At 42.9% G+C, this 72089-nt stretch overlaps 1 protein-coding gene across 1 annotated transcript; it reads right to left on the bottom strand.

Annotated features, from left to right (window-relative positions):
• Positions 1-23489: 23489 nt before the first annotated feature.
• LOC133138084 (myosin-binding protein H-like) lies at positions 23490-41747 on the bottom strand. The gene is made up of 6 exons (XM_061256534.1): positions 41621-41747; positions 40653-40789; positions 34807-34993; positions 33853-33910; positions 29160-29254; positions 23490-23926 (listed from the first exon to the last, which is right to left on the bottom strand). The coding sequence occupies exons 1-4, from the start codon at positions 41718-41720 to the stop codon at positions 33873-33875; spliced, it is 462 nt and encodes a 153-aa protein (XP_061112518.1). The 5' UTR covers positions 41721-41747; the 3' UTR covers positions 23490-23926; positions 29160-29254; positions 33853-33872.
• Between the last annotated feature and the right edge of the window lie 30342 nt (positions 41748-72089).

Here is a 72089-nt window from a genome sequence, read left to right as displayed (position 1 = left end):
TGGTCCCCATTTTCAAGAAGGGGGACCGGAGGGTGTGCTCCAATTACCGGGGTATCACACTCCTCAGCCTCCCTGGGAAAGCTTACTCTAGGGTACTGGAAAGGAGGCTCCGACCGACGGTCGAACCTCGGATTCAGGAGGAGCAATGTGGCTTCCGTCCTGGCCGTGGAACAGTGGACCAGCTCTTTACCTTGGCAGGGTTGCTGGCGGGGTCATGGGAGTTTGCCCATCCAGTCCACATGTGCTTTGTGGACTTGGAGAAGGCTTTCGACCGTGTCCCCCGGGGAACCCTGTGGGGTGTACTGCGGGAGTATGGGGTACCGGGGCCGTTGTTACGAGCCATCAGGTCCCTGTATAACCAAAGTGAGAGCTGTGTCCGCATTCTCGGCACAAAGTCAAGCACGTTTCCGGTGGGTGTTGGACTCCGCCAAGGTTGCCCCTTGTCACCGGTCCTGTTTGTGGTATTCATGGACAGGATCTCAAGGCGCAGCCGAGGTGAGGAGAGTGTCCGGTTTGGTGACCTCAGAATCGCATCTCTGCTTTTTGCGGATGATGTGGTTCTGCTGGCTTCATCGGACCGTGACCTTCAGCACGCACTGGAGCGGTTTGCAGCCGAGTGTGAAGCGGCCGGGATGAGAGTCAGCACCTCCAAGTCCGAGGCCATGGTTCTCTGCCGGAAAACGGTGGATTGCTCCCTCCGGGTTGGGAAGTCTTTGCCCCAAGTGAAGGAGTTCAAGTATCTCGGGGTCTTGTTCACGAGTGAGGGTAGAAGGGAGCGTGAGATCGACAGGCGGATCGGTGCAGCGTCAGCAGTAATGCGGGCGTTGCACCGGACCGTTGTGGTGAAGAAGGAGCTGAGCCGGAAGGCGAAGCTCTCGATTTACTGGTCGATCTACGTCCCAACCCTCACCTATGGTCACGAGCTTTGGGTAGTGACCGAAAGAACGAGATCGCGTATACAAGCGGCCGAAATGAGCTTCCTCCGTAGGGTGGCCGGGCTCAGCCTTAGAGATAGGGTGAGGAGCTCGGACATCCGGAGGGAGCTCGGAGTAGAGCCGCTGCTCCTTCGCATCGAAAGGAGCCAATTGAGGTGGTTCGGGCATCTCATCAGGATGCCTCCCGGGCGCCTCCCTTTGGAGGTTTTCCGGGCTCGTCCAACTGGGCGGAGACCCCGAGGGAGACCCAGAGCCCGCTGGAGAGATTATATATCTCTCCTGGCCAGGGAACGCTCGGGATCCCCCAGGAGGAGCTAGAATGCGTTGCTGGGGAGAGGGACGCCTGGAATACCCGGCTTTGCCTACTGCCCCCGCGACCCGACTCCGGATAAGCGGGTGACGATGGATGGATGGATGGATGTTGCACATTTTCAGAAAGTTAATTGTAAACACTGCGTTTTTATTTCACAATATTGTTCAGTGAAATTAAATTCAAATGAAAGCAGTCACAACTATACACCGTATGCCTTATGTCCAAAGCAATATTATGAATGTATTCAGGTTTTCCACAACATAGCCATTTTTGTAATGTCCCACATACTACATATTATGCCTTTTAATCATCATTCTTTCATGTTAACAAATAATTATTCATTGAAATCGCATTATTAAAGTTCTTCTACTTACAGAGCAGAAAGGACACTGTGTGCAGTTCCATCCTGATTACTCTGCCTCAGCAGAAGCCACAAGATCTATTTAGGTCACCTCTGTTTCCACACAGAGGAAATGCAGCAAGCGAGACAGAGACTAAAGATGAGACAAATGAAATGCCTGCATCTAGTTATATTATTCATCCTACCATCCTACAGTTTCCCTTTTAGGGTCATCTTCTCAGATGGTGGTAAACAACCCTGTTCCTGGAGATCCGTCATCCTGTAGGTTTCCGGTAATTAGGCACTTGACTGTATACTAATTTGGAGCTCAACAAGATCTCTAGCTGTAGAATGAAGTGTGCTTTGTCAAGGATTGAGGGAAAATCTCAAATCGATGAATGTGAAGATCAGTTTTGTGGAACACACCCACAAAACTGATCGATTGTACTATTGTAAAATTAACTAGGCTGCTCCTTTTTTTCCAAATTCTGAGCAGTGGGAAAGTGAAATTTTAATTGTCACTTCAGCATTTTATCATCTTTCCTAACACTACAATACATTTTCCATTTCTATTACAGTCTTTATTCTGGGATGAATAATACTGCACACTTGAAACATGAACATTTACATTCTATTACATTTCAGTTATTTAGCTTACAGTTGATTTGCTTAAGCAGGGGCCAATCCCCCCTGGAGCAATGCAGTGTTAAGGACCTGCTTAAGGACGTTTAAAACCATAGTGGATAAATGTTGTAGTTGTTTCGAGCCATAGTGGATCCACTTTGGGTGGAAACGTTGTTTGATACTAATAAAGAATTATATTGAGTTTGGGTGTGCAGGCTCTACTGTAATTATAGACTCAGTTTTGAAACCAACCTCCTGGGTCCCAGTCAAGCAACGTAGCCACTAGGCGACAGGCTGCCCCCATTAGATTCAAATGATTATAGTTGCCTATCAAACTGTTTTGACAGTAATGTGTTTCTCACGGGCAGCTATAATTATACCGTATCTCACACCATCATTTTCTGACCTGCGGCTTGAATTCCTACCAACAGAGAAGTTGTTTCTCTTACAAGCAAAGAAAGCATTGTGTGACACAGGTACGATTTCTTCATCACACCATATAAGGGCATATATTGTACATGTTAAAATACAAATGACTATAACTGAAATATGAAAGTTGCAGACTCCCCTTAGATGGCTGACTGCATAACCAAGGTCAATGGTCAAACTGGCAACTGCGTGTGTGGCGCATGATTTTATCAGCTGAAACAGTCTGTGGCTTTTGATTGATTTGAAGTAAATGCTATTTGCCAAAAAAACATCAATATATGGGAAATATATTAGAATTGTTACATCAGAAAGAGCCCTGTGAAAGCCAGACCACTTCAGTAGTTTCACTTCAGCATCTAACTTCGGCCATCACTGTGGTGAGGTGACATTTCAGCTGAGAAAAGGCATCGGCTGTAAAACCTATGCTGCATGAACAAACAAGTCAAAAGCAATGGCTCCAGTGGTAATGGCTCTGTGTTGGTCCTGGATGCTGTGAAAGAGAGAGAGTGTGGAATGTATCAGTGTGTAGCTGCAAAAGGGAACGACCAAGCTTTCAGTAACTTCCATAACATAAACGCATTTGGTAAGTTGTGTAATTGAAAACTAGTCTCCTCAACTAGTGTTTCATGTTTTTATTTTTGCTTCATAAAACATTATGAAATTAAATTATGAAACAAAATCCATTCTGTATTCCCATGTGCATTTCAGCTACTCGTTCTCAGGCAGTCATAGTCGCAGATCCCCCAGCCTCAGTGATGTTCACAGGAGAAACCGTTACCTTGGCTTGTGACATCAGCAAAGAGTCTGGCTGGAGATATTCATGGATGAGAAAAACCAAGAGAACATTGGAGAGTCTCATTGCCCACAGTACTGAAAGCCAACAAAGGCACATCCTGCACTCTGTGAGAGAGTCAGACAGTGGAGAGTACTTCTGTCAGGGTGAACGAGGACAAAATCCTGTTATACAGTCTGTCTCTGGATCACTTGTGTTAAATGTGTCTGGTGAGTTTTCCTCCTGGATATTTTCTCCTGTCTTTAACCATATGATCTTGTATTGTAAGGTTGAGGAGGTGCGGAGAGCCAGGTGCGACTAAGGGAGTGACCCCTTGTAAGCGGACCCACAAACGAGCCCGCCACTAAGACCCCGGGGGGGTAGAGAAGACAGCACTGTACACGGAGACAACTCCGCACAAATAAAAGAAAGAGCCCCAAATAACGGCTCAGAAAATAAAAACTACCCTCCAAAACCAGGGCGAAAATCACAAACAAAAAATGAGTGCGTAAAGGCTAGCACTACTGCCCCGGACCGGGGAAAACCCAAAATAAAAGTACAACCCAGTATAAAAGACTGGGCAACGAAAATAAAGACTCAGGAGTCGCAGCTCCGAAAAAACACACAAACCAAAATACAAAATACCGGGGACAACGTCCCTCACCCACGGACTCACACGAGCCGAAAACAAAACGAAACAAAGAACCAAAGAACCTACAGGAAGGCGGCTGCAGTGTACACACACTAACGCGCAGACCCCTTCCTTACCTTTTCTGAACACAGAACCAGCACAATACCTGACTCGAATGCTGAGTCTTACCATGTGCTAATACCGGCTAGGTGGCAGAGCGAACAGTGACACCGAAGCGAAGACTGAGGGGAAATGCGGGCTTTAAGTACCTTCAGGAGGTAGACATCACGTAAGCACTAATGACCATCAGGTGAAAGTAATAAGTCCCCTGATGGCCACAACCAGTACTACCTCCAACCCTGACATGTATGTGATGAAGTCTATCTATATTTATAAATGCTAAGAGATTAAGATTAAGCACTCATTCACTTTTTTCAGGCGGAAAGCCAAAGCCTGTTATTACCCAGAATGCCCCCAGCGGAAAGATGTACACAGGAGAGAGTGTCTCCCTGAGCTGTGGGTTTGGGGGAGATCCTGCTGGCTGGGAGTATTTCTGGTACAAAGACCAATGGAGCACAGCTCTGCCCAACAGTGAAAGCAGCAGGTCTGAAGGGTCCAGTTACACCATCAGCCCTGCTGCTCTGGCCCACAGTGGAGAGTACTGGTGTATAGCTGCAAGAGGAAGAAAACCTTTTTACTCAGACTGCAGTGATCCTCTGACTTTACAAATATCTGGTGAGAACCATTACATTATAAGAATGTGGCTTTGATTGATGTGCTTTAATAATGAAAAACATATGAAGCGAGTGTTTATGATGCTTTAATTTCATCATTAGAAACTGTTGTATTGATTTGCAGGTATACCTCAAACACAGCTGACAGTGCAGTCTGGATGGACAGAGGTCTTCTCCAATGAAACTGTGACTCTGAGGTGTGTAATTCAGGCCAGCTCTACAGAGTGGATATATGAATGGTACAGAGATGGACAGGAGCTTCCTGTAGATGAAGCTGACTCCAGCAGTGTAAATGGAGACACATACACAATCCTGATGACTCACAAGGAGCGCAGTTCAGTCCATAACCAGCAGTCCTGTTAACCTGAATGTTTTACGTAAGTGTGAAAAGTTATTAATTTTCAATATTGACAGTAATAACCACAACCCAAATGAAGCCAGAACCCAAAAATTATTTTTGTATTTTTGAAAAAGAAAAGAGATACTGATCTTCAGTCCCCCCCTCTGCCCATCATTAAATTATTTCTAGTTTGTGGATATCTGACCCAGTGTTCTCACTGTGAGCGACTTGGTTGACGGGTTGCTCAAGTGTACTAGGTTGAGGGAGGGGCCAGAGCTTGAATTAATTAATTTAATAGCTAGATCGTTAGCAATAGCCAGCTCTCCGGTGCTGTAAAAAAGCTCAACGTGTTTTTGGTGTTAATGCGACTGATTTTGGTGGCGCAAGCTACATACTTGCCACAGTCTACTGCTTGTCATTAAGTTTTTAGCTGCTTCTCCAGTGCATTGAGTGAAGCCAGGCAGAACAATTATTCACAAAATAGGATCAAATTGGTTCAGAAACTAGAAAGCACACACAGAACTCTGATTGGATGTTGACGGGCAACGCAGCCCAAAAGTTAAGCCACGGGCATTTTTTTTTTTGGGCAACTTTTTTTGGCCAACTTGTGTTGTAGTTGCTCTTGCTGCTGGCCATCGCACAGCTTCATAGAAAATGAATGACTTCTGGAAACTGGTCGACCAAGTCATTCACTGTGACAACACAGGGTGAGAAAAACCCAAAGAAAAAATCTATATAAATTATATTCAATTGCATATAAAGTCATCATTGTTAAACCATTCCAACTTTGTTTTGTTGTATTTTATGTTGCTTCTTCTACATTTCATTTCCACTGCAGTGATAATGTGTTATTTAAAATATCTGGTAAAAATCCTTGAAAGTGTTTTCTTCTGAAGCCTTCTATTTGCAGCAATACACTGTCATATTCATTTTCAGCTCTCCCAAAAGCCCAGCTGACAGTGCAGTCTGGATGGCCAGAGGTCTTCCCCAATGAAACAGTGACTCTGAGGTGTATAATTCAGGGCAGCTCTACAGAGTGGATATATGAATGGTACAGAGATGGACAGGAGCTTCCTGTAGATGAGGCTGACTCCAGCAGTGTAAATGGAGACACATACACAATCCTCTCTGCTGATCAGTCACATACTGGACTCTACACCTGCAGAGGAAAGCTTCAGAGAGCTGCGGTATACTCTCTGATTAGCAGCTCTGCTACATTGAATGTACAAGGTAAATATGATCTATTTTTCCTCAACAGAGATATTTTATTTCAAGTAGTAAGCTGTAAGCCTCTCCAGTCCACACTCCAGATCAGTGGGTTGCGGTAATGCACCTTTAGCCACATATAATGTTACGACCGGCATTCAAGCAGTCACAACAAAACATGATCGATACAATCCTCCATCCTTGGTAAGGGATAGCGATCGGGTTTAGTCACTGAATTTACCTTGCGGTAATCAGTGCAAAAACAAAAAGATCCATCAGGTTTATTGACAAGTAAACATGGACTCGCCCAGGGAGACGAAACATGCTCTGCGATTCCATTTTCCAACATATAAAGTAATTTCATTGGTTAGATCCGTTTTCCGTAAAAAAAGCCGTTTTTTAAATAATATCCCAAAGGTGCACTCTCTAACTCAGCCTCCGGACAGACCATGCTGAACAATGGTTTTAAGGTACCATCACTCTTTTGCTCAGTTATGACCTCCTCTCTGGAAACAGATGTCAGTGGCTCGGAAAACTTAACCTCCTCAGCTTTTAGCGGGGTAGGAGAAGAAACATCTGTGGTATTGAGCCATGAGGGCGAGCAGTGCTTTGCCTGGGCAGTACTGGGCAGTACTAAGCTCCCCTCTTGACTCTAGCTGGGTGCGGTCTCGAGCCATAGCGCGTGTCACTGCACACGCAGGAAACACTGAAGGGTGTTGTTTAGCGAGTTCATCTAACTCCCCAGAAGAAACTGGATCCGGTATAACCACCACAGGTTGAACATTTTTCCAGACCTTACCACCAGCTAGATCATTGCCAAGAATAACTTCCACTCCTTCCACCGGCAAGGAGGGACGGACAGCAACCACCACATCGTCCCGCACCAGATCAGAGTCCAAATGAATCCTGTGCAGAGGTACACTCATGGGAATTAGACCAATACCACGAACCAGGACATTCTCCCCAGTAGCAGAGGACTCAGAAAAGGGCAACACATGACAAAGAATTAAAGTTTGAGTAGCACCAGTGTCTCTTAACACGCGCACAGGTTTTTTACTGAGATCACCTACAAATGAAACAAAACCATCAGAAATAAAAGGGCTATACTCTGCTGCTTTTTTTTTTTTGACAACCCCACATGAGAGACAGCTGTTGTAAGTGAACGTTCAGAGACAGCTAAAGCCATTGGCTTTGTGTGCACAGCGGAAGTAGGCTTCTGACTCATGGAAATAGGACACTCGTTTCGCCAGTGACCCTTATTACCACAAGCATGGCATACACAGGTAGGAACAAATTTACCATCTGTACCAGGAACAGACCTGATTACAGGGGCAGAAGTACTCCCACCAGAGTGAGAACGAGGTGGGGAGAAATCACTCCCCCCAGGGCGAAAAGGGAAAGTTTTTCGCTGCTCAAAACACTGAGATCGGAGAGCAGAGTGATTGTTTTTATGGGTAAGAACATAATCATCAGCCAATACAGCGGCCGAGGCAGCAGTACTCGGGCCACGTTCACTGATGTAAGTAGCCACAGACTCAGAAATGGAATTTTTGAACTGCTCAAGATTGATCAATTCACTGAGTGATTCAAATGTTAAAACATCAGAAGATTTACACCACCGGGTAAAGTGATTTGTTAACTCTCTGACAAAGTCTACATGCGTTTGCTGATCAGCACGTTTCCATTTCCTGAATCTCTGCCTATAACTTTCTGGTACAAGCTCATAGACTTTTAACACCACATCTTTCACCTCTTTATAAGACGAGACATTACTATCCAATGCAGTTAATGCCTCTTGAGCCTTCCCAATGAAAACACACTGCAGCAGCAAGATTTGGTCAGTCTCCTCCCATTTTCTGGATTTAGCCACTCTTTCAAACAACTGAAAAAATGTTTCCGGATCCCTTTCATTGAATTTTAGAACTAATCGCAAATTATGCGTTATGTTGCTCTTCTCTTGACCAGGCGCTCCAGTAAAACTTTCATTGAGCATTGACCGTTCACTAGCAGGTAATGAGAACTGCCACTCATGAAATCTTTCCAAATCTCTTTGTTTCTCTCGTTCAGGGACCAAATTGTCCCCCTCTAACTGCACTCGTAATTTCTCTTTTTCCAATTCAAACTCCAATTGACGTTCTTTCCTTTTTTCTTTTTCCAACTCCAACTCAGCCAATTTTATTTGCAATGCAGCATCCACATCCGCCATCTTTCCCAACAATCGTTTTCCTACCCACGACACACCCCAGAATTCTGCGAGTAACAACAGTTCAATTCTTCCCAATAAATGGAAACTGGTTATAGAAGGACGAAGTAAAAATTCATTTACTTTCGGATCCTAATGCACTATTTTAGGTGGCAACCTCAGCATGAAAGAACAAACTTTACATCCCAGACAACCCTTTTATCTCACAGTACAACCTGCGACACAATCAAGTTGTGACTCCACAATACACACATGTACGGCTTTTGAGTCTCCAAAGACCAAAGCTATTCCCGTTTTCCCACACAATATATCTACAGCCGCCCCCCCGTGGTTTCGGCGGGACTTTTAACCCACAAGCCCGATAGTGACCAGAACAGGCCAGTGGACAGCCTGCCAGGAGCACCACGATTAGGGCACCCAAGCAATGCTTCAACTGACCCCACAAAACAAAACAAACACGCTGTCGCTATCCTAATAGGGAATATTTTAAGCAAAACACACAAAAAGCCAATGTTTGTATATTGCGAGGTACCACTTACCGTGAACAGGCTGGTTGTGCAGGGGTTGATAACAATAGGAAGCCTTCCTATTGAAGATTTTCCTGACGGACTCCCAGCACCTCAACAGGGCATAAAACACGAAGATCCTTTGTGGATATCACCAATAGGAATGATCAAACAAATAGTTGTCTATTAAACCCATCCCTCCGCTGCCACCATTTTGTTACGACCCGCATTCAAGCAGTCACAACAAAACATGGAGACCAGACAAGGAAAATATATTTAAAGAGTTTTATTTTTCAATACTTGTGTTTCTGTCTGAATGCGTGTCAGAGTGAATCAGTTTAGGGGTGTTTGAGTGTGAGTGCAGGTGGAGTGTGGAAATCCAAAATAACAAAGGAAGACCAAGTCAACCAACAGTCAACAGTCAACAGTCAACAGTCAACAGTCAACAGTCAACAGCTCAGCACGGAGTGAGAAATCACCTTCTCCCCAAGCCTCTGGGTGAAGCTATTTATCAAGCTCCTTTCAGGTGCAAACACTCAGGAAAATTGGTAACTCATAAAGCGATTATCCAATCAACGATGAGACCATTCCAAGGGAGGGAAAGCAGGCAGCACTGCCACCTGCTGGATGACAGCAACAACCTCAGCTGGGGAAGACCAGGCATGGTCATCACAATAACCACCGTTAAACAAAACTAAAGAAAAAGAAGATGGGGAGCCTCTCGGGAGCCTTGCTTTTGGCTTTTCCCTTCATACACTCTGCCAGCCATTCTCCTGCCCCAAACCTGGTGGCTGTATTGGAGCTGGTGACAACATCTGTTCCAGCTGCTGCCATGTGCTGTGGTGCAGGTTTCTGTTTGTGTATTCACAGCTGATTTCTGTTGCATTCATCAATATTGTCAGAAATCTGTGTGCAAATTTATGTTTGATCTGAACCGACCAAACAAATTCTGCCAGATTTATCGAACAGGTGTAGACACAGAATTTTTTTGGAAATGTGTCTCATAACTACCAATCAATTGTAAACAAAAAGTACATGTACAGAATGTATGACATCGACATCTGAAATTATTGTTGGGTTCATATTTATATCATACAAAAAACAGTGATATAATAAAACCGCAAGATTGTTGAAAAGACTCTCTGCTAGCGACAATAACAATTCAGATTCTTATCAGCCTCTTATTTGCAAAGCAGGCCAATGAAACTCCACCCTCCCCCAAGTCCTTGATAACCATTGTTCAAAAAATCATGTTCCAATATGAGAACAAAAATACACTCAGTGAGCCCTTTATTCAAACCACCCTGTCTGGCACCAACAATCATTCCACAATGAAAATGACTTAGATTCCATTTCACTTAGATCCAGATTAAATATTTGCATTATCAAGCAATATTTACAGGTCGACCTAATAAAGTGCTCAGTGACTGTACATGACTGTAGCAGGTAATGTGTACAAGTAGTAGATATCAAATATTTATTTGCCGTGGATGTATCCTAAGTTAAGCTCAAGGACTTTCTGCATTTAAAAACTAACATGGGTATCAATGATTCTTGTTCTGCACAAAGTGAACATAAACTACAGGGCTACATCATTTGTCAGAGATCTGTGCTGATACACCTTGATGGAGAACAGGTTGATGTTAGCTTTAGGGCGGATCAATTTAATTTCCTGCCTTTTGAGGCTTTCAGCAAATGCAAATATTTAACTTAAAACATATTATTTTGTGATTAATAATCCTTTAGACTCTTCAAGATTTACACGCAAAACAAAATGTGACCTGCTCTATCAAAATCAGTCACATTGACCCCAAAATGTATTTTCAGTCGTAGAAAAGAGAATGCAAGATTTCTAGCGATACCAAAGTTCTCTCTACTTGGGATATCAAGGGAGTTGTGTCCCGTTGCAATTTGTGTGCCACGAAACCATGTTTTTTGAGAAAAAAAGGCTTCAACGGTGAACAAAACTCCAGGGCTATAACTTGTCATCTTATGTTTCAACACTTTAAAACCATCTTAACTCTGAACATTTATTCTTGACATAAAGACATAAAGATCATGAAAGAATGTATGATAGAATGGGTCACAATTTTGTAGTTTTATAATCTCCCAAAAATGGATTGGAAATAGACTATAGTTTAAGATGGCAAGTCATTTTCTGGACTTAACACAGGTAGGTCTATGGTACATGGTTTTGAAGCATTCAAAACAAAGGTGTAGTTACAAATTACTGTATCTGTCATGAATTAATGACCCTGACTTTGGATGAATCTACATTTCCTTCCTCATTGTAAGTGTATAGACTGACTGTGGCAGAGAAATGGATGGATGGATAGATAGATTGGCTATAAAGCCTGGCATATTTCTCACTTTAATGTCAAACAACAGCAGGGCTCTTTCATATTATGACTAGAGAACAACACACTAATTACACCTGTTAAGAAGGCAATGATTTTCACCAGCTATCCATCAACAAGTCTCACCAATGTGAAGAGGAATTCCATTATTTCAGTATCATGTGGGAGAGAAACCTGTCACTCCAGCTGCAGTAACTTTGTGCTCTTAATGAGTAGTGTAAGGCTTAGTGGATTACAGACTCAACTGATGATATTGTTTTTTACATATAATACATTGAGTTGGATGATAAGCATTATGGGATCTTGCAGCTCAGCCTCAGGCAGTAGTGACCCTTGATAATGGATGGCTGGGGATCTACAAGAGTTAAAGTGCAGCCTTCAATACTCCCAGAAAGAAGTTGATGAGCTCAAGAAGGCCAATACTACTAACAACAGTGCCTCTCAGTCAGTCTCTACTCAACTTTGTTGGTAACACAAAGTTTTACCAAATAATTAAAGTGACCGTTTTCTCAGGAAGCAGCAAATCCGATGTTTGTGTCTTGAGTCAGGAAAGTATTTATTGCAGGAAGCCAGCATGAAGGATTCACACAAAAGTATCCATCGAACCATTGGAGTTCGGGGACTTTATACAAGTACATTTCCATGTATTCAAATTTGGGTGCTAAATACAGTGTGACCTCTGATTGGTCATTTGTTATACAGGGTTGCCCTATAGGCTGCAATTTCTACCGCTGTGTTTTATTGGTTGTCTATAAAACAATGGAAGCTTCCTGCGGACATTAACATGCATATGTGAAGTTTTTGTAATACACAAATCTGTCTGTCTCCCAACAGTCCCTCCTTTTTGACACAACATGAATCTCATGGTTAAGTCAACTTTACAGTTACATTTTATTTTAGTCATTGTTCAGGGTGAGGGCAAAACCTGTCACAACTTGTGTTAAGAATACTTCAGGCGAAATTCCCTCACGTCCCCCTTACGGGTGAACAAGATATACTCCAAGAACATGACTTGGACGAAAGAAAGTCCTTCTGTGGCTAGCTAGATGAATAGTGACATTGGTTTGGTGAGTTTCTTGCAATCACTCCTGGTTTGTAGCAGCTTGGAGAGTGGTGTCCTCGGTGCCGGTATGGTGTCGTAGAGGTGTCCTCTCTGGCATATGAGGAAGAGAACAGAAAACCATGTGAGGGTATTATCAAGTTATTACAACTTGGTTCTATATTATGTATGCTGTTGGAGTCCTCTTATAGTGCACAACTTGTGTGGTTTAAAAAATAGGAATGTTTGCACCTGATTCGTGGAGGCTGCAGCCGTCCGTGGTAGTGAGGTCTTCAGGCTTTTTGATGTCTTCAGGTGATGGGTATGGTTTGGTCCGGGAGTGGTGGATCCAGACCGGGATGCCTGTAACTCGAAGAGCAGTCTCAGAGGTTAGTCAGACCTGATGGGGTCCTTGCGGCTTATTTAAAGCTGCTGCTTTGGCAGCTTCATCCGCCCAGTGATTTCCCAAGCTGATTGCATCTTGTCCTTTGATGTGCGCTTTGACTTTTACAACCGCTAGTTTGTCTGGTAATTTAGAGGCAGTTATGAGGTTCTGAACAACTCCCCCATTTTTTATCGGGGTACCTGATGAGGACAGAAAACCCCGAGATGACCAGTTAACCATGAAATCGTGGACAACAGTAGGTTTGACATCAGCAAGCAGCGTGTTTGGGTCAGAAACAATTGGGGCAAGTTTGTCTGCAGCAGCATTAATTGTTCGGTAATCGATTGTCAGGCGCCATGAGCCATCTGGTTTTTGGACAGGCCAGATAGGAGAATTACAGGATCAGACACATGGTTCAATGACTCCCTGTGAAAGCAAGGACTGAATGATTGAGCTAACTGCTTGAGCAGCTTCTGGCTTAATTGGGTATTGTTTCACAGGTGAGGGCATTGTCCCTGTTACCTCAAGTGGTGGTAATGGAGCAGCTCCACAATCCAGTTTGTGCACAGACCAGCATGCAGGGAACATTGCACATAAAGCTTGGGACTTGTTGGTCAAATCCCAGGAATGGACAATAGGTGTTGCAACAGAGGCTATAGCAGTATGAGAAAGACTATGAGCAGTTAATGGCAATGTCTTGCGTTTATGAGAAGCATCACAAACTGAAAAAGCCATAGGTGAGTATGCAATAATAGCTTTCAATAGTTTCATGCCGTCTGAACCGAGGATAGTACCTTCTGAAGTCTTACAAACAAAAAATGATTGTGTCCAATAAGCATTACTGGATTCGACAAGTACCGGTAAGGATTTATATGCGCGGACGGAATTACCCCCAATGCCGGCAAGATCAATGGAATGCCTTGTACAAGGGAGTGGCAGGTCAGTGATAGAAACAGAAGCGCCAGTATCAATTAGCATATCGCATGGCCGGCCTCCTAACCACGCACTAAGATACGGTCTACAATGAGCCTGAGTTTCTATACTACTGACTGAACAGTTTAACATGACGACAAGTTGTTCTCGGTTCAAATGCGCGTAATCATCATTGGAACCGTGCGCTGTAGGCACAGGTTCTTTGTTTGAGGCTGCGTATTCACCACTGGAGGCGTGTGCCTTAGGTATGGCAGCTAAACATTGTGGTGCTCGATGTCCCAGTTCTCCACATCGAAAGCATTTATCTCCGTCCTTGTTTTGGGGAGTGTAACGCCTATTTTTCCTGTGGTCCCTCCCTCTGCATCGATCCGCGGTATGACCCATTTTCCCACAATTATCGCACTTTGGAAAGTTGTCACGCACAGCAGCAATGGGATGCGAAGTTGACATTCTCTTTCGTATCTGCTCCTCCAAACGTGAGGCCCACGAAACGATGTCTCTAAACGTATTACCCGGGTGTATGCCGATTGTTAGGACCTTCTGAATATGCGGGGCAGCATCTGCCAATAATTGTTGTGTAAAAACAGCCATGTCTTTATTTGGACTAGGGAAGCCACAATGCGTTTCAAATGCTTCATACTTTCGATCAGCGTATTCAGCAAATGGCAAACTACTTTGTACTATTGCCGTGAAACGATGCCAGTTAGGTGCACCTTTACCCAAAGCAGTTTTTACAGCGTCGCAGAAATTGGTAATTGCGTTTTGCAGTTCATTATGATTCGCCCAAGGGCCAGACGCCCATGGTTCCTGCCGGAGGTCAGCTGGTTAAATTTTGTTCCAGCTTGAAATGGGACATTTTGCACGCACGACTGAAAACATGTCTAGCGGGTGTAGGGACATGCTACGTTGTAGCTCATTTAGTTGGCGCCAAAATGGTAAATTGTCGTCTTGCGCATGAAGATTCGGCAAATCCTTTAGTAGCGCCCTCATTTCGATCAGACTTAAAGGAAGGTGATCAACATGCAGTCGCTGTTCAGATCCCCTACCACGAAATTTAGTAACCATTGGTGCCATGGGCACCGCGTTATTCACCTTTTTTTCAAAATGCAATGAGTCAGTTATAGTGTGACAATTTAAATTGGGGTACAAAGACGGAACACATTTTAATTCAGCCGGAATACACGCAAGTGCGGTGGTCTGAACAGAGCTGTTGGCTTTGTTCTCAAGATCTTCTATCTTTTTACGCAGACCAGCCAATTCTGTATCTTGCGTTTGCAGTCGATCGTGCATTTCGTCACACTTCTCTATGAGCCTCATATGCTCCGTGATTAGTACAATGGTACCGTAAGCCGTCCTATTCTTTTTTTGCGTTGCCCACCATTCTAAGGAATCCGGAGTGGATCCTTTGGGATCCCAGCCGTTTTTAGTCATAGCCTTTGCTTGCTTTACATATTTTTTTTGCAGATATGTAGTAATACTCCCGTTGGTATTTTGCTTGTTTGGGACCATTTTTGCTCGCGATTTATACTTTCTGTAGGTACTAGCTACGCTTCTATGTATAAACGTTACTGGCCAATAGGCTGAATACAACCAACACGAAACAAAAACTTTAGGACAATGACAACGTAAAATTCAACAACACACAAGACTGGTCGGAGGTGCGACACACACGCTCTCTCACAACCTGAAACAAAGACAACAGCTACCCACGTAAAAGACACACCTTTGTCTCTCAACCCTGGGCCCGGGGCGTCACACACTGACTCTCCCGTAGACGAACAAACAAAGACACGGTATGCGCTTCTTAGGTATCTTCGACCTAATACCCAGTAGTGATAATAATTAGTCACTTCTGTGCTGTGGGCGACACACTCGCGTACCACGGCCACGCAACCACTTACAGATTTTAGCCTTTTTGGCGTGGATTCACACTGCACAGGCAGGGGTGACTCACAAACACCCAGTCACAATAGGCTTTTAATACACAAGCCTCTCACACTCAGCAGCACTGGTACCACGTCGTCAGCACTGGTGGGTTTATCACAAACAGTAACGTAATGTTACCACAAACGTTACACAAAAAGGACAGTTTTTTCTCAGCACAAACAAATGATCGCTTCTACACCGGTCAATATATAGGTTAACGTACCACTGAGTGGAGCGTTCCAGATTTCCGCAGTTTTGCCGTCCAATCACCAAGCCAATGGCAGTAAACACGTTTACTCACTTGTTGGTCAGGAAAACGACGAAGGTCTGGAAAATGGATCCACCCTGCTCGCAGCGCCAATTTGTTGGTAACACAAAGTTTTACCAAATAATTAAAGTGACCGTTTTCTCAGGAAGCAGCAAATCCGATGTTTGTGTCTTGAGTCAGGAAAGTATTTATTGCAGGAAGCCAGCATGAAGGATTCACACAAAAGTATCCATCGAACCATTGGAGTTCGGGGACTTTATACAAGTACATTTCCATGTATTCAAATTTGGGTGCTAAATACAGTGTGACCTCTGATTGGTCATTTGTTATACAGGGTTGCCCTATAGGCTGCAATTTCTACCGCTGTGTTTTATTGGTTGTCTATAAAACAATGGAAGCTTCCTGCGGACATTAACATGCATATGTGAAGTTTTTGTAATACACAAATCTGTCTGTCTCCCAACAACTTGAAGAATACAAAACAACCCTTGACAACCATTCTTCTAAAGCTGATTATCTGGAGAATCAGTCACGAAGGAATAATATTGTGATTGACGGCATTCCTGATGTCAATACAGAGTCATGGGATGAATCTCAGCTCAAGGCTAAGAAGCTACTTGCAGATCACCTCAAGATGGACCCAAAGCTGGTGGAGATCGAGCGAGCCCACCGAACGGGGAAGTTCACAGCCACTGGGCGTCCGAGACCTGTAGTCGTCAAGCTACTGCGCTACAAGGACAAGGAAGAAATCCTAAAGCAAGCAAAGAAACTGAAGGGGATTGATTTCTTTATCAATGAGGACTTCTCAGAGAGAGTCCGCCAGAAAAGGAAAGACCTGTTGCCACAGCTCAGAGATGCACTTGAGCAAGGGAAGTTTGCTTTTCTCAAGTATGATCAGCTTGTAGTGCTCCCTCCACGTAAACCTCGTAATGAAGTTTCCAATGACGTTTCCAATGGCTGAATGGACACCTCTTCATTTATCCTTTATTCTTCTTTCAATTGATTATTCGATTTTTATTTTTTCTATTTTCCCACTATGTCTTACACTGATGAATTATTGAATGTCTCACATTTACTTGATGAGGAACTTGATTATACTACCTTCTCTAACCAACATCTCTCATCTTTTGTTAATGCTGACCCTGATATCAACCTCAGTTATGGTTCTAGTAAGAGCTCATGTAGTTATTTCACTACAGAATCATTTAATACTCTTGTTAAGGCTACCAGTCCTAATGAATCTTTTTCTTTTTTCATTTAAATATCAGGAGTTTACCAAAACATTTTGATGATCTCACCAATTATCTTTCTTTATTTTCCATACAATTCAAGGCAATTGCCCTAACAGAAACATGGTTAACTAGTGAGAAAGTGTCTCTTTTTAACATTCAAGGCTATAATCATATTCCTTGTTACAGGCAAGACAGGATTGGTGGTGGCGTATCCCTATTTCTGCAGGATCAACTTAAATTCTCTCTTCGCCCTGACCTAGAAATTTCACTAGGCCAGGATGCTGAAGCTATATTAATTGAACTTATTACTGGTATCCAGCAGAACAATGTTATAATTGGTTGCATTTATAGGCCTCCTAACTCCAATCAAAACTCATTTATTAAATTAAATTTCATCAGAGAACAAAAATTGTTATCGCTTGGGTGACTTTAATATAAATCTAATGCACCCCCAATCCTGCGCTTTTGCTGACCATCTGAGTGCCTCTGCCTTCTATCCTCTCATCACCAAACCTACAAGAATCACAGCTACAAACAAAACCTTAATTGATAATATATTTAGTAACTCAACTGATGATCCTGGCATATCAGGTGTTCTATTTGCAGATCTATCTGACCACCTCCCTATGTTCCATCTAGCACAGATTACTCCTCCCAAAAACTGCAAACAAGTGGCAGTATTTAGAAACTTCAGTCAGTCCAATATTAAAAGATTCATTTTGTCATTGAATGAAAGTCCATGGCATTCAGTGGAGATGGAGGGAGATGCCCAGAAAGCATATGATATATTTTTCCAATTATTTTTCAAACTTTTTGATATTGCATTCCCTTACCAGGAAACAAAAAGGTGTCAAAGAAAACCTACATCATGGCTCACAAAAGGGCTACAGAAATCCATAAGAAAAAAACACAACCTTTATAAAGCATACCTTACCATCCCATCTCCTTTGAATCTCAAGTTGTATTCCTCTTATAGGAATAAACTTAATCATCTCCTACGAATTGCCAAGCGACATCATTATGAAACTAAACTTACAGAGTCTAGTAACAATATGAAAACAACATGGTCAATTATTAAAGAGATTATGAATAAGACTCCTTCCAATGCAATATTGTGTCAAGAATTTCAAGATAGACAGGGAAATAAGTCAATAACTGATCCTGTAAAAATTGCTGATGGATTTAATGATTTTTTTGTCAATATTGGACCTCTACTGGCTGATTGTATACCTCATAGATCTATGTCATTCCCTGACATAAAGACACCTAAACAATTCAAGTTCAGTCTGATTGAGATGTCAGAGCTAGAGGACATTGTATCCCAGCTCAAACCTAAGGGAGCTGGTCATGATGGTCTGAAGCCTAGTCTTCTCAAACAATGCTTACCTGTAATAATGAAACCTCTTCTTCACATATTGAATTGTTCTCTTTTCACAGGCCATTGTTCCGATCAACTCAAGTGGGCCAGAGTTATCCCAGTATATAAATCTGATGAGATATCTAAATTCTCAAATTACAGACCAATATCTATTCTGCCTTGTCTGACCAAAGTACTCGAAAGAATTGTGTACAATAGATAAACAGCTTTTCTTAATGAACACAATGTTTTATACACTCATCAATATGGATTTAGGGAAAAACATTCTACAGCGATGGCTCTGGTACAACTAATTGATCGATTCTCAAGGGCCTTGGATAATAATGAATTTACTATTGGCGTTTTTATTGATTTATCTAAAGCGTTTGATACCGTTGATCATGATATTCTGGCAAAGAAGCTGCAACTATATGGTATTGGGGGGACTGAGCTCAAATGGTTCTGTGACTATCTAACAAATCGCAAACAGTTTGTCTCATGGAATGGTACTGAATCTAGCTATAAGAACTTAACATGTGGTGTACCACAAGGTTCAGTACTTGGTCCGCTGCTTTTTATTATTTATGTTAATGATTTATATTTGGTTGCCAAAAATATGTTTTTTATAATTTTTGCTGATGATACTAATATGTTCTTGTCTGATAGAAATTATGAAGACCTGATTAGTAAAACTAACACTGAGCTTAGTAAAGTACATCTCTGGTTCCAAAAAAATAAATTATCACTCAACATCAAAAAAACATCTCATATGCTGGTCATACCAAAGAATAGACAAAAAACAACCCTTAATAAAGAGGTCTACATATCTAATCATTCATTAGACAGAGTGCAGTCCGCCAAGTTTTTAGGAGTCTACATTGACGAAAATCTAAATTGGAAAAAACATATATCATTTTTCTGCAACAAAGTTGCCTTCTGAAGTTTTCAGTGCAAGGTTATAAACCTTCACACTGCTTGCATTATGTTTCTTGGTGAGAATCACGCTCTCGAAGCCTTAACTAAGGTGACCTGGCAGGCATGCATCGCAAACACGCCAGCTCTCAGGAGGACAAACCGGCCCCTCAGAGAGGCAGGGTTTCGTCTGACATGGCCCATCTGGAAGAGGCCCTCCTTACCCTCGCTCATAGCTCTGGGGACGAGGATGAAGACCTCCTACTCCACTATAGCGATCAGGAGATCCTTCCAGAAGGCTACCTCAACAGCGGCAGGTGAGCACCACCCCTCCCTGTTGGAAGGACATTCCAGTCATGATGAAAGTGGTGGCAAGTTAACAATTTAATTTTAATATATATTTTTTGGGTTAGACAAGATGGATATCGGAAAGGGGGCGGGGGGATCAGTGCAGATCCTGTGATACCCATCCCAGTCAGCGATGAGAGCAGAATCTCATGGTTGACTGCATCGAAGGCGGCTGACAGGAAGATGAGGACAGAGGAGAGGGATTTGGCTTTGGCAGAGTGGAGTGCCTCAGTGCAGTGGCCACCCTTGAAGCTGGACTGGTCGGGATCGTGGAGATTGTTCTGGAGAAGATAAGCGGATAGTTGAGAGCAGACCGCCCGTTCCAAGTTTTAACGAGAAAGGAAAGAAGAGAGACAGGCCGGTGGTTGTTGAGGGACTGGTTCATGCTCGTAGATCTCAAAGACGCTTACTTTCATTGTACAGTGCCATCGGCAGTACCTTCTTTTTGCCTTTCTGGGGAAAGTGTACACATTTACCAAACTCCCGCTCCGTTTGTGTCTAGCACACCACACCTTTGAGATGGTGGTGCGTGCCGCTATTGCCCCATTACAACAGCAGGGCAAATTTAAGGACTGGGTTTCATCATCAATTGCGACAAGAGCGTTTTCACCCCGAGCCAGTGTGTTCAATACCTAGGGCTCCGGCTGAACTCATTGTCTGTCTCTCAGGAGAGAATTGCTTCCCTGAGAGACTGTGCTTGCTGATTTCTCGCAGGTTGCCGCATCAGTGGAATCAGGATTATGCACCTATTGGGCCTAATGGCAGCAGCAATTGCTATGGTCCCATTGGGATTGCTACACATGAGACTGGGACAGGCCAGGCGAATGCATTTCGACCCAATGAGAGACCGTACAAAGCTGTTTCGCATTCCGCGGTCAACTTTATGTGCAAATGCTGAGTGTCGGTGTGGGCGCTATCTCCGCTGGGCGCTATCTCCACTCATGTACCTCACCAGACGCCTCCACCAAGGGGTGGCCTACGGTCTGCAATTGAATGAGGGCTGACTATTGAGAGGAGCCCCTCTTGTTTGGCCTGTTGTTCTGCATCGCAGGCTTATGTTGGGTTACAGGGTTCCCATACAAGCTTAAAGTGAAGAAATAGAACTCCAGGGTACTGTTGTACCCATTGTTCTCTGAGTTAATAGCGAGCTTTAAGCTTTCATGTCTTTTTCCTTTGCTGAAAATTTGTCTCAAAGGAAGATTGATGGCCTGCAATGTCACTTCAAGAGCTTGTTAATCTTTGCCCTAATTGGCCATAAAGATAGCGTTGCGTAGATTGTTTTTCAGTCTCAAGATTGGATAAAATCCCCGTATGATCTTAAAGCTTGCTGATAACTCGTAAAACAATGGCTACCACAGTACCCTGGAGTTTCTCAAACTGAAGCTGAATGACTGTATTTTTACAATGAAGAATTTGTAAAATACATTCAGTCCATAAGTGCTTGGACAGTAGAACTATTTCTGTTCATTTGGCTATGTAGTCCAGCACATTATATTCCAAATGAAACAATGAATATGAGGTTCAATTGCAGACAATCACCCTTAATTTGAAGGTATTTACATGCATATTGGGTGATATGTGGAGGAATGACATCTCTTTTCATACATACCGTGTCCTTCATAAGGTTTGGGACAAAGACGCATCATTTGTACTCCACAATTTGAGATAATAATAAAAAAATCACATGTGGTTAAAGTCCCCATTGTCAGATATTCATAAATTTGAATACATTTTGGTTTCACTCTGTAAAAATTACAGCAGTGTTTATTAATAGTCCTTGCTCGGCTTTATAAGGGATGATAACCATTTTAGATTGCATGTATGCAAAGACATGAGGCTGAATTTGCAATTGGAGTATCCATTTGAGATTCATACGTAAAAAAAAAATTTTTGATTATTTTTTTTAAAACCAGTTGTAGGTGGTAGCTGGTTAACCTATAATCATTATGTTAACCCTGATGATATACACACTGACAGAGTCACAAAATAGCAACAATAATTTGCGTATAATAATTAGCAATATTGTACATGAAATGCTTGTCCATGCAGACTCAAATTTGCTGAAAAGTTGTGAAATGCATCCAGTTTGCATTACGGTAGCCCTTGACGTCTTTCAGGCCGTGACTTCTTTGTTTTTTGGTCCCTCAGTTCACCGCGCTGTGGAGAATGTTGTTCGCATCTGTGTGGCTGTGGCGGTCCTCCTCTTTCTGTCAGTCATTGTCAGACTCGCCTTCCGGAGAAGAGTGTCAGGCCAGGACGTGGTGCACAGTGAAGAGGAAATGGCAGAACAAACTGCAGATGCCTGACCACACAGTGTGGTATGAGGTTTTTTTCTAGCTTTGCTAAATATTACAAGACATATGTATCACTTATTAAAAGTAGATCTGCTAGAACGTATGTAATGATGTGCATAATAGGGGCTTGATAGCTAAATGTAATATCTGGCATTGTATTCATTAGATTCTAAAGATTGTAATTTGAAAAACATCGCGCTCAACGAGCTTTTGCATGAATTTCCATGGGGGGGGGGGGGGGGGGGGGCATCACGGGGGGTTTCATGTCCTGGGCAACTTTTGTTACTGGAGGGTAGACAGTGTAGCAATATTAACTACATATTGTTTCATATTTTGCTCCCATACTGTATGTGCTCCCACTTTTTCATTTTCAAAACAAGTTTACGTACCTTGAATTAATGAAAGATGAAAGAAAATACAGATGAGTATTTTAATAGAATGTTGAAATTTAACATACAGTCGCTGTCGTGCAAATACCTTTGATGTCATTTTTTCCAGACTGGATAGACACACACTGGACTTTGAAACTAAGCTCAAATGAGCCCTGTATCTAAACACTGTTGAAAAAAGAGTCAGGTATTTGTGCTTTAAATCAATAAAATACATGTTTCTCCATGTACAGCAAATCCATGTCTCTAGGGGTTGTATGTGTTCATTAATTTTATATGAAGAATAAGTGGGCAATCTAATCATATGCATTAGAGAGTTAATTGTCAATGTTATGAGTTTGCATATTGCTGGAATAAAAACAGCTTGAAGCTTGCTGCAGTTCAATGCATACTGCTTTAAGAATCACCTCAATGTGGTTCTCGGAGTCCTCCCCCCAGGAAGTTTGAACAATGCAATTTCCAACTTAAGAGTTTGACTCAAAGATTTGGGGAGACTTGTTATCTTCAATTCCACTAAATTACTTTTGTTACAAAGTAATTTCCCACCACACAGTAGGGTAAGCAGGCCTACTGTATGTTTAGTTAGATTTTAATGTGTGCTGTTGTAGGCTACCTCTGTAAACATTACCAGCAACAAGATTACTGGACTAGCTGGTGTCACTGCTGATGGCAAAACATACAATTCCCCCCTCCCTTTGTCATTGCTGTATTTATAGACCTCAGGCTGTTTCTTCCAGTTTAAACAAATAAAGAGGAAGAAACTCTAAAAAACTGTCCAGACAGCGGGCAGCTACATTTTGAAGCAACAATGACGTTTTTTTTTTAAAAGATATTTTTTAGGCCTTTTTCAGCTTTATTGGACGGTATATTGTATAGAGAGACAGGAAGAATGGGAGCGAGAGAGAAGGGAAGATATGTGACAAATGCCGGACGGTGGGATTCGAACCGCCGACGTCGCGGCTCGCAATGAGCATGCGGTCAGTGCTCTACAGGCTGTGCCACCGAGACACCCCAGATTGCTTTCTTTTTTATTGGCCAAGTTTGGGCAAACACGTGCCTGCCCTAAATCAATGGGCATGATAACACTGCCCAGAAGAAACATTTAAAGTCCTACATTAAAATAGCTTGTTGAGAAGAAACAGACACCCGTAACGAAGACACAGACACGCTACCTCTAAAATTGGAACAGAATGAAAATGAGTTTTAATAAATATCTATGCATTTTCAAACAATGTCCATTTTGATGCAATGTTAATTTGATTCAGTCATTTTCTTGGCACAACTACTTAACTTATACAGCCACAATAGAGGACACAGCCAGGAATAGCACCCCACCAGATATCTGGTTCCATCTTTACTTAGAGTTTGACCGTATTATTTGTGGATATTCATTTTTCTGACCAGAAAGGACACTGTCACTTGGCTTTGTGAGCTCACAGAGTACAGACCAACTTGAGACGGGTGCGTGGGGGTTGGACCCAAAATGCACGACTCAGAAACAATAGTAAAATAAAGTCCCGTTAGGGCTTTATTCGGGACGAGTCCCAGGAGTGTAGTCAACACAAGCAAAGTCCATACACGAAGATCCAGCCAAACAAATACAAAACAAACAAAAAGCACGGTGCCGAGGGAAGAGGCAATCTCGTAGTCGGTAGGCGTGCAGGGAGGTCCGGTAGCAGGAGAGCTGTCAGCGGGGCAGATGAACAGGCGGACGGCAGGCAGAGGCGTAGTCGTGGGCGAAGCGGGAGTCGAAACCATGAAACAATCAGCGGGGCAAAAGTACAAAAACGGTAGGCGGGGACGTAGTCAAGAAACAAACGAAGGTCACAAAACAGAAATCAATAACAATGGTCGGTAAACAGGCGTGGATCGTAACGTGTAATCAAACAGTAAATAATGCTCAAGAGTTGCGTGGTAAACAGAGGCAGACAATTTCGCAGTGAACAGTTGCGCGACTGGGCTATAAATGCAGGTGTAGACAGGTGGAGACAATTAGTTAGAGCGTAGCAAGGAAATGGAAAACAGGTGCGATGGATGACAAGTTTAACAAGGAGATTAGTAATCGTTAGTAATAAACCTATCCTGCCCTAGCATTAGTAAATTACTAAATGACATGCACGAGAAACGTAAGGTAACATGAACACATGATTAGTTTGTTAGTCTCTACCCAATCCTGATCTAGCGTTAGTAGTTTTAGTAAATAGACAAATAGAAACAATAGGAAGTGAATGACAGAAGGAGAGAGAGAGAAAAGGCGGAACGCAAGGTTTGCGGAAAAACATGTAAAAGTGTATGCATAAACCGTGACCAGTTAGCGTAACAATAAACATGCATCAAAACATAACACAAAGCGAAACTAAGACGATAACCACTAAACATAACCAGGAATCTAATCGTACGAAAACATAACTAGACATGACAAGAAAATAAATCGTAACGAGACATAACTAAACATGACAAGAAAATAAATCCTAACGAAACATAACTAAACAACATGACGAACCTAGACTAACATAATACATGATAAGACAATACAAGACTAAATACAAATGAATAACATAAAACATGGCGAGACAGACCTGAAACGTGACAGGACCCCCCCCTTAACGACCGACTCCTGGCGGTCCTTGGAATTTATCAGGGTGGTCACGATGGAAGTCTCTGATGAGCGATTTGTCCAGAATGAGGCTGGGGGCGACCCAGGAACGCTCCTCAGGGCCATAGCCTTCCCAGTCAACCAAGTATTGCACCCCACGGCCCCTCTTACGAATGTTCAAGAGTTTCTTAACAGTGAATGCAGGGTGGTTGTCAATAATGCGGGGGGGAGGTGGTGGGGGATCCGGGGGACATATGGGGTGAGAGGATACAGGCTTAATACAAGAAACATGGAAAGTGGGGTGAATCCTAAGTGAAGCAGGGAGTGAAAGTTTAACAGAGGAAGGGTTGATGATACTGTGGATCTTAAAGGGACCAATAAAGCGGGGTTGCAGTTTGTGGGAAGTGGCTTGGAGGGGAATGTCCTTAGTGGACAGCCAGACGGAGTCACCTGGTTTGTAGGCTGGAGCTGGAGTGCGGTGGCGATCAGCAAAACGCCGATTGCGGTCTGCCGTGCTTAGCAGCGCGGCCTTGGCATCCCTCCAAACCTTGGCGCACCGTTTCATGTGGATGGCGAGGGAGGGAACAGCGATCTCGGCTTCTTGGTCAGGGAACAGTGGAGGTTGGTAGCCCAGGGAGACCTCAAAAAGTGATCTCCCGGTGGCAGCGCAGGGTAAGGTGTTGTGAGCGTACTCCACCCAGGTAAGCATCTTGCTCCAGCCGGCTGGGTTCTTGGCCGATACGCAGCGTAGAGCGGCCCCCAGGTCCTGATTGGCCCTCTCAGTTTGGCCATTGGATTGAGGGTGGTAGCCCGAAGAGAGGCTAGCTGTGGCCCCGAGGGCCACGCAGAACGCTTTCCAGACTTGGGAAATGAATTGGGGGCCGCGGTCAGATACGATGTCCGATGGAAGTCCGTGGATGCGGAACACCTCTCTCACCAGAACATCCGCGGTCTCTTGGGCGGTGGGCAATCCAGCCAGGGGGATGAAGTGTGCCGCTTTGCTGAATCGGTCCACCACCGTCAGGATGGTGGTGTTACCCTCGGAAAGGGGAAGTCCGGTCACGAAGTCCACTCCGATGTGACTCCAGGGTCGGCTGGGCACCGGCAATGGTTGAAGCAGTCCAGCAGGGGCCTGGTGAGATGCTTTGCTTCTGGCGCATGTGGTGCAAGCCTTGATGAAGCGTCTGGTGTCGGGGATCATGGCACTCCACCAGAATCTCCGCTTCAGCACCGCCAAGGTGCGGGTAAAGCCGGGATGGCAGGAAAGGAGGGATGAATGGGCCCATTGCAGCACCTGTGTCCGAGCGGCTGAGGGGACGTATAGGCGTAATCCGGGGTTGGACCTGGGATCGGGATCCTCCCGTAGAGCCCTCTGGATCACCGCCTCGATCTTCCATGTGACAGATCCGATGGTGCAGGAGGTAGGAAGGATGTTCTCGGGGATCTCACGCTCAGAACAGGTGTTGAATTGACGGGACAGGGCATCGGGCTTAACGTTCTTCGAACCTGGACGGTAGGTCAGAGAGAAGTTGAACCTCCCGAAGAACAGCGCCCATCTCGCCTGTCGAGAATTCAGCCTTTTGGCTGTCTGGAGGTATGCCAGGTTCTTGTGGTCGGTCCAAACGATGAACGGCTTCTCGGCCCCCTCCAGCCAATGTCTCCACTCCTCCAGCGCCAGTTTGACTGCCAGCAGCTCACGGTTTCCAACGTCGTAGTTCCTCTCCGCCGGGGACAGCTTCTTGGAGAAGAAGGCGCAGGGGTGTAGTCGGTTGTCAGCGGCCGCCACCTGAGAGAGCACTGCTCCCACCCCTGTGTCGGAAGCATCCGTCTCGACCACAAACTGGCGGGTGGGGTCGGGGTGTACCAGGATGGGAGCGGAAGCGAACAGTCTCTTGACCTTGGTGAAGGCCGTCTCAGCTTCGGGGCTCCACCGGAATGGCACCGCTGGGGACGTGAGCTTGGTTAGAGGGGAGACCACTTGACTATAGGAACGGATGAACCTTCGGTAGAAATTGGCGAATCCCAAGAAGCGCTGGAGTTGCTTGCGTGAGGTGGGTGTGGGCCAGTCGGTGACCGCCAGAATCTTCTTGGGATCCGCCCTGATCTGTCCCTTCTCAAGGATAAACCCAAGGAACTCAACTGTGTCGGAGTGGAAGACGCACCTCTCTGCCTTGACAAACAATTTGTTCTCTAGAAGCCTTTGTAGAACTTGCCTGACGTGGTTTTCATGATCCTTGGCATTAGTGGAGTAGATCAAGATGTCATCCAGGTAGACGAACACATGGCGACCCAACAAGTCCCGAAGAACGTCATTCACCAGGGCCTGGAACACAGCAGGAGCATTGGTGAGGCCGAATGGCATGACCAGGTATTCAAAGTGTCCGAGAGAGGTATTGAAGGCGGTCTTCCATTCATCGCCCTCACGGATCCGGACCAGGTGGTACGCGTTGCGAAGATCCAGCTTGGTGAAGATGGTGGCCTCGTGAAGTGGGTGGAACGCGGAGTCCATCAGGGGCAGAGGATACTTGTTCCTCACCGTGATGTTGTTCAGCTCCCTGTAGTCGATGCACGGGCGTAGGGAGCCATCCTTCTTCTGGACGAAGAAGAATCCCGCACCGACGGGAGAGGAAGAAGGGCGAATTAGTCCGTTAGCCAGGCAGTCACGGATGCATGTCTCCATAGCCTCCCTTTCAGGTCTGGAGACGTTGTAAAGGCGACTTGAGGGAAGTGACGAACCAGGAAGGAGCTCGATGGCGCAGTCGTAGGGTCGATGAGGCGGCAGAGACTGAGCTTGTATCTTGGAGAACACTGCGCCCAGGTCATGGTAAGGTGTGGGAACCCTTTCCAGGGAGGGCTTGGGAGTCTGTGGGTGGGTTCCTCCGTGGTTGTGGCAGGACCGCAACGGCGAGCCTCCTCATCTCTGCACACAGTTCACGAATCTCTAGGTGAAGCTCGGAGATTCCTTGTGAATGCTGCCGGACGATGGCTCCTTGTTCCTGGAGGGCGTGGAACATGGCAGTTGAGTCAGCAGGGTCCATAGTGGCGAAATTGTTCTGAGACGGGTGCGTGGGGGTTGGACCCAAAATGCACGACTCAGAAACAATAGTAAAATAAAGTCCCGTTAGGGCTTTATTCGGGACGAGTCCCAGGAGTGTAGTCAACACAAGCAAAGTCCATACACGAAGATCCAGCCAAACAAATACAAAACAAACAAAAAGCACGGTGCCGAGGGAAGAGGCAATCTCGTAGTCGGTAGGCGTGCAGGGAGGTCCGGTAGCAGGAGAGCTGTCAGCGGGGCAGATGAACAGGCGGACGGCAGGCAGAGGCGTAGTCGTGGGCGAAGCGGGAGTCGAAACCATGAAACAATCAGCGGGGCAAAAGTACAAAAACGGTAGGCGGGGACGTAGTCAAGAAACAAATGAAGGTCACAAAACAGAAATCAATAACAATGGTCGGTAAACAGGCGTGGATCGTAACGTGTAATCAAACAGTAAATAATGCTCAAGAGTTGCGTGGTAAACAGAGGCAGACAATTTCGCAGTGAACAGTTGCGCGACTGGGCTATAAATGCAGGTGTAGACAGGTGTAGACAATTAGTTAGAGCGTAGCAAGGAAATGGAAAACAGGTGCGACGGATGACAAGTTTAACAAGGAGATTAGTAATCGTTAGTAATAAACCTATCCTGCCCTAGCATTAGTAAATTACTAAATGACATGCACGAGAAACGTAAGGTAACATGAACACATGATTAGTTTGTTAGTCTCTACCCAATCCTGATCTAGCGTTAGTAGTTTTAGTAAATAGACAAATAGAAACAATAGGAAGTGAATGACAGAAGGAGAGAGAGAGAAAAGGCGGAACGCAAGGTTTGCGGAAAAACATGTAAAAGTGTATGCATAAACCGTGACCAGTTAGCGTAACAATAAACATGCATCAAAACATAACACAAAGCGAAACTAAGACGATAACCACTAAACATAACCAGGAATCTAATCGTACGAAAACATAACTAGACATGACAAGAAAATAAATCGTAACGAGGCATAACTAAACATGACAAGAAAATAAATCCTGAAACGTGACACAACTGCTGGAGTCAATAAACATACTTTCTTTTTCTTTATATTCACACATTTTTGTTCTTCTTTCAACCACCTCCATAAATGTCCAGGAAGATCCTTAATCTGAAATGAAGAAAGACAGGAACATTAAGTTAAGCAGGTCAATCAGTATGTTGTACTTCAAAATGCACTTTTAAGATTCTTATTCAGCACATCGGTTTTGATATAGCAACATATGAGCATCCCTGTTCATTCCTTCCTCCACCAGCAGGTGAACAAAAGGTATGTGTGAGCAGTCCAACCCAGTGGTCCCAACCCTGGTCCTGGAGAGCTACTGGTTATGCTGGTTTTTGTTTTCTCTGTTGAGACTCAGGTAACCAGGTGAGGTGAGGTAACCATGTAATTAACTGCTCTAATTGCTTAATTAACAGCCGCTCTTATCCAGAGCGACGTACAGCTGATTAGACTAAGCAGGAGACAGTCCCCCCTGGAGCAATGCAGGGTTAAGGACCTTGCTCAAGGGCCCAACGGCTGTATGGATCTTATTGTAGCTACACAAGGAATCTAACTGCTGACCTTGCGGGTCCCAGTTATGTACCTTAACCATCACGCTACAGGCCGTCTCTGTGCAGAGTAACAACGAAAACCAGCAGATCCCGTAGCTCTCCAGGACCAGGGTTGGAGACCACTGGTCCAACCTGGTCCTCTCATCATTCTTTGTTACGGTTTAGCTCCTCCTGCTCCTGCTCAAATTTGTCTGTCAAATTACACATTGGGACAAGAGACAAGATCAGAGGCAACTGTGAATAGTAAAACAGTGCAATTTTCTGACATTACTTATTTTCTACCAAATTACCATTTATTAATATTATATTTCTGCATCACTTGCTCATTAAAAGCAGCAATCTGGATTGTTTACAGTCCCATACCTTTATATAAGACCCGTTTATAAGTCCAATATTCTTACCATTTTCTTGGGTACAAGAGCTGCATCCTATCTGGGCTTCAAATCTTCAAGCAACAATTGTAGCCAACAGGTTCCTCAAATACAGTACCGGTATTAAACCACTTATTTTTGATTAATTTCAAACATAAAAGATTTGCTTTTGCTGATAACCATTAACAGGTAATGCACAGCGGCCATCACTGCACACAGCTGTTCGTCACTATATGTAAAGTAGGGTTTGGAGCATGGCTTGCAACTTAGGTGTGGTTGCTAGGTAAAGCACAGGAAACACACAGCTGTACAAAGAGAGTGCATGTAAAAATGGAAGCTGCTCCATTTTTGGTAGCTGGTTGACCAGTTCAGACCAGCTCCATACTCAACATGACTGGTTCCTGATGATCCCGCGAAGCAACCTTCCCTGCCATAACATCTGGCACAGGAGCCGTCTGTGTTTGTCTACCGTTTAACAGCCAAACAGGCGGACTCTCAGAAAGACCGGCGGAAAACCTCATTATCATGCCTCTTTTTTGTGCAGCGTTGCGTTGGAGAGGTCAGTGCGTAGCTCCAGGCCACGGCTGTCGACTCATGGAAATGTGAAGATGAGGACCATACAGAGCCGTGACGGGGTCATTTTTAGAACCACTGAGAACATTTACATGGGGGAGGCTGCATTCCCCCTTACTAAAGAGACCAGCCTTGTATGGTCCCACAGCTGCCTCTGTCCCACCGGGACCCAAATAGATCATCAAATATGTGAGCAAAATGTTCAAATGTAGAGGCAGACAATCCCCCCTCCCCTCCCCCTCCTCCCTGGTATCTACATTTCCTCCTCCGAGCCAGGCCCAAGTCAGCTCTCGGTTCCCGAGAGAGTTCAAATGGCTTCTCTCTGCTCCCCGGCCCAAACTTACAGCTATGCAGTCGCCATTTAGGCGTACAGGATCCACCTCCAGTTCCTAATGTTCCCCTGCAGTAAAATCTTCAGCGCTCCTTAAACTCAAAAAAAATGTATGAGTTTGCGCTAGATAGAAGGCATTCAGGCAGAGTAAGAGTAAGTAGCATTTTGCCATGTATGACAAAAAATGAGTAACAGTAGCATTCTCATGATGGGAGGCATATGGAAGCCAACGGAAGCCGCTGAACGGTGCTCTATTACAAATATCCAGTTGTAGGGAGAGTTACATTCTTTCTTTATGTTTCCCGTGAAACAAAAAACCCAGCAGCTCTTTAAAGCTGAAATGAGAACATAAGCCCAGTGCTTGCCTCCACTGTACAAAACGGAAAATGGAACAAGTAAATAATTTTGATGAGCAGTAGCAGTATTTCGATTTGCCTATCATAAGGCAAAACAAGCTTGTGATAATTTGGAATAAAACTAATAATCCCTGGCAAAAAGTATTATGATAAGCAGCTAATTCTGCTGTGTTTGAGAAAGATTATATACTTGAGTAGTCATTGCTGTGGTGCGTTTGATCTCCTACTTCAGGTGCCACCCTCCATGTACCCCTTCAAATGCACCCAATTCAGTGGCTTTCCTACTGTAAAATCCAGCTCTGACCAGCTTGAAATTATCAGCCACCAGCTGTTTCAAAACATAGCTTGAGCTGGTCAAGCCATGTCAAGGTGGGAGCTTGTCTGAAGTGGTCATCCAACTACCAGCTGTTTCATAACCTACAGTGCATCCGGAAAGTATTCACAGCGCTTCACTTTTTCACATTTTGTTATGCTACAGCCTTATTCCAAAATGGAATAAATTCTTTTTTTTCTCCAAATTCTACATACAACACCCCATAATGACAACATGAAAGAAGTTTTTTTTTTATTTTTGCAAATTTATTTAAAATAAAAAACTAAGAAATCACATGTACATAAGTATTAACAGCCTTTGCCATGAAGCTCAAAATTGAGCTCAGGTGCATCCTGTTTCCACTGATCAACCTTGAGATGTTTCTCCAGCTTAATTGGAGTCCACCTGTGGTAAATTCAGTTGATTGGACATGATTTGGAAAGGCACACACCTGTAAGGTGTAAGGTCCCACAGTTGACAGTGCATGTCGGAGCACAAACCAAGCATGAAGTCAAAGGAATTGTCTGTAGACCTCCAAGACAGGATTGTCTCGAGGCACAAATCTGGGGAAGGGTACAGAAGAATTTCTGCTGCTTTGAAGGTCCCAATGAGCACAGTGGCCTCCATCATCCGTAAATGGAAGAAGTTCGGAACCACCAGGACTCTTCCTAGAGCTGGCCGCCCATCTAAACTGAGCAATCGGGGGAGAAGGGCCTTAGTCAGGGAGGTGACCAAGAACCCGATGGTCACTCTGTCAGAGCTCCAGCGTTCCTCTGTGGAGAGAGGAGAACCTTCCAGAAGGACAACCATCTCTGCAGCAATCCACCAATCAGGCCTGTATGGTAGAGTGGCCAGACGGAAGCCACTCCTTAGTAAAAGGCACATGGCAGCCCGCCTGGAGTTTGCCAAAAGGCACCTGAAGGACTCTCAGACCATGAGAAACAAAATTCTCTGGTCTGATGAGACAAAGATTGAACTCTTTGGCATGAATGCCAGGCGTCATGTTTGGAGGAAACCAGGCGCTCATCACCTGGCCAATACCATCCCTACAGTGAAGCATGGTGGTGGCAGCATCATGCTGTGGGGATGTTTTTCAGCGGCAGGAACTGGGAGACTAGTCAGGATTGAGGGAAAGATGAATGCAGCAATGTACAGAGATATCCTGGATGAAAACCTGCTCTTGACCTCAGACTGGGGTGACGGTTCATCTTTCAGCAGGACAACAACCCTAAGCACACAGCGAAGATATCAAAGGAGTGGCTTCAGGACTACTCTGTGAATGTCCTTGAGTGGCCCAGCCAGAGCCCAGACTTGAATCCAATTGAACATCTCTGGAGAGATCTGAAAATGGCTGTGCACCGACGCTCCCCATCCAACCTGATGGAGCTTGAGAGGTGCTGCAAAGAGGAATGGGCGAAACTGCCCAAAGATAGGTGTGCCAAGCTTGTGGCATCATATTCAAAAAGATTTGAGGCTGTAATTGCTGCCAAAGGTGCATCAACAAAGTATTGAGCAAAGGCTGTGAATACTTATGTACATGTGATTTCTTAGTTTTTTTATTTTTAATAAATTTGCAAAAATTTCAAAAAAACTTCTTTCATGTTGTCATTATGGAGTGTTGTGTGTAGAATTTTGAGGAAAAAAATGAATTTATTCCATTTTGGAATAAGGCTGTAACATAACAAAATGTGGGAAAAGTGAAGCGCTGTGAATACTTTCCGGATGCACTGTAGCTTGAGCTGGTCAAGCCACTATTTCAACAACGAGTTGATTGCAGCAATCAGAAAATATATAGTAGCAGTTGAATATAATAACAAATATTTGCCCCAATGTTTCTGTTGAAATATAGAAATATTTTTGGCATACCATGTCAACACTGCACATGTAAGAGACACACAAAAAAGTATACGTTCTCAGCTCAGTTTCTTAAAATGGCCGACACTCAGCCCATATACAAAGCTCTCGTTGGCCATGGCACTTCCTGTACTGCTATCCTGTCTCAATCTGTAATCCTCTCTCTAGAGGACAGTCCACTCTCGTAAAAAACATAAATAAATGAAAAAACTGTAGGTATTCCAGGAAGATTAACCTGAAGTCTGTACAGTGCCCATTGGATGTGACTGTGTTTGAGTGCTGTTTAAATTCGCAGTACGCAGTACAGTTGTGCAGCAATACTCTACTGCACATTACCGTATGTACCTGTCCACTGACCTGTGTGTATGTTTGAGGGTTTACTTTCTTCCCTTGACAGCCTCAGGAAGTATGACCTCTGTTAAGGAAGGAAAGATAACAATTATACATTCGGCACAACACAATTAAATATCATTAAAAACACTGCATCTTCCCAAAACTACCAAAACAATTGTTTTAATGAATGTCTGAGACAAATAAAATGATGCTAATTGAAATGTATACATTTTCATCTTGCTTTGAGTATTCTTTGGAAAAACTAGAAGCAAAGCCTCAACATCACAATAATATAATACTATAATTTATAATATAATATATAAGAATAATATAGGAGAAATATTATGATAATGGAGGGCTCCAACCATCGAGATCTAAATTTGTTTGGTCCTGTAAAATGTAAAGACTGAAGTATACATTGTACTGAAAACTGAAGTTCACAGTTGCTTAATAATTTGCAAAAAGAGTTAAATTGGTTATAACCAATCAACACTTAAAATCTTTAATAACAAGCACCAATTACTTTTTTCCTCTTTTCTTGAATAACCAGTCACCAATGACTTATTTACTCATGTTTGAATAACCAGTCACCAATTACTTTCAGATTTAAATATCTTAGACATATTCACTCATAAATGAAATTTGCAAAACATTAATCTACTATATTATTTTAAATAAGCATTTACTAGATTTAGGAAATTATTCATTCAAACAGAAATCAATTGTTTCACTGTGAACAATATCCATGCCCCTGAATGAACAAGTTCCTGTTTGTAACTCCTTACTAAAAAAATGTTCACAAAACTAAGCCAGATCACGTTCTGCTTCTGTCTGAATGAGTGACACTTCGCAAGCCGGCGTATTATAATTCCCCAATGAAACTCAATCACAGGGCCAGACTCGGCGTTGGTTCAGCAGGTTCAAAGGAGGACGGCTTCCGTCCTGGTCCAATGAGACGGGCCGACTGCGGTGACTCACGTCTGACCTCCAGCTTGCAGGCCACGGCGGCCTCCCCGTGGGGGTTCCGGGCCTGGCAGGTGTAGATCCCGCCATCGAAACTGCACGGCTTGCGGATTTCCAGGGAGCACACACCCTGGTTGCTGATCTGCCGGAACTTGGGATCGTCGCCGATGATCATCTGGTTCTTCAGCCACTCGATCTTGGGCTGGGGACAGGGAGGGAAGGGGGGGTTCAGTCACGTTAGCGTCACCATGAGCAGCATGTTGCGTGGAGCAGAATGAGCCTAGTGGCTAGCGTGCATGACTGGGACCTGGAAGGTTGGTGGTTCACAAGCCCCAATGCAGCCAATGATAAGATCCGTGCAGCTGTTGAGCCCTTGAGCAAGGCCCTTAACCCCACATTGCTCCATAGGGGATTGTCCCCTGTGACAAATCAACTGTAAGTCGCTTTTGATAACATTGTCGGCTAAAGAACTATAATGTAATGTAATATTACTATATACTCGTTTTACACCCACTGAGCACTTTATTTCTTTAGACTTATTATTGGTCTTCTGCTGCTGTGGCCTACCCACAGGGTGGATGTGTTGTGTGTTCACAGATGCTCTTCCGCATACCACTGTTGTAATGCATGGTCATTTGTGTTACTGTCACCTTCCTGTCAGCTTTGAGCACTCTGGCCCTTCTCCTCTGACCTCTCTAATTAACAAAGCATTTTTGCCCGCAGAACTGCTGCTCACTGGATGTTTTTTGTTATTCACACCATTCTCTGAAAACTTTAGTGCCTGTTGTGCATGAACATCCCAGGAGATCAGCAGTTTCTGAGATACTCAAACCACCCTGTCTGGCACCAACAATCATTCCATGGTCAAAGTCACATTTCTTCTCCATTCCGACATTTGGCCTGAACAACATCTGAACCTCTTGACCACGTCTGCATGCTTTTATGCATTTAGTTGCTGCCACATGATTGGGTGATTAAATATTTGCATTAACAAGCTGGTGTACAGGTCTACCGAATAAATTGCTCACTAGGTGTATATCAAGGGCACTTGTGCTCCACAGCTGCAATGCATGTTTACCTGAAAACACTGTGCCACATTGCCTCAATTATTCATTACTCTTTGAAGTGAGGAATTTGAGCTCTAGCTGCATGGGTTACATAGAATCGCTTCCTTTTAGCCCATCATCTAATACTGAAGCCCCCTCGTCAAACAGAGGGAGACTGGGAGTTAATTGCAGGGACTACAGTATATTATAGATGTTATTTACTATACTGTGTTTTGGCATTTGACTTCATGACTGCACTTCATGACGAGTCACTATTTAAATTAATATTGTTCAATATTAGCAAGGTTGTATTATATGTCACAGTCAACGTTATCTCCCCAGGTTAGTTCATAATAAGGCCATTTCCCATAACACACAGGGCCATGGTCTCCTTATTGGGGGGGGGCTCATGTCCCGTCCTGAGTGCCAAGGTTGGTAACATCCGGAAGAAGGACCTTCACACCTCGAATCCATCCCTTTTCAAGTTCCCGACCCACAATGGAAAAAGACCCTTAACCCAGTGGGAGTGCATTTTACCACTCATCCCAAACTTTCACTCTGAAACCCGGCACTGGGTCCCACACAGGCCGTGGGCACTGACAAGCGTATGCTGCAACTCGACTCCACACTGCACATCTCTCTACTCCTGGAGTTGTTGCTAAATGGCGCACTGACAGATTAACTGCCCAACCCCCTGTGCAGAATCAGTGCCGGCTAAGCCTTGCCAAGGCGACCCATGTGGTGCACCTCTTTTCTGTCCTCTGCCCGGAACACTACATCCAAACATACCGCGAGCCACCAGTGGGTCGATGTCTTATCGCGAACCGGCCTTCATTTTAGTCAAGGATTTCACCCTGATGACATTGAAAGCAATGTCCAACTCACTGGGCAGTCTCTCAGTTTTGCGCCATTTTCTTTCTTTCTGGAAAAAATGTGTCAGTATTTCTAAATTACATTTCGGAAAACTTAGCTATTCAGCAAACAAAAACAAATTTTTCTCATAATGCATGGAAACTACGAGCACTCTTTTTCCTTTGCGGAAGGAGCGGCCTTTGGTTTTCCACCAACAGGAGCAATTTAGAGGCCGGGCGGAGGCCTGGTCTTGCCTGGAGGCCAGTGGTGCAAACTTTGTGGATAGGGGAGTGGTTATCCTCGTGTGACACGCTACGAGGAGAACATTCTCAACCGCTTGAATATAGGATGATACATTTTAAACGCTTACTTCTCCAAAACTACAGAACGGACACAAACTAATACTTTCATCATGTTTCTTCAATGCCCTCTTGTGCAAATTGCAGATGAAAAGCGACAAAGCGTGACCAATCACCATGTTACTCCTTTAAAACAGAGGAAAGTGGGGGAGAGAGCTGATAAGCGGGCAGCTGCGGCTCAAAATGGCTGCCAAAGAGACCCAGGTGGAGGCTCTGGAGACGGAGAAGCCACCGGCCGCATTCCTGGTTATCAGCACCCTGTTCCCAGGGATACATTTATCAGCCCTGTCCTTGCCTGGGCTGCACTCTGTCACACAGTGTCACAGGGGAGTCACAAGGCCTGATAGGGTTTCCAAAAGTAGACGGTGTCTGGCAGGGCACTGGGACTTTTCTCTTGGCAAGGGCAAAATATCCTTCAGAGGTCCCCTACTACAGTGTCTCTCAGCCACTTGCCAGAAGGTTTGTGCTCGTAACCAGGAACACACACACCAAGGACTTGTTTGGTGTTTTGTTTGGTTCAGCCATTAAAGGTACAACACAAGATTTTACGTGTGTTTTTTTAGATTTTTTTTGTGTGAAAACATTGTTAGAAGACCATTGTAAATCCCGTCCTATCATTGAAAAGGGCTCACTGACATGCTGACTCACCCTCTGCCTGTGTTTATCGTCCTTAAATTCGGGCTTCAAAATATACAATTGACAGACCGACGCACAGTACCAAAACATTGTATAGCTGTACAATAATTCAGTCATTGGTTGAAACATAAGCGTGTTCACAGAGAAGGGGTGGGATAAACAGTATTGTGGTTTGAGGATGTTTGTTGCTGCAATTCCTCTCTTGACTGTTCAAAGTCCAAAATGACCTATTGTACCTTTAAATTGGGTGTGTGAGTTTCTGTTTACAACAAAATCCTTCTGTCAAGTGGATTTTGAGGACTGAGAAACACCCTGCCCTATCGGACCACTTGGGAAACTAATAGTGGCATAAAAAATTCAGACAGAACCAACACCTCTGCTATACAGTGATTTGACCATCACACAATCCAGAATTATTATAAACAGCAAAAATCTGATGAGCTACAATTGAGAAGTATAGCAATCAAGCATCAAGCATGATTGATTTGTATTGCCCATGACCCTAGGGTGGCATGGTAATGTATGAACCTGTATTTTGAGGGTTCATTTCTATGATGCATTCCCATAAATGTTCACTTTGCTTCTCCTAAGCGCAAGAAAAAGATCCGCCGGTCCACATTGACATTATTGACGTCATACAAATGATATTATTTTAAACCAATATGCCAACCAAGCTCATATCCACAGATATGTCTCGTGGTTAGGAAGTGAAAGCTTTCTCTGAGTACAACTGGTTTCAGAGTATGCTGTATTTTTCCACTGTATTGTCAAAGAGAAGAAATCCCATTTTTATACTCATTGCTGCACTCATGCCCACTCATGCACGCTCATGCACGTTCATTGTTGCACCCATGCACAATCATTGTTGCACTCATGCACAATCATTGCTGCACTCATGCCCACTCATGCACACCCATGCACAATCATTGTTGCACTCATGCACACTCATGCACACCCATGCACAATCATTGTTGCACTCATGCACACTCATGCACACCCATGCACAATCATTGTTGCACTCATGCACACTCATGCACACCCATGCACAATCATTGTTGCACTCCTGCACACTCATGCACACCCATGCACAATCATTGTTGCACTCATGCACACTCATGCACACTCATGCACAATCATTGTTGCACTCATGCACACTCATGCACACCCATGCACAATCATTGTTGCACTCATGCATGCTCATGCCCACTCATGCATGCTCATGCACGCTCATGCACGCTCATTGTTGCACCTATGCATGATCAATGCACAATCATTGCATACAACACTGCATACTACATGCACCAGAAAACTAGTTAATCCAGGGCATCGGTGGTCAGTGGCACTCATTTTTAAAGTGACTACTCAGAATTCTAAATTTATCAATGAGATGGTTTTAAAATGTCATATCCACCCACTGCCTTCCAAATTTGACAAGGTTTGCAAAGACTGATCACGATTCAGAATGTGGAGAGGGGTACATGAAATATCACCAACAACATTATTTAATAGTCTCTGCAAGACTGACATCATCACAAGTCTTTGATTAAGTGGAAGCTACACTGCATATTCAAACCAGTACAGTGGTTTCAAGTGCTTTAACTGAAGACAAAAACAATTATACATTCTTATGAAGATACATTCATTTTATGATATAATCGCGACTGAAACTAGTTAATTGCATTAAACCACCACAGCTAGCAACACTGCTTATGAAGTGCCCACTGATGCTTATGGGAAGGATCCAACATTGTTCGGTGGGACTGTTTGCACGCTCCCCTCGTTTAGCTGTGCCGACTCTATGGCCCATCTCTAGGAGGCTCCTGGCTTGTTTTGCGGGAGTACAGAAAGATTGCACGGGCCTACTGTACTGTAGCAGGGCACGCCGGTAGGCCAGAGGGGTTGGGGAACCACTGACACAGATTCCTGTGCTGATGGCTTAACCTAAGTGGACCCACACATGGGGTGCACAGCAGTCTGCTGGTGCGGCTCATGGTTGTGGCCCCTACACTCAGGGGTGTTTGACCGTATGCAGCCTCTAGGGGGCGCCTGCCTGCTTTCGTGAGAGATGTTAAAAAAGAAAAAAGAAGTCTACAGTAGCAGCTGCATTGTCACACCCACTGGGCAGCTGTGGGCCTCATTTAGAGCTCTAGCTTGGCAGGGCGACTGTACGAGTCCCTGCTTGTTTATTGCCTGTGGCAGCAAGGGCACCTTGGTCAACTAAGAGCTATATTCCCATCGTTACAGTAACTGTGGCCTGCTGACCTGGAATGTGCAGGCTGTGTTTTTTTCAAATTAGTTTCCCACACAACGACTATAATTCATAATTAATTCATGATAAAGCCTATAGCTCAAGCATCACAAGAATTACATTTTCACATTTTTCACCAATGATATCAAACCTGTGAAAAACTACATTCACAGCAACAAATTAAGATTGAATTCTGCTTCCGTAGATTTCTCTCCAAGAAAAATATAATTAAGAAAATAAATAAATAAACACTGTCCCTGGTCTAAAATCCAGCTATGACCTGCTTGAAACTACCAGCTACCAGCTGTTTCATAACATAACTTCAGCTGGTCAAACCATGTTGAGTATGGAGCAGGTCTGAACTGGTCAATCAGCTACCAGCTGTTTCAAAACCTAGCTTGAGCTGGTCAAACAATGTTGAGTATGGAGCTGGTCTGAACTGGTCAACCAGCTACCAGCTGTTTCAAAACCTAGCTTGAGCTGGTCAAACAATGTTGAGTATGGAGCTGGTCTGAACTGGTCAACCAGCTACCAGCTGTTTCAAAACCTAGCTTGAGCTGGTCAAACAATGTTGAGTATGGAGCTGGTCTGAACTGGTCAACCAGCTACCAGCTTTTTTTTTTTTGTCCTTTTGTAATACGCGGTAACTACAGAAAATACGGATTGGATGTGCCATGATGGGAATGTGGGTTGAGGGGAAGTGTGCAGTGAAGGCGTTACCTTGGGGGTCCCGCGCACAGCGCACAGCAGCCTGGTGGTGTAGCCTACTGTCGCCGCGTGATCGTTCAGGGGAGCCGTGAACTTGGGAGCCTCGCTGAAGTCAAAGGCTGGGTACTCCGGGGGTGTGTACTCGATACCTAGGAGAGAGAGACGTTTTCCTGCTCAAACTGCTAAATTCTCTCCATACTGCACAGCACCTAGAGCAGGGATGGGCAACTCCAGTGCTGGAGGGTCGGTGTGTATGCAGAATTGTGCAGCCACTAGTTACCCCGGCTGAATCAGCCATATGCAGCATGACCGATTCACTCATAAACTAGGCCACAATAAAATGCTACAGGACAAGAAAATGTATATATTTCTATTCATCAGCTGCTGTCTATGTCATGGAATGTGGCTATGAATGTCAGATCATGTAAACGATTGGGCTAATTCAACAATTCAGAGCAGAATTTGGTCTGAAATCCAGAAACAGATACGGTCCTCCTTGCCCATCACTGGCCTAGAGAGTAGAACCTTTTGGAAGAGGACAAATCTTAATGCCACCGGATTTGACGCCCAGAGTAATTTTGGGACTTGAAAGTGTGGGCTGCTCGGTCCTCAGTTCTTAGCAAGGGCTCTCCTTTGAGTGCCTCGGGACCTGAGCCCAGCCCTGTGGGCACACAATCATGGCCCCCTAATCACTGCCATAAATTAAGCCTTAAATAACGCATACCATCCTCATCCTAATGCTGTCATAATTCTGAAGCAACATGATAGCTTTGCAACAACGCCAAAAGGGAGGTTGTGGAAACCTTACCCACGGCCTAGTGCATTGTCCCAGGGTTTTGTTTTTGTACAAATCCTATGAAGCCCTCACTGGTACATCCAACCTGCCTGGTCGAACTTTGAATTTGAACTCCTACTTTTAACTGAGCGCCACAGGAAACGTCAGATGTGCCACCGGCTACGGTCAGCGAGGCGACCCTCACCTATCTTGTCGATGGTGACCTGCCCCTTTGCGACGGTCGCCTCCTTGCCCGTGCCGCACTTCTTCTCAGCGAAGACACGGAAGCCGTACGAGTTCCCCATGACGAGGTCAGAGATGGTGCCACTCAACCTGTGGTAGTGCTCCAGGACCGTGAACCACTCCTGTCAACGAGAAATGGGAAGTTACGACTTTGCAAGGGGCGGCCTGTAGTGTAGTGCTTAAGGTACTGGGACCCACAAGGTTGGTGAATCGATCCCCAGTGTAGCCACAAGATCCGCACAGCCATTGGGCCCTTGAGCAAGTAAGTTGCTTTGGATAAAAGCATCCGCCAAATGACAAATAATGTAATGTAATGTAATGCAAGGCAAAGGAGTATACGAGTAATTGACATCAGGGCATGTAACCAAATAATTACTTATTAAGACCCTGGGAATAAAACCAGACCATAGATGGTTTCCGTGAGGTAAAAACATTAATTCACCCGATAAGTCCAACCAAGCAATAAACTTTGTTTCTCTGGCGTCTGTGCTGGGTCATATAGACTGTCCACAGTATTTCATTGAGTGTTTGGTCATTTCAAATTTTATAAACATGTTATGAAATGAAAAGGCAGCATTTAAAACATTTCATGAAAGTTACTAGAATAACATGATGACATATCTTTCAAGGCATTTATTTCAAAAAAGAGTGTACAATGCAATTATAAAGCAAAGTGATCTGTTGACATCCACATCTTTCAAACTGAAGTGTCTTCCATATTATGCTCAATAGCTTTTCCAGTGGAGACATGGTTGATTATAGGAATGCACTTGATAAGCAGCAATAAAATTATTTTCAAGAGCAATCTAATCATCTCATGGTTTGACCTTGTTATGAAGTGTCAGGTTTTCCTTTGGCCTAGTGAACATCCAATGTGCTATATTCTGCCTTCTACTACTCTCCATCACCCCCATCACCCACGCCAGAACTGAGTTCTGTCGTTCTGTTAAAGCGTGTCCATCACTCACAACACCAGACGTGCGATCAAGGTGGCAAACTTTAGCTAACGTTCACCCACATAAAAGTGTTTTCAGTTTGCCGATAACGTTAGCTAAGTTTGAAAAGGTAATGTGTGGCAAACAAAAATGGCTGCTGATGGGGGAAACTCAGAGAAAACTTTAAGTTCACTTAAGTTGACAATAATTTGGCTGTTAGACGACACTTTAATCAATGTATTATTTGTTCTTAGCTTAAAAAATAAATCATAGGTAAGCAACAAATCATCTAGCTGGCATTGTTAGACCCAAGTTGCATCCATTTGTAATAAAAAGGGCGGGCGGGCAGGCAGGCAGGCAGGCTTTAAGACTGAATTGCTTTTGCTTCTGGGACCTAGTTTGTTTTCCTTTTGTTTCCATTTTTTGTTTCTGGGTTCCACTTCTGTTTTGTAGAGCAAGCGGCAGAGTTTGGCACATAAAGTTAGCCCGTTCGAGACTGCCGATAAAATAATTCTTGTATTTCTGTTTTTCTGTTGGCGGATCGCCGGGGAGTTTTGTTCCCTTTTTCCGTTCTTCCCTCACCTATTTTACTGGTTATCCAACTTATCGTTGGTAACTTTGTGATCCCTTCCCGGTCGCTCTTGGTCTCCCGCCCCTGCTCCCTCACAGATTCTAAGTCATGGAGTGACTAGGTTAGGAAGAGAAAGAAGAGAAAGTCACTGAACGAGGCACAATGTTCCTCAAAAATGTTGGGAGGCGTGGTGAGTTTATTGAAATCCACAACTAATTATTATTTATGACGAAGACTTAATAATTCACAATTTAACCATGTAAAGCAGTGTTGCCAGCCCATGAATCAGATTGATCCCTAAAATGAACAAAAGCTGTTATACTGTTTACCATTGCACTGTCCACTAAATAAACACCCCATCCATCCATTATCTTAACCCACGTATCCTGAACAGGGTCGCAGGGGGGCTGGAGCCAATCCCAGTATACATTGGGTGAAAGGCAGGAATACACCCTGGACAGGTCACCAGTCCATCGCAGGGCACACACACCATTCACTAACACACTCGTACCCACGGGCAATTTAAACTCTCCAATCAGCCTATCCTGCATGTCTTTGGACTGTGGGTGGGAAGAAACCGGAGTACCCGGACGAAACCCACACGAACACGGGGATAACACGCAAACTCCACACAGAGAGGCCCCGGCCGACCGGGATTCAAACCCAGGACCTCCTTGCTGTGAGGCGGCAATGCTACCCACTGCACCATCCGTGCCATAAATAAACACACCTCTCTCCAGAAATCATCAGGCAATATAAGGCAGATTCTGTCTTTGGAGTATCTACACATAAATGGGTTCCCTCTTTGCTTGAGTCATCATTGAGACAGTGCAGGACAGTCTGTTCTTTCTGTTTGGAAAACATTTAGCATTTCTGCATTTGCATTATACAGGTATTAATAGGGGCGGCACGGATGGTGCAGTGGGTAGCACTGCCGCCTCACAGCAAGGAGGTCCTGGGCTTGAATCCCCGTCGGCCGGGGCCTCTCTGTGCGGAGTTTGCATGTTCTCCCCGTGTTTGCGTGGGTTTCCTCCGGGTACTCTGGTTTCCTCCCACAGTCCAAAGACATGCACGTTAGGCTGATTGGAGAGTCTAAATTGCCCATAGGTATGAGTGTGTGAGTGAATGGTGTGTGTGCCCTGCGATGGACTGGCGACCTGTCCAGGGTGTATTCCTGCCTTTCGCCCAATGTATGCTGGGATAGGCTCCAGCCCCCCTGCGACCCTATTCAGGATAAGTGGGTTAAGATAATGGATGGATGGATGGTATTAATAGGCCATGTCCAAAATCGCTTACTTGCTTACTATTGCATAAGTAAATGGAGTACAGTGGATGAGAACGTTGTAAAGTAGGTGAGAAGTATCTCTAAATGGAATATGATATGATATACATATTTCCATGGATTAGCCCAGTGTGGGCGTACCTGAAACTACAGTCGACTAAACAGACTGCTGACAACTGCAACATATTCCCCATACTATCTGCCACCCCTACTGCATAAGTGTCATAAGGTGCCCGCCCTCAGCGAAGGGCACCTTACGAAAGCGAAACCCTGGAAATAGTTATATTAAAGGTACAATAGGTCATTTCAGACTCCTAACGGTCAAGAGTGGAATTAGGCAGGAATGCATTGTTAACCCCTCGCACACGCCATCGAGGTGGTAGTAAGCACGCCCATAAGAGGAAAAAATATGTGGTTCAGAGATAATGAGCAGCCCTACTTCTCAGCAGAGGAGTCTGAAGTCAGGGGACTTAGATTTAGAGTACTAAGGAGCAAGGTTAAAGTGTGAGTTGCAGCATGACCTTGGAAGATACTCAACATGCTGAACGGGTAATAGGTGACCCAGGGAGTCTGGCTTTCAAAGAAACGGTAGATGTGATAACATACTTATTTGACACGTGTGGGCTTGCTCCTACAGGGGAGGAGCACAATGCCTGGCTAAAGCAAAAAGATGAGGAAAACAATATAGATGATGGGGAAATGATAATTTGATAATTTATTGGATAGATTCAAAGGACTGACTGTAGAGGAGTTGGGGGATGATTTACACTCGGCTATTAATTGGATGTCCTTTGTAGATCCCTTAAGGCGCCACAAAAAAGGGCACCTGAATAGTGTATTGAGATGGTGGCAGGCACTAACTTCTGGCTTGCATGAGGTCAAGGTGTGGAGAAAGTCAAGGAGAGACTATGAAATTGAGACAGACACCAGTGATGAATAGGTTCCTTAAAAAAATACAAAAGAGCTAGTGTTTTTCCACTCGTATATTGAGATGGTGGAAACTCCCAACCGGAGGGGCACATGAGATAAAGTATTGGGGAAATTTCCTTTGAGGTATGAGAAAATGACAGTGAGACAAACAAAAGTGATGAATATGGTCATTAAAAAAGTTGCATAAGAGATAAATGTCTTTCCACTCGGTATACTGGGGACATTTCTTATCAAAAAAAGGTACACTTTTATACGAGTTAAGGATATATAAGGAATACATTTTTAGACCTTAGAAAAGCATCTTAGAATTTTGCTTCAGAAGATATCTATGGGCTGTTGAAGAGAGAGCAACGCAGGACAGCTGTAGTCAAGCGCGCCACTCCAGGATATGGATATGGAGAACGGAGTGACGTACGCAGTGCGGACTCAGCCCAAGAGGTGTGGCTACAGGACTGATGTCGAAAGAGCAACGCAGAACAACTATAATCAAGCTTGAGTGGTAATTATAATCTATATTACTTGTAGAAGTAGGAAAAGTAATACATAGAAGTAATACATTATAAGTTTCCTTTCATTTTTATGTCTTTTATTTTTCATTAAGGTACTATATAAGGTAGAAAAATGTATGTAGAGAAGTTTTTAGAGATTAGATGAACATAATATTCTAGGAATAGTTTCTTTTAAACATCCAGAAGGGGGAGCTATAGGATAAGGCTAAGGCCAAAGAGGATGGGTATTTGAGGGGTGTACCTTGAATTTAACATCTGGTGGAAAGGTACATTAGAAAGAGCTAAAGGGGTATATGGAATTTGCATGTGATTGGCAAACTGAAAGATGATGTATAACCTGTCAGCTGTATAACTCTATTCTTTTGATTGATTATAATAAAGTATATCTTACTATAATCATATGTGATGAAGGTTCTTTTAGAGGAATACAGTGAATACAGGACATCGTATACCAGATTTGCATCACACCCTTCACTTCGAGACTGGGCTGGAAGTTCAGTAGAACTTACCAGGGCTCCAGGACGTTCGGAGTACTTAAAGGAAAAGAGAGTTCGTCCCCGAGACACCTCCTGGTGAGGTACGTTCGTGGGAACGTGAGGTCTGAGCTAGGCAAGGGGTCCGTGGCTCACGACACTATGAATATATTGCGTAATATAAAGCGTGATCTCATGCACTCTTTTGGAAAGCTGACAGTGACAAATGTGACAGAGCCTGCTGTCTTTTTGTAGTGTTCGAGAAAAAAAATGTTCGCCTAACAGGTGACTTCATGAAATGTTGATTTTAGTGTGCTACACAACACTATTTATATTTTTCGTCTTTTTGAAGTTTTCACTTTAGCTAACCAACTATATTATGAGCAAGCAACTTATTTATTCTAAGTAACTAGCTGGCTATATAACTAAGATATGATAGTCTGCCACAAACGATGCAACTGCAACTTACAGTTTGAGACAAATCAAGGTTTAGCTAAACACGGATGATTGAACACATAAAGAGATAAAAGGAACGTTTAGCTACCGAAATTGCTCTCCAGACAAGCAATCAATGAAACTATTGCTTATAATATACTATTGCTTATCATCCAAGCGAATACTACATATCTAGCTATAAAATGATACCAGTTTGTTATCGGTAGCAACAAGCGTATTAGCTTGTCGAATATACAAATATCCTAAATGGCTAATTTGCTTGTTGCTACTGATAGCGAAATGGTATTTTTTTTTATAACTAGATATGTAGTCTTTGCTTGGATAATAAGCACTATTATACAGAATTCCAGTTATCGCTTGTATGGAGTGCAATTTGGGCGGCTACACGTGAACATTGGCTGTGGCAATTAGAACCAATTTTCAACCAATGAGCATGAATTATTGTACAGCTGCAATTATATTATCCAGTCTAATTATATTATTCATTTATAAATAAATAAATGAATAATATAATTATTGTGATACATCTCTGTTTCGATGCCAAACATGATGATGCTGTATCTGCATTATAAGCATTGACTTTTGGTCTCATTTGGTCATTTAAATTATGATTGAACAAAGGTTCTGTGGTCTGATGAGACCAAATACAATTTTTTGGTCAGACCCACAAACATTTGTAAACATCTTGGTCAGATCAACATTTTTAGCATCAAAAGAGAGATGCATAAAAGGCACCTCAAACCCACAGTGAAATATGGTGGTGGGTCAGTGACGTATTGGGGCTTGTTTTAATTTGAGAACCCCAGGGGCACTGGTTAAGATCACTGGTTTAACGGACAATTTTGGCTGACAGTCTGGTTGCCTCTCCCACAAGGCTGAGACTTGGCTGGAGGTGGACTTTCCAGCAGGACAAAGACCCAAAGCATATGTTAAAGTCCACAGAGAAATAGTTCTGTGACGACAAAATGTGTGTTCTGCAATGGCCATCTCAGGTGACGGACCTCAATCCATTTGAAAACAATCCCTCCTGATGTGTTTCCTAACCTTGTCAAGCATTACAGGGAAAGACTCCATACCTTTATCCTTGCCAGAGGTGGATGTACTAAATCAGGGGTTCCAATAATTATGGAAACTTGATTTTGATCAAATCAATTTTTTCCCTCAGACGTCCCTCATTAACAAGGCAAAATCTAGAGACTAGTGTGTGTGTGAAAATCCCAGGAGATCAGCAGTTTCTGAGATACTCAAACCACCCTGTCTGCCACCAACAAGAGAGAGAGAGAGAGAGAGAGAGAGAGAGAGAGAGAGAGAGAGAGAGAGAGAGAGAGAGAGAGATTGTATGTATTAAAAATCAGCAACAGTAGAGAACAACAATATCCAGGGTTTGAATCCCGACCGGTGGTCTTTCTGTGAGGAATTTGCATCTCCCAGTCTCCCTCCTTCTTCAATTTATTTGTGGGTGGTACATACCCTAACCCGTACAAACCTGACATACAGAATTTATGACTGACATGTGTTATTATAGTTGGTTACATTACTTTGTTTGGAGATTTTTATTTCAATGACAATACCAGAGACACACTACGTTTATGAAACTTGCATTATTAAACAGTCAGTGAAATGTAATTAATTGCAATATGATTCAGTTAATATTGTGCTTGTCCATTCAATCTTTCACCCGTTTTCACAAGAGAAAAATTCTGAGAAGCATAAAATATAAATGTAAAAGAAGGGAGAACTACTCTTCATCACACCCATTTACTGAACAACTGAATCTTTTGTTTGGATCCTCAGGGCTTCATCAGGTCAGGTGACCTGTATACAAGTACACTCTTCATACCCAATATTGTGAACAAATGATCACCCAGAGAGTAGTATTGTTAACTCAAATGATAAACTTGATAAATATTAATACATAAATTAATAGCTCAAGGAGCACAATGAGAAAAGCTCCCTGGGCTATTTATTAGGGCTACTGGAGTGTAGCTTATAACTTTTCTTTTCAGACAGACCTGAGAAGACCATCATTGGATGCAGGCATTGTATTTGTCTCATCTTGCCTGCTGCATTTCCTCTTTGTGTGGAAACTGAGGTGAGTTAAATAGACCTTGTGGCCTCTGCTGAGGCAGAGTAATCAGAATGGAGCTGCACACAGTGTCCTTTCTGCTCTGTAAGTAGAACAACTTTAATAATGCAATTTCAAACAATAATGATTTGGGAACATGTGCGAATGATGATTAAAAGGCATAATATGTAGTATGTGGGACATGACAAAAACAGCTATGTTGTGGAAAACCTGAATACATTCATAATTTGGACATAAGTCATACAGTGAATAATTGTGACTTTTTTCAGTAAAATGTAATTTCATTGAACAATATTGTGAAAGATTGTGAGATATTGCACAGTGTTTACAATTAACTTTATGAAAATAAGCAACATGTATTTTCAAACTTATGACTGTCTCTTGTGTCTGAACAATCAAACTTTAACAATTGGTTAACTGGGTTTTTCAATTCAAAATATTGCAGAAAAAATGTATCGAGCTACTGTATTTAGCTACTCAAAAATAAGAAAATGTATTGTCTCATGAAAATCCACCCAACAAAAATAAAATCATTTCATGTCAACTTTTATTCACGCTGGATCAGACATAGAAATTTACATTGCTTTTTCTCTGTTTCAGATGCAACAGCATTGCTGTTTTTTGGGGAACACACAGGTATAGATATTACACTCCTTCGATCTATGTTCTAGCAGGGACATAACTACCATACATTTGTTTTGTGGAAAACACACAGCTATTATAAACCAGAGTTTAAAAATATCATGGGAACTTTACAAAACACATGCTTTCTGAGAGACTGGAAGTGTTACAATATAAGGAATTCAAGTATTGAGGAAAATTATAGATTAGGGAACATTTTGCATTTAGAAAATATTATGTAGTTAAATTTAATTTAGAATGTGTATTTTCATTGATACTGTGTATTAAAGCAAACTATTCATTGTTAAACACTTGTTTCATTCTGTTATAACTTGTTCAGCTGCAGAGTCCAGTCCGGTGGTTCATCTGACTGCTAATCCTCCATGTTCAGCTGTGTTCCCAGGAGAAACGATTACTCTCACCTGTCAGGTTATTGGATCTGAGGGGTGGACATTTCACTGGATCAGACACAGAGAGGGGGGCCTAGCACAACTTCCAGGCTCCAGTGGTGATGGCTCTGTGTTGGTCCTGGATGCTGTGAAAGAGAGAGAGAGTGGAATGTATCAGTGTGTAGCTGCAAAAGGGAAAGACCAAGCTTTCAGTAACTTCCATAACATAACAGCATCTGGTAAGTTGTGTAATGAAAACTAGTCCCCTCAAATAGTGTTTCATGTTTTTAAAACATTACGAAATTAAATAATGAAACAAATTCCATTCTGTATTCCCATGTGGATTTCAGCTACTCGTCCTCAGGCTGTCGTAGTCACAGATCCCCCAGCCTCAGTGATGTTCACAGGAGAAACCGTTACCTTGACTTGTGACATCAGGAAAGGGTCTGGCTGGAGATATTCATGGATGAGAAAAACCAAGAGACCATTTGACCATTGGACCAGTGCCCACAGTACTGAAAGCCAACAAAGGCACATCCTGCACTCTGTGAGAGAGTCAGACAGTGGAGAGTACTTCTGTGAGGGAGAACGAGGACAAAACTCTGTTATCCAGTCTTTTCCTGGATCACTTGTGTTAAATGTGTCCGGTGAGTTTTTCTCCTGAAGATATTCTCCCGTCTTGAACCATATGATCTTGTATGTGGATGAAGCCTACATATATTTACAAATACTAAGAAATTGCTAAGACTAACCACATGTTTACTTTTGTTAAGGGGGGAAGCCAAAGCCTTTTATTACCCATAATGCCCCCAGCGGAGAGATGTACACAGGAGAGAGTGTCACCCTGAGATGTGGGTTTGGGGGAGATCCTGCTGGCTGGGAGTATTTCTGGTACAAAGAAACACAGAGAACAGCTCGGCCCAACAATGAAAGCAGCAGGTCTGAAGTGTCCAGTTACACCATCAGCCCTGCTACTCTGGCCCACAGTGGAGAGTACCGGTGTAGAGCTGCAAGAGGAAGAAACCCTTTTTACTCAGACTACAGTGATCCTCTGACTTTAGACATATCTGGTGAGAACTATTACAATAGTACAATGTGGCTTTGATCGATCTGCTTTAATAATTAAAAACATACAAAGAGAGTGTTTAGAGTGATGCCTTAATTTCATCATTAGAGACTGTTGTATTGATTTGCAGGTATACCTCAAGCACAGCTGACAGTGCAGTCTGGATGGACAGAGGTCTTCCCCAATGAAACAGTGACTCTGAGGTGTGTAATTCAGGGCAGCTCTACAGAGTGGATATATGAATGGTACAGAGATGGACAGGAGCTTCCTGTAGATGAGGCTGACTCCAGCAGTGTAAATGGAGGCACATACACAATCCTCTCTGCTGATCAGTCACATACTGGACCATACACCTGCAGAGGAAAACTCACAAGGAGCCCAGTTCTGTCTATAACCAGCAGTCCTGTAAACCTGAATGTTTTATGTAAGTGTGAAAAGTTCTTCATTTTCAATATAGACAGTTTGAGCCACAGACATACCTTATTTATTTTATTCAACCCTGTAAATTCCTTTTTTTATACAAGAGGTGAATAAAAAGAGAGATACTGATCTTCAGTGCCTCTCTCTGCCCATCATTCCATTATTTCTAGTTTACTTTGTGGATATCTAACCCAGTGTTCTCACTGTGAGTGACTTGGTTGACGGGTCGCTCAAGTGTACTAGGTTGAGGGAGGGGCAAGAGCTTGAATTAATTCATTGAATAGCTAAATTGTGAGCAATAGCCAGATCTCCGGTGCTGTAAGAAAGCTCAACGTGTTTTTGGTGTTAATGTGACTGATTTTTTTAGGGCATGCTATGTATTTGCCACAGTCTACCACCTGTCCTTAAGTTTATAGCTGCTTCTCCATTGCATTGAGTGAAGCCAGGTGGTACAATTATTCACAAACTAGGATCAAATCGGTTTGGAAACTAGGAAGCACAGAACTCTGATTGGATGTTGACAGGCGATGCAGCCCAAAAGTTAAGCCACGGGCACCTTTTTTGGCCAACTTGTGTCTCAGTTGCCCAGTTGCTCATGCTGCTGGCCATCGCTCAACTTCATAGAAAATGAATGACTTCAGGAAACTGGTCAACTAAGTTACTCACTGTGAGAACAGAGGCTGAGAGAAACTTTTTTTTTTTAAAAGGTTAATTATATTCATTTGTATAAAACAATCATCATTGTTAAACCATTCCAACTTTGTTTTGTCATGTTTAAAGTTGCTTCTTCTACATTTCATTTCCACTGCAGTGATAATGTGTTATTTAAAATATCTGGTAAAAATCCTTGAAAGGGTTTTCTTCTGAAGCCTTCCATTTACAGCAAGACACTGTCATATTCATTTTCAGCTCTCCCAAAAGCCCAGCTGACAGTGCAGCCTGGATGGACAGAGGTCTTCCCCAATGAAACAGTGACTCTGAGGTGTGTAATTAAGGGCAGCTCTACAGAGTGGATTTATGAATGGTACAGAGATGGACAGGAGCTTCCTGTAGATGAGGCTGACTCCAGCAGTGTAAATGGAGGCACATACACAATCCTTTCTGCTGATCAGTCACATACTGGACCATACACCTGCAGAGGAAAGCTTCAGAGAGCTGCTGTATACTCTCTGATTAGCAGCTCTGCTACATTGAATGTACAAGGTAAATATGATCTATTTTTCCTCAACAGAGAGATTTTATTTCAAGTAGTCTGTAAGCCTCCCCAGTCCACACTCCAGATCAGTGGGTGGGGGTAATGCACCTTTAGCCACATATAACCACCGTTAAACAAAACTAAAGAAAAAGAAGATGGGGAGCCTCTCGGGAGCCTTGCTTTTGGCTTTTTCCTTCATACACTCTGCCAGCCATTCTCCTGCCCCAAACCTGGTGGCTGTATTGGAGCTGGTGGCAACATCTGTCACAGCTGCTGCAATGTGCAATGTGTATAGACTGACTGTGGCAGAGAAATGGATGGATGGATGGATAGATAGATTGGTTATGAAGCCTGGCATATTGCTCACATTGTCAAACAACAGTGGGGCTCTTTCATATTATGACTGGAGAACAACACACTAATTACACCTGTTAAGAAGGCAATGATTTTCACCATCAACACATCTATTTTGTCCAAGAACCACAAAGATGTGCTTGCTGAATTAAGCTTTTACTGGTTACTCAACCACATACACTCGTGAATCATAGCAAAACAAACCGATCCAAATCTCCTGCCGTAAATCGTTCGAACCCCTTTTTCCGACATTCCATGTAAAAACACTTCACGTCTAACATGAGTTCTTAAAGGAACACTAACACTCATTTAGACATATTCCAAACATAACATCTCACCAATGTGAAGAGGAATTCCATTATTTTGGTATCATGTGGGAGTGAAACCTGTCACTCCGGCTACAGTAACTTTCTGTTCTTAATCATGAAATGTAAGGCTTAGTGGATTACAAACTCAATTGAGGATATTGGTTTTCATATATAACACGTTGACTTGGATGATAAGCATTATGGGATCTTGAAGCTCAGCCTCAGGCAGTAGTGACCCTGGAAAATGGATGGCTGGGGACCTACATATGGTACAGAGACGGAGCACAGATCTCACTAAACCACACTGGGGAGAGGCACACAGTGGGATTTTGGAATGGCTCCTATGATGGTGAATATAGATGTCAAGGAAACAGGATGGATAGAGACTACTACTCCCTTATCAGTGCAGGCTTCATACCAACCAAAAATAGTAAGTAGAATTTATAATTAAGACCATAGTCAAGTGAAGGGTTAAATCAATTTAAATCATGTTTCACTTATTCTTATTAGTTGACCTGTTTTTTTAAAGATGTAAAATAGAAATGAGAAATATTAGACTGTGAATTACTTATGTTGTATTTCTTTATTAGCTTCACTTTTATTAGCTTCATATGGGAATTGTATTTTACCCAATCTCGAGAAAAACGATCTACGCAACGTCATCTTGATGTCCGTGAAGTTTTGGACAAGGACGCATCAATTGTACACAATTTGAGATACGTAATAAATACAAAATCACATGTGGTTAAAGTCCACATTGTCAGATATTAATAAATTTGAATACACTTTGGTTTCACCCTCTAAAAATTACAGCAGTGTTTATTAATAGTCCCCACATTTCAGACTCTCAGCTTTCTTATACCTGCACTAATGAAACAACTGAATACACCTGACTACTCAGAAAGACCATCTGTCCAATTACTTTTGGTCCGCTAAAATGGGGGGACAAGGTATAAGAACGGAGATAATTCCAACATGGATCACCCAATATGGATGTAACCTCAAATTAAAGCTGACAGTCTGAACTTCAACTTCATTGTTTCATTTCAAATCCAGTGTGCCAAAGTAGAGGCAAAAGAAGAGAACTTGTACCACTTTCCCAGTGTTTTTCTCAGAGCAATTGTATTATTATAAAATTAAATAATTTTTCAATTTTGGAGCACACAGTATATCATTATCTGTATGGTTTTATTTATACAGCCTTTGCTCAGCTTCATGAGGGATGTGAACCATATTAGATGGCACTGTATGCAAAGACGTGAGGCTGAATTTGCAATATGAGTATCCATTTGAGATTCATACGTTTCATTTTTTTCAAAAACCTGGTCTCAGTTGTAACTGGCAGCTGGTCAACCTATAATCATTTTGTTGACTCTGATGATATATACAGTAACCGAGTCACAAAGTAGCAACAATAATCTGTGTTACAATATTGTACATGAACTGCATGTCCATGCAGACTCAAATTTGTTGAAAAGTTGTGAAATGCATCCAGTTTGCATTACGGTAGCCCTTGACGTCTTTCAGGCCGTGACTTCTTTGTTTTATGGTCCCTCAGTTCACCGTGCTGTGGAGAATGTTGTTCGCATCTGTGTGGCTGTGGCGGTCCTCCTCTTTCTGTCAGTCATTGTCCGTCTCGCCTTCCGGAGAAGAGTGTCAGGCCAGGACATGGTGCACAGTGAAGAGGAAATGGCAGAACAAACTGCAGATGCCTGACAACACTGTGTGCTATGAGGTTTTTTCTTGCTTTGGTAAATATTACGAGACATATTGTATCACTTGTTGATCTGCTAGAACGTATTTAACAATGTGCATTGTAGGGGCTTGAGAGTGTAAGACGGAAATTATTATATTATTATATATTATTATTATATCTGGCATTAGCACTCAGGGCTGGTCAGCTTGCTGGCTTCCTCTGGTATTGTGGCAAAATGTGGCTGTAAAGTAATTTAACCCAGGAGCTTGCACCATTAACCCCCACTATCTCCGCACCCATACGGGCAGGAGCCTGTGGGGGAAGACTCAAGCCTCCAGCCGTAAAACTTGTTACGACGGGGCAACATCCTTTATGGCACGGGAAGGTTTCAGAGGGCACGACCTGTTAGGCCCTGACCTTCTCCTGAACCCCCCTTTATTGCTCTCTCCCTCTTTACTCAGTCACTAAATGATGTGTACAGCCCTGGATGCTTCATGACAAAGTCAGTTTAGATAATATTCATGTTTGGTATTATTCTGATTGTTTCAGTGCGACTGGTGCAATGGTTTTATTTCTGCAACAGCAAACCCTGGACATCATAACCAACCAGGGAGAAACTGTGTGGAGCTCTGCCCCAGTGAAAGCCATGTGCCTCAACCCCCCTACGTTTCCTGGAGAGGCGTGGCTCCAAATTACAGATGGGTGACCCATTTTTAGGGTTAACATCAAAGGCCAGATTTTGGATTTAAGGACAGTAAACTAAGCAATCTGAGAGAATGCAATCAGTCTCTCTCGTGCACACTGTGCACGTAATTTCTACGTACAGGGTGTCTGTAGCCAGACTCCCGTATGTAGCTTTTATTACCAGGTATGACTTTTAAGACTCCGTAATTTGGTTTCCGTTGTAATGTTCTTTGATTTGGAACTAGTATGTAATTACGTGTATGTAACCTGCCTGGTAAAATAAATTGTTAAAACTTGATCTGTTTGGTTTTCCTTACTGACACTTAATGTTACACAGGGAATGCATGGTTTACCCCCCGAACTGGTCTAGGGAGGATGATTATTTCCACTTACTGTATCACGGCGTATAGCACCCGTAGACCTATGTTGGTAAATCCCTCGCCTCTGCATGGTAGTTCATTCATGTCGAGTACAGCCGTAGCTATGTTGGTCTGCTTGGGTCCCTAGGCTGTAAACAGATATACCCGAGACTAGCTATTCCTGCGACCTCTGTAATGACTACAGATAGCTTGTCAGTTTGTGAGACGTGCACATAAACCGCAATGTGACATGCGGTGGTACCAGCGGAGGATTGTTCAGCGAGTTCTTCTCAGTACAGGATTCCTATAGCGATCAAGTCAAAATTATAAATAAGACATCCACTAAATGTGAACAAGTAATCTAAATTATTATTCTAAAATGGAGTCAGATAAACGAAGGTGAATATATTGGCCCTATTGTGGAGATTCTTGGTCAGCCCGGACCAGTAAAGAGCGGAAGGCAGAGTGGGCCACTAATTTTTAACCCTATTAGTATTCTTTCAGCAACACCAAAAGGACGAGCACGCTGATACCTTCAGCCCTCGCTAAATTCCGTTGTTGGGTTAGCGTGGGGTTTTACAAGAGCTAAATGTAATATCTGGCATTGTATTCATTAGATACTAAATTTGCAAAACATCACGTTCAATTATAGCTTTTGCATGAATTTCCATGGAGGGGTATCACGGGGGGTTTCAAGTCTTGGGCAACTTCTGTTCCTGGAGGGTAGACAGTGTAGCAGTCCCACTTTTTCATTTTCAAAACAAGTTTATGTTCCTTGAAATAATGAAAGATGTTATTCATCTTTTTTCTCAGAGTATTTTAATAGAATGTAGAAATTTAGCATACTGTCACTGTCGTGCAAATATCTTTGATGTCATTTTTTCCAAACTGGATAAACACACACTGGACTTTGAAACCCAGCTCAAATGAGCCCTGTGTATAAACAATGTTGTTTTGATCAATAAAAAAATAGGTATTTGTGCTTTAAATCAATAAAATACATGTTTCTCCATGTACAGCAAATCCATGTCTCTAGGGGTTGTATGTGTACATTAATTTTATATGAAGCATACGTGGGTAATCTAATCATATGCATAGCCTCACATTAGCATTAGAGAGTTAATTGTCAATGTTATGAGTTTGCATATTGCTGGCATAAAAACAGCATGAAGCTTGCTGCAGTTCACTGCATACTGCTTTAAGAACCACCTCAATGTGGTTCTCGGGGTCCTCCCCCCAGGAAGTTTGAACAATGCAATTTCCAACTTAAGAGTTTGACTCAAAGATTTGGGAGGACTTGTTATCTTCAATTCCACTAAATCAGTTTTGTTACAAAGTAATTTCCCACCATACAGTAGGGTAAGCAGGCCTTCTGTATGTTTAGTTAGATTTTAATGTGTGCTGTTGTAGGCTACCTCTGTAAACATTACCAGCGACAAGATTACTGGATGAGCTGGTGTCACTGCTGATGACAAAACATACAATTCCCCCCTCCCTTTGTCATTGCTGTATTTCTAGCCCTCAGGCTGTTTCTTCCAGTTTAAACAAATAAGGAGGAAGAAACTTTAAAAAACTGTCCCGACAGTGGGCAGTGTTTTTTTTCCGATCACTTTCTTTTTTATTGGCCAAGTTTGGGCAAACATGTGCCTGCCCTAAGTCAATGGGCATGATGACACTGCCCAGAAGAAACATTTATAGTCTTACATTAAAATAGCTTGTTGAGAAGAAACAGACACCCGTAACGAAGACGCAGACACGCTACCTCTATAATCGGAACAGAATGAAAAGTTTTTTAAAAGAGTTTTAATAATATCTATGCATTTTCAAACAATGTCCATTTTGATGCAATGTTCATTTGATTCAGTTATTTTCTTGGCACAACTACTTAACTTATACAGCCAGGAATACCACCCCACCAGATATCTGGTTCCATCTTTACTTACAGTTTGACCGTATTATTAGAGGATATTTATTTTTCTGACCAGAAAGGATACTGTCAAGGACCTGGCTATGTGAACTCACAGAGTACAGACCAACTGCTGGAGTCAATAAACATACTTTCTTTTTCTTTATATTTACACATTTTTGTTCTTCTTTCAACCACCTCCATAAATGTCCAGGAAGATCCTTCATCTGAAATGAAGAAAGACAAGAACATTAAGTTAAGCAGGTCAATCAGTATGCTGTACTTCAAAATGCACTTTTAAGATTCATATTCAGCACATCGGTTTTGATATAGCAACATATGAGCATCCCTGTTAATTCCTTCCTCCACCAGCAGGTGGAACAGAAGGTATGTGTGAGCAGTCCAACCCAGTGGTCTCCAACCCTGTCCTGGAGAGCTACTGGTTATGCTGGTTTTTGTTTTCTCGTTATAATCAGCACTCTGTTGAGACTCAGGTAACCAGGTGATGTGAGGTAACCATGTAATTAACAGCTCTAATTGCTTAATTAACATTACATTACATGATTGGCATTTGGCAGACGCTCTTATCCAGAGCGACTTACAGTTAATTCGACTAAGCGTGAGACAGTCCCCCCTGGAGCAATACAGGGTTAAGGGCCTTGCTCAAGGGCCCAAAGGCTGTGTGGATCTTATTGTGACTACACCCAGAATCGAACCGCTGACCTTGCAGGTCCCAGTTATGTACCCTAACCATTACGCTACAGGCCATCTCTGTGCAGAGTAACAACAAAAACCAGCAGCTCTCCAGGACCAGGGTTGGAGACCACTGGTCCAACCTGGTCCTCTCATCATTCTTTGTTATGGTTTAGCTCCTCCTGCTCCTGCTCAAATTAGACACATTGGGACAAGAGACAAGAGCGAAGGCAATTGTGAATATTAAAACAATGCAATTTTCTGACATTACTTATTTTCTACCAAATTACCATTTATTAATATTATATTTCTGCATAGTATAAAGTCACTTGCTCATTAAAGGTGGCAATCTGGATTGTTTCCAGTCCCATACCTTTATATAAAAGCTGTTTATGAAGCCAATATTCTTACCATCGTCTTGGGTACAATAGCTGCATCCTATCTGGGCGTCAAATCTTCAAACAGCAATTGTAGCCAACAGGTTCCTCAAATACATTACTGGTGTTAAACCGCTGATTTTCGATTAATATCAAACATAAAAGATTTGTCTTTTCTGATGGCCATTAACAGGTAATGCACAGCGGACATCACTGTACACAGCTGTTCATCACTTTTATACAGTAGGGTTTGGAGCTGGGCTTGCAACTCAGGTGTGGTTGCTAGGTTAAGCACAGGAAACTGTAAAAATAGAAGCTACTCCATTTTTGTCACTCATGACTAGAGCATCCCCAAAACAGCAAAAACAATACTGTGAAAACACTGACGCACCCCTGCTGAAAAAAACTGCTCAAGCTAGGTTTTGAAACAGTTGGTTGCTGGTATTCCAAGCCGGTCATCGCTGGATTTTACACCAGGGATGAGGACTGGAGTCGTCCTTCCCTGCTATAATCCTGCATACATACCGGCATACAGTCATGTGAAAAAATTAGGACACCCCGTTAAATATTCAGTTATTCATTAAGAAATGATCACATATCGATGTCTAATCTTGTTTTTATTTATCTCTGGAAAAGAAAGTGATCTAATTGCAGGTAAACAACAAATATTAACCTTGTTTTACTCATTAAACAAAAGACATCAACATAAATGCATATTCTACCTGAGGAAAAAGTTAGGACACCCTACCCCCTAATATCTAGTGTTACCCCCTTTGGCTGAAATAACTTCAGTGAGACGCTTCTTGTAACCATCTACCAGTCTCTGACATCGGTCTGAAGAAAGTTGGCCCCACTCCTCAACGCAGAATTCTTTAACCTGTGATATGTTTGAGGGGCTTCTTGCATGTACAGCCCGTTTCAAGTCACCCCACAGCATCTCAATGGGATTAAGATCTGGGCTTTGACTGGGCAATTCCAGGACTCTCCACTTCTTAGTTTTCAGCCAGTCCTTGGTGGATTTACTGGTATGTTTTGGGTCATTGTCATGTTGCAGGGTCCAGTTCCGCTTCAGCTTTAATTTTTTTACAGATGGTCTCACATGTTCCTCAAGCACCCGCTGGTACACTGTAGAATTCATGATAGATTCTATGATGGTGAGCTGGCCAGGTCCTGCTGCAGCAAAGCATCCCCAAACCATGACACTTCCACCTCCATGCTTCACAGTTGGCCTTCATGTTTCTCTTGGAGAGTAAAGGTTTCCTCCTTGCACACCTCCCATGAAAGTTAAACTTGTGCAGTCTCTTTCTGATTGTAGAGGCATGCACTTTCACATGAACAGTTGCCAGAGCTTGCTGTAGGTCCCGTAATGACATTTTAGGGGTTTTGGAGACTTCTATTAGCATCTTGCGGTCTGCTCTCGGGGTGAACTTGCTTGGATGGCCAGACCTGGGCATGTTGGCAGTTGTTTTGAATGTCCTCCACTTGTAGACTATTTTACGGACAGTGCAAAGGCTGATTTCAAAATCTTTTGAGATCTTTTTAAATCCCTTACCAGACTCATAAGCTGCTACAATCTTCTTTCTGAAGGCCTCAGACAGGTCTTTCGATCTCACCATGGTGTTCACTCTCATGTCAACAGTCAGGAGCACACCAAACTAAATGTCTGAGGTTTAAATAGGGCAAGCCTCCTTCAAAATGCTGAGTAACAATGTTCTAATCATGTGCACCTGACATGTGTGATTTCAGCCATTTTAGGTGGGAAAAAATGTGGGCTTGTCCTAATTTATTCCTCACCAGAAATTGCATTTTTATTTTATTGCATTTTACAGAAAAGTATTTTCTTCAGTTTTACTTGTTTAGTTATATTACTAGAATCTCTCAGTTTTGTTAAAATTGATATTAAATATCCATATGTCTAAAAATGTTTAAAAAACACAATTTTCCATAGGGTGTCCAAATTTTTTCACATGACTGTACATGTATCAATCCAGAGACCTTTCTTTGGGTCTTGTGTTACCAGCAGTGTCCACCAGGGGTCAGCATTGAAATGCTTTTTGTGTTCATCAAGGGGCTCTTCTTCTAATGATGAGGCTGAGGGCTGGAATGCGAAAGCATTGTACCTACTGCAATATCCAGCATGCAAGCCCCTTCAGAATGGCCTTCACTGTTAGGAAAGGAGATTGAGATCCTTGTCAGGATGCTCCTTGTCAGGAGCTCCTCGAAGTGCTCTTTCCACCGCCCGACAATATCCCCAGTCCGGGTCAGCAGTTCTCCTCCCCTGCTGAAAACAGCCTGAGACAAGCCCTGCTTTCCCTTTCTGAGTCGTCGGATGGTTTGCCAGAACTTCCTCGAGGCCAACCGAAAGTCCTTCTCCATAGCCTCCCCGAACTCCTCCCATACCCGGGTTTTTGCTTCAGCAACTGCCGAAGCTGCAGCCCTTCTGGCCACCCGGTACCTGTCTGCTGCTTCAGGGGAACCCCGGTGTTTGTTATCGACAATCCATGACCAGCACAGAAGTCCAATAACAAAATACCGCTTGGGTTCAGATCAGGCAGGCCGTTCCTCCCAATCACCCCCCTCTAGGTTTCTCCCTCATTGCCCACGTGAGCGTTGAAGTCGCCCAGCAGAACTATGGAGTCTCCGGGTGGCACCCTTTCCAGGATGCCGCCCAGTGACTCCAAGAAGGCCGGATACTCTGAACTGCCATTTGGTACATAAGCACAAATGACAGTCAGAGCCTTCCCCCCAGCGACACGTAGTCGCAGAGAGGCGACCCTCTCGTTCCCCGGGTGGAACTCCAACACAGTGGCGCTCAGCCGGTGGCTTGTGAGTATCCCCACACCCGCCCGGCGCCTCTCACCTTGAGCAACTCCAGAAAAGAACAGAGTCCAGCCCCTCTCCAGGAGTTTGGTTCCGGAACCAGTACTGTGCGTGGAGGTGAGCCCAACTATATCTAGTTGGTACCGCTCCGCCTCCCGCACTAGCTCCGGTTCCTTCCCCACCAGAGAGGTGACATTCCACGTCCCCAGAACCAGTCTGCGACGCCGAGGATCAGCACGCCCGGATCCCCGCCTTTGCCTACTGCCCGTTGGGCAAAGCACCCGACTCCGATGCCGACCCCTGCAGGTGGTGAGCCCACACGGCGGAGACCCCACGTGACCAGTTCGGGCTATGCCCGGCCGGGCCCCATGGGATAAGGCCCGGCCACCAGACGCTCGCCGACGAGCTCCCCTCCCGGGTCTGGCTCCAGCAGGGGGCCCCGGTTTCCCTTTTCCGGGCGAGGTAACTGGGTCTTTGTGTGACAGTGCCCCCGACATCCTAGCTCCCAGGATCACCGGGACACACAAACCCCTCCACCACGTTAAGGTGGCGATTCCTCGGAGGGGTGTATAAGCCAGATAAAGTATATTTCATTTGAGAATGTCGCTAAATGAGATAGGAAACTTTCAGTTTGCGTTTTCCTGGACCATCTACAGCATTGATTAAATGGCCTTGCTAATGATAGCTCAATTTAAAGGGTAATTATGGAATCTAGTCTCCGGATTGATAACCTCCCCTGAGAGCCATGACTGATGTTGTTCTCATTGCCTGAGCTTTTTATTGGGGGGAGGGGTATGTGGATGAAAGTGCTAATGTATACTGAGCTATCCATTCCTTGCTCCTGACCCAGAAATTGACCAAGGTCTGACATCTTTAAGGACATTCAACCAATAAAATATTCCTTCTAGGAGCTATAAGTAGAAGTTATGAACTCCCAATCTTTCCTTAGAGCAAGAAAACATCAGCGCATCCTTTTGAGGCAAGGCAGGAAGAGAGGCAAAGCCAGATGTTTCTTTGGGTCTTGTGTTACCAGCAGTGTCCACTGGGGGTCAGCATTGAGCTGCTTTTCATGTTTTTTCGCAGCAGTGACTCCAGGTCTTCAGTCTCATTACATTACATTACATTATTGGCATTTGGCAGATGCTCTTATCCAGAGCGACGTACAGCTGATTAGACTAAGCAGGAGACAATCCTCCCCTGGAGCAATGCAGGGTTAAGGGCCTTGCTCAAGGGCCCAACGGCTGTGCGGATCTTATTGTGGCTACACCGGGATTAGAACCACTGACCTTGCGTGTCTCAGTCATTTACCTTAACCACTACGCTACAGGCCGCCCCAGTCTCCTGCCCTCGTACACCGACACGACTCATGCAAATGCGTGAGGTACTTATCCTGTCAGTGCTCAGTTACCAACATATACATATGTTATCACAAAATAACTGAATGAAAGAAGATGCCAAACCACAGCTTGTCTCTCCAAAAGTAATCCCAAGAATATGCCAAGAGCAACAGAAAGCAGAATATTCTAAAAACACCAGTGATGAAATAGAACAGACCTGGATGCAAGCCTAAAGTAAAGACAGGCCTACCTTTTATATAGTTGAAGGGACCAACCCATACAGGAACCAAATAAAACTAGGACTGTACATTTTCTAAAGTAAATTACAGACAGTCATATGTTCAAGCTCATGTATATGATTTACGATTTTCAAAAACTGAACTGTACCCCTGACAAAACCAGTTTCAGCCCTTAAGAAAATGAACCTAACAGTTTCCTGTTGGACTGTACACAAAGCTATGGGCTATCGTGGTACAAGCCTTCACACAATGACGTTCCTGTGTCTGCAGCCTTTACCCACCTGACACTGTTCCCTGTTGTTTCTCTCACTTCCCCATTCAGGGCCTATTTCTTTCAGAATGATACTGCTTTAGCTCACATTCGCTGAAGGGGTTCTTAGCCTTCCAATCCAAATAATTTGTGATTAAAGAGCCGCTGTTGATAAGGATCACGGCAAATAGTTCATGTGAAACACTGCAGGGTTTTCTCCTGGTTTGTTAAAGCAGAGTGATGCTCTGGCCCTCCTGTTCTGCATTCTGAGGCATTAAAATGGTAAATGGACTGCATTTAATCAATTGAGCACTTTACAGTTGATGCCTCTCATTTATCCATTCACACACCAACGGCGATTGGCTGCCATGCAAGGTACCAATCAGCTCGTCGGGAGTCTTGCTCAGGGACACTGCAACACACCCACGGCAGGGGATTGAAGCAGCAACCCTCTGACTGCCAGATGACCGCTCTTACCGCCTGAGCTAATGTCGCCCCACCCACAAACAAGCTTTCAGACAAAAGGTTTAAGAACCAGAAATGACTTAGGCCAGTGATGCAAGTAATCTTGAATCTTATTTTCTCCGAACAGCATTTAATGGCTTCTGAAATGGAATTACAAAATGCAGATCTATCTATTCTATGAAAAAAAAAAAACTCCAAAAGAAAATAAATATTAACAGTGAAAGACTTAATATTTATAAGCATAATATACAAACACACTACTTGAAGAAAGACATACAATGCAAAGTCCAGACCAGTAAAGGTATTGGAGGTGCAGCAACACTGGTGCCTGAGGTCTGAGAGGGTCTGTCATCCTCTCACAAAGAGCTGGGTCTGCATTTAAAAAAGTCAAGCTAGGTTTTGAAACAGCTGGTAGCTGGTTGACCAGTTCAGACTAGTAATGGGCAGTTTGGCTCTCTCCCCAAGCACTGAGATCTGCCCGCCCCACTCCTCCTTCATCTCTTTAGACTTAGACAGTGTCCAATGGATACTAACCAGACCAGTTCAGACCAACTCCCAGCTTGAAATGGTTTGAGCAGCTGAAGCTATGTTTTGAAACAGCTGACAAGCTACCACCAGTCACTCGTTTATCAGTTAATGCGCAGCTAGACCATCTTCATGACCAGCTTGACTAGTTCAATTTTAGTTAGTCAAATTGGCACGACTGGATTTTACACCTTGGGAAATTGAGATTGCGTCCATCGGGGAAAGTGATTGCATATTAAAGCATATTCAGTGATAAAGTGCAATCTGCAAATCACCCAAAAAGCAAACTCAAAAATGTAAGCAATTGCCACATAATCAGTGAACAATACACCAAATATGTTTTTCAAATAAACTGTAGCCCATGTTTAACAGGTAATAAATATGAAGGCCTGCACAAATTGGATCTCTAGAAAGAACATAATTCGCAAAAACGAATGTGTTAATACTTGGAATTAAAATTTTTGGCCATGTTAACTGAAGTCAATTGCATTTCATTGCAGGCCTATAGATCAAATCACCTTGATGTCACAACAGCAAATAACTTAGTTCTGGGTGGAGAAGGTTGAGGAATGTTAATAGCAGGCAGTGTTTTCTGTGTCATTTAACCAAGGTCTGAACACGTAAAGTCAATGTTGGAATATAAAAAGAATTAATAAAAACTGAACAAGAAATAATTAACTAGCCAATGGTTTCTACACAGCTCTGGTTCAGTCAAATTTTAAGTAACATTCCTCCATTCCGCGGCTGAGTGGCCACCCATAAGTATTTTAGCGACCTTTGTTTACAAACATTCTGATTTCATCTATGGCTTTCAACATATCTTTGATTTTGATGCATTTGAGTTGTTCTGAAAGAAGTGGGGAGATGACACAAAATGGCTTCCAGTCAAGAACAGACGTGAAACATCAGCAGGCTACCGGCAGTTTCAGTGGGACATCCTAGCGCAGGTAGTAATCTTAAAGTATGTGATTATTTGCAGAAGAGAATGCAAGGTAACAGACAGTATCTGGGGGACATGGTCAGAACATGCAAAAAAATAAATAAAATGCAGTACCTAGATTTAGATAAGTGAAAGTTCTCAGGTTTCCATTTCCTGTCTGTAAAGAAAAACCCAGTCACATACCTAAAGGTTGAAATATAATGTTTTAATAGGTTAGAGCATAATCTTATTAATTATCCTCACAATTAATGTAAAAGAATACATGCATAATGCTTAGAATGTACACCTCCAAGAGACTTTTTGACTTCTGAATTGATTTAGGAAGGAACCAGAAGCAATTATGACAGTTGTGTGTTTTATTGCATGCAACATCTCACCAAAAGCAGAAAATATAAAGCCCTCACATTCATCAAAACACATTCCACTGGTTTAATTTTCCACATAGCATACACATACACTATCAAAATCATATTGAGATGCTAGAAATAAATATTAAAATATACGGTGAGCTCCATAATGTACATTTGGCTCTGTACCCCACAATTTGTGATTTGTCATCAAACAATTCACCTGTGGTTCAATTCACATTCTCAGCTACTTTAAAAAGGTATTTTTATTTTAGTTTCACCATGTAGGAATTACAGCTCTTTTTTTACATACGTATTCCCTCCCATTTCAGGGCACCATAATGTTCAGGACAAATGACTTCACGTGTCTCTGATTAGTCATGTGTGTTCAATCGCTTCCTTTGGAGCTATAACAGAGCTTTTATTATTGAGTCTTGATTCGAGGGTTTTGATTGCCTTTGGAGTCTGCTATTGCCACAGTTGTGCCAATGAAAGTCAAGGAAATCATTATGAGGATGAGAAATTAAAAAACAGAGACAAGGCCAAGCCCCTATATATACAGTACTTTGCAAAGGTATTAGGTAGGTGTGAAAAAATGCTGGAAAATAAGAATGCTTTCAAAAATAGAAATGTTAAGAGTTTATTTTTATCAATTAACAAAATGCATAAACAGAATAAGTGAATGAACAGAAGAAAAATCTAAATCAAATCAATATATATATATATAGGCGGCACGGATGGTGCAGTGGGTAGCACTGCTGCCTCACAGCAAGGAGGTCCTGGGTTCGAATCCCCGTCGGCCGTGGCCTCTCTGTGCGGAGTTTGCATGTTCTCCCCATGTCTGTGTGGGTTTCCTCCGGGTACTCCGGTTTCCTCCCACAGTCCAAAGACATGCAGGTTAGGCTGATTGGAGAGTCTAAATTGCCCATAGGTATGAGTGTGTGAGTGAATGGTGTGTGCCCTGCGATGGACTGGCGACCTGTCCAGGGTGTATTCCTGCCTTTCGCCCAATGTATCCTGGGATAGGCTCCAGCCCCCCTGCGACCCTGTTCAAGATAAGGGGGTTAAGATAAAGGATGGATGGATGGATGGATGGATATAAGAATACATAAATGTGTTAGTAGATATAATAAATATAATACTAAAATAAATAAAATTATCTAAAAAATGTGAATAAATCAATCTGGTGATATAGAAATATATATGTACGTACAATTAATTTATGAAGTTATTTCTATTCATTAATATAATAATTTATTAAATATTTATTTCCATTCTTATTTATTCAATTATTTCCATATATACAGTATTGCGCAAAAGTCTTAGACACCATAGATTTTTAAAATAACATTTTGGTCCGTAATCTGAAAATGTAAAAAAAAAGAAGGAAATATCTTATTCAATTAATTGTGCATATATTTACATTTCTATCCAAAATGTTCAGCTTTGCTTGCAATGCTGATACATTAATACATTGTTAAAGTGGATAGCCTAATGTATAGCTGTGGTAAAAGAGTACTACTACACATTTCCTGCATTTCTTAAAGCATTTGACTGCCAGCACCACCAGGCTTATGAAAATGATGACTGAACCAGCAACACCCACAATAAAGAACAGCCCTGCAGCGGAGGTAGAACAGGAAGATGTAATGAGACATAATATCATCGTTTTCAAAACATTAAAACTAGATTCCAAACCTGTGCCAATACAGGATTGGAAAATCAGCCTTGTGTATTCATGTACAGTATAGTGCCATCCAAAATTGTTCATACCCGTGATGAAGATGAGCAAAGGCCCCATAAAATTAACTAAAGTTCAGCAAGAGAGCAGGCAACAAGCACAGAGCAAAAGGTCTGAAGGATTTTAGTCAGTGATCCTCCCCTTACTGTGTCGTGAGCCATGAACCCCTTGCCGAGCTCTGACCTCACAGTACCTCACCAGGAGGTGTCTCGGGGACGAACTCTCTTTTCCTTTAAGTACTCCGAACGTCCTGGAGCCCTGGTAAGTTCTACTGAACTTCCAGCCCAGTCTCGAAGTGAAGGGTGTGATGCAAATCTGGTATACGATGTCCTGTATTCACTGTATTCCTCTAAAAGAACCTTCATCACATATGATTATAGTAAGATATACTTTATTATAATCAATCAAAAGAATAGAGTTATACAGCTGACAGGTTATACATCATCTTTCAGTTTGCTAATCACATGGAAATTCCATATACCCCTTTAGCTCTTTCTAATTTACCTTTCCACCAGATGTTAAATTCAAGGTACACCCCTCAAATACCCATCCTCTTTGGCCTTAGCCTTATCCTATAGCTCCCCCTTCTGGACGTTTAAAAGAAACTATTCCTAGAATATTATGTTTATCTAAACTCTAAAAACTTCTCTACATTTTTCTACCTTATATAGTACCTTAATTAAAAATAAGACATAAAAATAAAAGGAAACTTATAATGTATTACTTCTATGTATTACTTTTCCTACTTCTACAAGTAATATAGATTATAATTACCACTCAAGCTTGATTATAGTTGTTCTGCGTTGCTCTTTCGACATCAGTCCTGTTGCCACAACTCTTGGGCTAAGTCTGCACCGCGTACATCACTCTGTTCTCCATATCCAGATCCTGGAGTGGCGCGCAGAGGGAGCGCGCCACTCCAGCTTGACTACAGCAGTCCTGCGCTGCTCTCTCTTCAACAGCCCATAGATATCTTCTGAAGCAAAATTCTAAGATGCTTTTTTTTCTTTCTTCTCCTTCTTTTTTCCTGCTTTTTTAACGTCTAAAAGCTCACTCCTTGTATATCCTTAGCTCGTATGAAAGTGTACCTTTTTTTGATAAGAAATGTCCCCAGTATACCCTGTGGGAAGACATTTGTCTCTTATGCAACTTTTTTAATGAACATATTCATCACTATTGTTTGTCTCATTGTCATTTTCTCATACCTCAAAGGAAGTTTCCCCAATACTTTATCTCATGTGCCCCTCCAGTTGGGAGTTTCCACCATCTCAATATACAAGTGGAAAAACACTAGCTCTTATGTAATTTTTTAAGGAACCTATTCATCACTGGTGTCTGTCTCAATTTCATAGTCTCTCCTTGACTTTCTCCACACTTTGACCTCATGCAAGCCCGAAGTTAGTGCCTGCCACCATCTCAATACACTCTTCAAGTGCCCTTTTTTGTGGCGCCTTAAGGGATCTACAAAGGACATCCAGCTAATAGCTGAGTGTAAATCATCCCCTAACTCCTCTACAGTCAGTCCTTTGAATCTATCCAATACATTATCAGATTATAATCAGGAAGGCCCTTAAAGTCTCTTAATATTCTTTCGGTATTGACATCCCTTCCGTTTTCCTTATCTTTTTGCTTTAGCCAGGCATTGTGCTCCTCCCCTGTAGGGTTGGGGTATTCCCCGACTGCTCGCTCAGCATGTTGAATCTCCTCCAAGGTCATGCTGGAACTCATTCTAGTCTATATAGAGTCCCCCGACTTCAGACTCCTCCGCTGACAAGTAGGGCTGCTCATTATCTCTGAACCGCATATTTTTCCTCTTACGGGCGTTCTTGCTACCACCTCAATGGCGTGTGCGAGGGGTTAACAATGCATTCCTTCCTAACCCATCCCCCGTCAATCTCTCATCAGGTGGGCCTAGGGCCGGGTCCTCGACACCCCCTTCAACCCCTCGCACTAAGCCAATCTTAGCCCGTATGTGCCTCTCAATTAACCCATACAGCTTTAATATCCAGGTATCAAACGGTAGGGAGTACCAAGTACTAACTGGGCTCCCATCTGTCATCCTCCTCATTGTTTTTTATCATCAACCAAGCCCATGAGCGCACCTACCAATGGGAGAGTGTTCTGCCCTATCTCCTGCACATATGCCTATATGACGTAAGCTGAGGAGAGCACTCACCCCTCCCTTACATTTTTTCTGGTTATCTGTCATGAGCACAATTTATTCTTTTAAGCAGTCCTCTGACTATATGCATGAGAATACATATCTGGATATATAAATCCTAGGTTATATTATTCTTTTCTTCCATAATCCCTCCTTTTATCAGATAAACGATAACATGTTTAAAGAGAAAATAATTTGTCTACTTTGCTCATCCTGATACATAGAATAACATAAGATAATCATACTGATTCATAAGATTATCATAGAATAACTAGGAATAACTATGGAAAATATTCTATATAATTTTCCCCCTTTTGCGGCTTCTAAGCCACACACATAGCAAGCTTATCCAACAGTAATGTGCCTGTTTCGTGCCTCACTCCATCGTTACCCACCTCATTTTAGACAGTTGCACATCCGCAGTGTGCTAATATAAAAACAAAAATAAAAGAACAAAACAATGATGCTACCAATAGTCCCAAAAGCCACTCCTCTACAGAAGCCTCGTATTCAATTCAATTCATTCCTGAGCGTTGTCTTCATGTTCAAGCAGACGCATTCCAGGCATCCACGCACTCCCTGGGAACTTAATTCTTTCATGAATTTACACTGTTTCAACTAGGCCCGGTGGACAATTTGGGGGATTATTATTATTATTATTTTTCTTATGGACACGCACTACGAGATTTCTCTTTTCACTTTGAGAATGGTTATTTATTAACCAGCAGGATTTTTCCAATCAATCTTAAACGTCCAACGGATCAAGTTACATCTCTGTTGGATGCGTGGATTTATGTATACAGTTTGCTGGTTTGGTGAAGGAGGCCATGCAACTGTTCTTACATGGGACACCTCTCTTTGGAGTTTAGTCTTGGATTTGTAACTTTAGTGTGAGGACTCCTGTGAACTATGATTGGATAGTTTGAGGACTCTGTTAAATCCCCTTCTTTGTTTGGAGGCCCTAGGCTTCAGGTGACAGTTTTGATTTCTAGGTACACGAGAGATATAAATCATTCTCTGGGCTCCTGCCCCTACACTTTGATTCACAAGTATCCGCTTTTCCATGGACAACTGAGGACTGTTATTATTTGTGACCCATCAAACACGAGCATGACCAGGTATATAATTTATATTAATTCTTAACACTTGCCTACTAGAAAAATTAGAATTTAGATAACCCACAGTCAATGCATGTTGTACTAATACCAGCCACTTAGTAAATTTGTAATTCCATATTTGTATTCATAAGGTGCCTGTTATTGACAAAAAAAAATCAAATGTCATATTTAGCATTCAAATTATATCTGTCATCTTTGTCTGAAATCTTGCCCTTCCGCATTCCTAGTAACCAAATAAAACCATGCTTTGGTTTTAGAACTCAATTAACAATTTTTCCTCCTAATGAGTTTAATTACTGTTACTATGTTACCAAGATTCAAATCAAGAGCTCGGAGGAGGGATCTCACCATGGATAGAGCTAACGGTACTGCTTCACCATTCTCCTGCACTCCCAGATTTCCTTCCCCTGATACATTCCCGGTTTGGCTCATGGGGCTCATGGGGGCTCATAGGAACTGTTCCAAGTTGCCATTATTATGTCTATCGTAGGCCTCCCTTCTTAAAAATCAGTGATTTCCTGCCGGAGTCGTCTGGACAAGATTTCAGTACGATGATGCTCATGCTCTTGTTCTTGAGACTCGAGCTTGTGGTATGCATACTGTTGTCTATGTCGCCTGCACCTTAAGCATACAAAAATGACATATAGTATTCCTCTGATTAGTATTTATCATTAAAATTAATTAGTTGAGGCTTAACTCCATGTTCTTGCTTCCCTGTGTAATTAGTCCTGAGTGGTGGCGTAAAGTAGTCAGGGATATCATTTTTGAAATAATCCTGGTTTTGTGCATTATTCCCTATATCTCCAGCATAGGCCTCCCACCAACCACTCATTAACGTATAATGAATCCATTCTGTAATTTGTTTTTTCCTTTCATAACTTTAGTCCAGTACCAACTTATCCAATTTCTAAGTTGTTCTTCTACGGGCCTATATCTGAAGGTTACGTATTCATCGCCTTCCCATGTGCATGCCATTGTCATTACACCCTTTTTAACGTCGTTTTTAGAGATTGATTTTTCCCTTATATCTTTTTCGTCTTCCGTATTTACCGATATTGCATACTGCCTCATTTCTTCTATCATCTCCTTTTCTTTCTGAAGTATCTCCTCTACTAATTCTCGAGAAGGTATTACTGTCTTAATCAACAAAGATGGCCGTGCTTGGATTGTATCGGCTG

This window comes from Conger conger, chromosome 10 (assembly GCF_963514075.1).
Source record: "Conger conger chromosome 10, fConCon1.1, whole genome shotgun sequence".
Classification (NCBI taxonomy): domain Eukaryota; kingdom Metazoa; phylum Chordata; class Actinopteri; order Anguilliformes; family Congridae; genus Conger; species Conger conger.
This window is presented reverse-complemented; position numbering and strand designations above follow the sequence as displayed.

Excerpts from the sequence above, each read along its gene's own strand:
- LOC133138084 (XM_061256534.1), bottom strand. The coding sequence starts at position 41,720 with ATGGGGAACTCGTACGGCTTCCGTGTCTTCGCTGAGAAGAAGTGCGGC. Across the intron at positions 40,790-41,620 it reads GGTCACCATCGACAAGATAG|GTATCGAGTACACACCCCCG; the intron begins GTGAGGGTCGCC and ends TCTCTCTCCTAG. Across the intron at positions 33,911-34,806 it reads CTGCAAGCTGGAGGTCAGAC|AGGTCATACTTCCTGAGGCT; the intron begins GTGAGTCACCGC and ends CTTCCTTAACAG.